Below are 72,089 nucleotides of genomic sequence, written 5' to 3'. Positions count from 1 at the left end.
ACATGATGAGTTGTGAGCATAAATACTAGGCGAATATGTAAGGTGAACCTACACATAACACATTAGATTAAAAGGTGTGTATGATGTACGCTACCCAGAGGGTATACAATATGTTATACCTCATAGAGAGGTTAGGTAAGCCCTAGTTAGGCAAGTTATATAAAGGAAATGTTAACACATGTTCTAGTCCAATGTGATAGGAAAGTGAGCCCTAGTGAATGGTTAAAGAGTAAGAATGATGTTTAGGTGCCTTAGCGTACTAGTGACCTTAGATTTGGCATAGGAGGCCAATTCTAAGTGCCCAAGGAAAGGATTAGGGTATAACTTCCGTGCATACTAATGTTGATATGACATAATAATAGTTGTGAGCATGTTGTCAAGAAAAGAAAAGAAAAGAAAAGCTATGAGAGTTAAAAATATCTCTAGAATAGAGAGTTAACCTATAGTCTTTAGAGCACCGACAGAGATATTATGTTTCATCCCTTTTAGTTTCATGTTTTTACAGCTTAAGCAAGCGGACGCTTCATGAGAGGAGCTTGAAACATGGGGTTGCTAGCAGGAAAGAAAAAGTTAGCATAAATCCACTATGTGACAAAGGCTTCAAAATTTAATTCAACAAGAATTGTTGTCTTATTTGTGAAGCAAAAAATGGTGAGGTTGTTCACATAGGTAAAAGAGTAGGTAACATCTACATGCTTAACATTGAACATGCATCATTTCATGAGCTTAGCTGCTTGGTACGTAAAATTGATGATTCTTGGAAGGCTAGACATATAAATATGCATCATCTCAATCATCTAGTAAAAAATGACTTAGTAATTGGCATCCCAAAACTCAAGTTTGAGAGAGAAAAAGTTGTGTGAAGCATGTCAAAAGGGGAAACAAATTAAAAATTATTTCCAAAGTAAAAACGTTGTTTCTACTACAAAACCCCTTGAACTACTTCATATGGATTTATTTGGACCATCAAGAACTATGAGTTTAGGTGACAACTACTATGACTTAGTAATTGTTGATAATTATTTTAGGTAAACTTGGACTTTGTTCTTGAGAAAAAAAATGATGCGTTTGATGCTTTTCACAAACTTGCCAAAGTTATTCAAAATAAGAAAGGTCTTAATATTATTTTAATTTGAAGTGATCATAGAGGTGAATTTCAAAATATTTTTTGAAAATTTTTGTGAAGAAAATGGAATTCACCATATTTTTTCCACCCAAGAACACCTCAACAAAATAATGTTATGGAGAGGAAAAATAGATATCTTGAGGAAGGAGCCAGAACACTTTTAAATGAAATAAATCTGCCAAAATATTTTTGGGCTGATGCTGTGAGTATTGTTTGTTACACTCTCAATAGGCTTCTAATAAGACCAATTTCAAAGAAAACTCCTTATGAACTTTACAAAGGAAGAAAACCATTTTTTTTTCATTTAAGGGTTTTTTTATGTAAATGTTTTGTTTTAAATAATGGAAAGGAATCTCTTGGCAAATTTGATGCAAAAGTTGATGAGGCAATCTTTCTTTTTTATTCATTATAAAGAAAATAGTGTTTAACAGGAGAACATTGTGTGCGGAAGAATCTGTACATGTTGTTTATGATGTAATTAACTCTTTTGTTCAAGAAAATACTTTGGAAGATGAAGATCCAAGTTTTAAAAATAAGCACACTGCACTTGAAGATGAATCCAAGGTTAAGGATCTTGAACAAAGCAAGGAAATCACTGCCACACCTCCTAGAGACCTCCCAAAGGAATGGAGAACACAAAGAGATCTCTCCTTCGACAACATCATAGGTGAAATATCTAAGGGAGTATCCACTCACTCTAGACTTAAAATTCTATGCATTAATATGATTTTTTTTTCTTAAATTGAACCTAGAAACATAGATGAAGCATTGAATGATGAGTATTGGTTGTTAACTATGCATGATAAACTAAATCAATTCAAAAGGAATGAAGTATGGGATTTAGTTCCTAAACCTACCTCTCACAAGCCAATCAGAATCAAATCAGTTTTTCAAAACAAGCTTGATGAATTAGGGATCATAGTTAGGAACAAGGTCAGATTGGTTGCTAAAGGATACAACCAAGAGGAAGGCATTGACTATAATGAGACCTATGCCCCTGTTGCGAGGTTGGAAGCAATTAGATTGTTGCTTGCTTTTGCTTGTATAATGAATTTCAAGTTATATCAAATGGATGTGAAAAGTGTTTTTTTTCAATGGATACATTGAAGAAGAGATATATATGGAGCAACCTCCAGGGTTTTTAGACTTCGATCATCCTAATCATGTTTACAAGTGCCAAGATCTTGGTATGAAAGATTGAACAATTTCTTAATTGGGAAATCTTTTGTAAGAGGTCAAGTTGACAAAATATTATTTATCAAAAGATCAAACAATGAGTTATTACTTGTGCAAATTTATGTTGATGGCATAGTTTTTGGTGCTTCTAGTGAATCTTTGTGCAAGGAAATTTGTAACACCTTGTTTTCCATAAAATAAATAAAAAGTTTTTTAAAAAAATTAATAGAGCTTTTAGAAATTAAATAAATGAGAGAAAATGGTTTTTGTTAATTAAAATAAAGGTTCCATAGTATTAGAAAATAAATAGAGTAAAATGATATTTTAGAAAATAAAGCGATATTTTAATTGGTTATTTATTTAATGAAATAGTAAAATGGAGTTTCTTTTTATAAAATAATAAAAAAAGAGTAAATAATAGGCTAATAGTATCCTAGTTATTAATAGAGACATATTAGGTTTGTTTTTAAATTTACAATGTGTTTCCACCCTCTCTCTTTCTCCCAAATTCGTTTTCCTTTCTTCTTCTTCTTCTAAAACCCTCTATTTTTTCCCGCATACACCCAAACTTGGGTGAGTAAAACTACAATCCCAGACTCTTTGATCGTTGGATTGTTCTTAAATTTAGTCACCACCTTTGGAAATCAAATTTTCACATTCTCACTATTGGGATTTGTCAAATAATTTCTATAGAGAGAGAAATGCCCCTCGCCCTGAAATAGTGAAATTGAGGCTCTAATTCTTTCTCTTTCTCTCTAATGCTTGGAAACTCTAGCAAAGCAACCAAAGGAAAAACTTGAGGAATCTTAGGGAACCACTAGAGTCGCGTCTAACGCTACTGGAATACACACGTGAGCCCGCTTAGAGGTAAGGGATGAGTTTGTTGCAATTGGAGTTAGAATGAACATATGTAGGGATCCTTAGAGAATCAAATTCAGGTTAATTTTGGGGTGTTTTATGCGTTTTAATTTTTCCTGTACAATGATAACTATGAATTGCCCATATTTGATAGGTCAATTGATGCCTTGATGTGAATTGGATGGTCTAATTGAGTGTTTTTGGCTTTGAATGTTAGGAACCTAGAAATTTGGAAATTCTTGATTCTTGCATGTTTTGTTGAAATTGATTGAGGGGTTTTGTTCCCCATGATGTGATCACATGCTCCATGCTATTCATTTTGAATTTGGGTTTGTTTTGAGGTCTGAATTGTGCTTCTTTTGCTTCACGAAACATAGGTTTTTGTGTCATATAAGTTGTTTTAAGCTCGTGCTATTTGTCTGACAATGTAAGTTAACTTGTAGCCTAAAAATGACTAAGTAAATGATTGAATTAGGTTTTGTAGCATACATGAAAGTTTTATCCTCGGATGTTAGCTAACAAATGTCACTGGTTTTACCCAATTCGGAGTTGTATATCCCCCTAGAGAGTCAAATTACTGAGCAATGGTTGAACTATCAAGATTAAGCAATGATCCAATGTTTACCTTAAATTAGACATAGTTAATGGTCAAACCAGTTTTTGTTATCAACATAAGAGTTGTAGATAATTGTCTTAGATTTCAAAAAAAGATAAGTATGAACTTAATAGGATTAATAAATCCCTTGTACTTGTAATTTTACTCTACAAAGGTCGTTGTAACTTAGGAGGAAATGTAAGGATATACTTGATTACTATACATGTACGTGTGGTTGCTATTAATAGAATGAATAAGTGAATGATTATATGCCTTAAATGTTGGAAGATTGCTATTGTATGATATATATGATGTATGAGAAGTGATAATATAGTTTGATTTAATATATGTGTGTGTCTGTGTGTGTTTTGTGTCATGTAAATATTACTATTATGTGATGTGTATATGATTCATGAGGTGCAATGACATGACATTTTGGGATTATGAAATTGTGATTGAGATTAAGTATAAGTGGCAAGTTGAGCATGTGTTAATTTGTGAGATACACGTGAACATGTGATGGTGGATTGTAACGTTGTGAGATGTTAAATTGTGGACGTGGAATCTGGTTGTGAATAAGTGTTTGGTTAATACTTGATATGATATTACTTGTGTTCTAAATTGTGAGTTATACAATAACTTGACTGGTGTTTACCTTGAGAAAAGTGTTTATGCATGAGGTGTTAAAAGGAAAGTGTTGGGTTTAAAGTTAGGAACCTTTAAAAGGAAAGTGTAGGGTTCTAAGTTAGGAACCTAATGTGTTAAATTATAGAGCAATGTGTTAAGCATGTTTGAAAACAAGTGTGATGTCATGGGTATTGTATTATTCATGAGCAGTGTCTACGTGCAAAAGTTATTTTAGGGGTTGGACCTAAATCAGGAATGTGAGGCCCGAACGAATTCTTTGGAGTCTAGGCCTTGGGGGTAAATACACTCGGTTTGAATGCTCCTTTAAGCCTATGTTGATCCCATATGTTTGAAGCATTCTCGCAAAGCAGAGTGACCCTGACTGGTCACCTTATGATTTCACTTAGTGAGAGTGACCTAACATACCTATTGTGTGGCATGTCTTGTTATGTACTCCTAGGCACCCTAATGTTGTTTTTCACTGACGTGGTAGCACATTGCATATAGGATTGACTCTTAGTATATATGTTGCATAACACTTGTGTAATGATCATTGTGACTTGTTATGTGATGATGTGTAATGAATTGTGTAAGTGTGAGATACAATATTGTATTTGAGATGTGTTGTCTTGAATATGTGATTAATCGTGAAGGCGTGGAATGTGATTTGTGATTAAATTCTTGGACAAGTGATGTTACATGTTGAGTGTTAAAATAATGTGAGTTGTGCCAAATTTCAGCCTTGTTATACCTATAATGGTTTTATAATTATATTATTGTTATATTTATATCATACTTGTATGCTTCCATTTATCTCTATTTGTTGAGAAATGTGATGACTCACTCCTTGTGTGTTGTTTGTGTTTGGATCTTGCGATGAACTCGAACCTTGTGTTCATGGGAGATGACTAGGTGGATTGCTTTAAGAAACCTCATGCCGGAGGACACTGGGCCACAATGCTCTGATAGGATGTGACATTGGGGCATGAGTTTTTGTTTTAATTGCATGATGTTCCAAACATGTTATTTTACTTTATTTTATTCTGCTGCTTAACTTGAGTTCTTTTGTAAACATGAACGACCTTGTTTTGAGTCGAAAATTTTTCTGAAAGTTTTATTTGGTAATAGTGAAGCAAATGAGGACCTTTTACCCACATGAATTTACTTATGATTTTATTGAATGAAATTGATTTAATTAGATGCCACGTTTTATATGTTTTTCCTATTTATATACATGTTGGGGAAAATTTGCAGTTCTATGTAGAAAGAGTTCGAAATTTCTATGATGGGAGAATTGACTTTTTTCCTTGAACTTCAAGTTAAGGAAATGAAGCATGGAACCTTCCTGTGCTAAGCAAAGTACTGTGCATAATTGATTAAGAAGTTCAATATGGAAAAGTGCAAGGAAGCATCAACACCAGTGGCAACATCTACTTATCTTGACTTGGACAAAAAATGAAAATCGATAAATGGCTCAAAGTACAGAGGTATGATTGGTTCTCTCCTATACTTGACTGCAAGCCGACTTGATATCATGCTAAGTGTGTGCTTATGTGCAAGATATTAAGAAAATCCTAAGGAATCACATTTGATTGCTGTCAAAAGGATTATCAAGTACCTTAAGGACACAACCAATGTAGGTTTGAGGTATCGCAAAGGTACCTCCTTGAGTTTAATTGGCTTTTTAGATTTTGACTTTGCAGGATGTAAGCTAGATAGGAAAAACACAAGTGGGAGATGTCACCTCTTGGGTAGTTCACTTGTATCTTTGAATTGCAAGAAGCAATCTTTCATAGCACTATCCAATGCTAAAGCAGATTTCATTGTAGTTGGAAGTTGTTGTGCTCAAAATCTCTGGATGAAACACCAACTTGAAGACTTTGGGGTAACTCTTGATCACATTCCATTGAAGTGTGATAACACTAGCAATATCAATCTGTCTAAGAATCCAATTATGCATTTTAGAACCAAGCATATAGAAATTAGACATCATTTTCTAAGAGATCATGTATCAAAAGGTGATTGTTGCATTGAATTTGTTGATAGTGAACATCAACTAGCTGACATCTTTACAAAAACTCTTGCTAGAGATAGGTTCTTCTCTAGTAGAAATGAGCTAGGAATCCTAGACGGATCTAGCATTGAATAATGGTGTGCTATAGTGTGTGCATCTTCATATGTGTTATTTATATAAGTTAATTTTGTCTTGATTTCCTATGTATGTCAATATGTTTAGAAGTGTTTGAAACTTTTTTCAAAAAGCCATGTTTTTACCTTGTTTTTCCTTTTTCTCATTCTTTTAACCAATTACTTGGTTGTATTAATCTATTACTTACTATGTTTTGGGTTTCTTTGTTATATGCTTTATGTTGTAATGGATTATTGCATCGTTTTAATCTATTACATGCTTGTTTTATGGTTTTCTTTATTTTTTCATTCTGTTTAAATCGATTACATTATGTATTAATCAATTACATTTTAATCGATTATTTGTATCATTTTTTGGTTTTGGGGGTAAATTAAGGGCCAATTTAATTGATTAATATGTAATTTTAATTAATTACTTGCATGTAATTTGTCTTGTAATTCGTTACACCTCTTCGTCTTTACCTCATCAACCACCCAATCATAGAAATTCTCTCACCACCCAACTTAGCCTATCAAAATGCCCTAGTCTCTTTTTAAAAGGAAACCTAAACCTAACCCAAAAATCACTCCAACACCACTTCTCAGAATCTGCTACCACCTCCTCTGAACCCAAACCTCTTCTTCTCCCTAAACCTCTGCCTTTTCTTCGAAAATGGCTGGTAATCCATCAAGAGCTAAAAAAAAAAAAAAGGCAAAGTCCTAAAAAAGGAAGCAAGGTGAATGCTCCCAAGCAGCCATCAATCGCTTGGATACTTGGTTCACTGATGAAGGAAAAAAGAGTGATTACAAGCTGATCTATGTTGTCAAGAGCGTAAGGGTTCCTAATTATTTAGGCTAAGAATGGTTTTCTTAGCAAGGATTCAAATTTTCCAATCTATTGGAAGTTCAAGGGGTGACAAAGCTAGTGCAGACGAAATGGGCTTTCTACCTAGAACTGGTCAAAGTGTTCTACATATGTGCTCATGCTGACCTTGAAGGTAATCCCTTCTCTACTGTAAATGGAGTAGATATGGTGATAGATGTTGTTTTGTGGAAGGAAGTTGCTGGTCTAGACATGGGTGGAGTAAGAAAATTTGATGAGACTGCAGATAGCTGCAACAAGATGCAAAACTATAGAGGAATGCTTCTTGATCCTACAAGGAGAATGAGAAATCGCCTTGGATTTGGACGGCCTAATTGCTGAAGACAGGATGATTGTCTACCTCATCACATACATTCTCACACCAAGTTCAAGTAATCATGCTCAAGTAACTGACGATGATCTTCAAATAGTCTATGGTTTGAAATCCGAAATTCAGATGAATTGGGTTTTGTTGATTGAAGACATCATCCTGAAATGTCGTCGCCTTGTGGACTATGAGTTTCCATATGTTGTGCTTGCCTCTAGATTCATTGATTATTTTAAGGTTGTTGTTTCCAATGAAATTGTTGACTACACCAAAGCCTCTTCTGAGATAACTAAAAGGCATCTCAAGAAGCTTGGTATGAGGTATGCCAACCATGAATGGATAATGGCTAAAGGAGCTTGTTGCAAGAAACATTGAAGAGATGGAAGAAGATGATAAAGTTGAAGCTCAACATGAGCTTGCACCACAATAGAGTCCTTTTAAATCTCTCATGATTCAGAAGATGGATGCCATGCTTCACCTCCATCAATAGCACTTAGCCGAAGTACACAGTTCCTTAGAGAATATCAACAATAGGCTGGAAAACATAGAAACTAGGCTCAACCTCATCAACCTTCCTAACCTTAATGAGGGTAATTCTTAGATGTGTTGTGGTGCATATTTCTGTTGTTTGGCTTTCATGGTTTTTTTGTTGTTAATCTTGTCCTTCTTTATATTTAGTTGTTTATTTTTTTTAATGATGGTTGTAATGATTTAAACTTCTATGAAATGTCAATTGCTTTTTCCCTTGCTCACATTTTATGTTGTTTGTTTCTAATTTATGGTGTTTGTGACTTTTTGTCCTTGTTATGCCAAAAGGGGGAGAAAAATTGCATTTTCATTGCATTGGCAGATGCATACATTCTTATTCATTCATTCAATCAACCACTTTACTATGATGATAATGTGACATGATTCGACACTTCTCTTGGCCATAGTGTTTAGTGAATTTTAGGTGGTGTCTCAAGAGAAGTCTCTACTCTCAAGACTCTCCAAAAGCACTTAATGGCAATAAAGTTTGGCATCATCAAAGCCAAAAAAAAAAGAGATTGTTAGAGATACAATGAGCAACATGAAGACTTAGAAGAGTTTTGACTTTTACATGTCCAACTCCTTATTAAGTGGCATTTGTATTGCTTATTGCTTTTTATTCTTAAGTATATATGTGTGTACATCATGCATCATCATATAAAAGTAGGAAGATAGTTTCTAAGCTAAGAAACATTTTCAGTGTTATATAACTCACTACTTTAATCGATTACCACCATATGTAATTGATTACATAAGTCTTTGAGAAACTTGCATATAATTCATAGTTCTAGTTTAATTGATTACCATATATTCATAATTGATTACCCAGTTCTTTTTAAGACCACGTTTGTTTGATTAAAGCAAGATTGTAATCGATTACATTGTTCATGAATGTTTTTCCAGATTTAGGGAAGAACACTTTAATCGATTAAATAGGAAATCTAATCGTTTACTTTCATGAGATAATCGATTACATTGCCAATCTAATCGATTACAAGCGGTTATAACTATTTTCTCTATATATATCCACCTTGTTTTATCACTTTCAACGAATCGAAAACAAGTTTTTGAATGAAGTTTTATAACTCACAAACTTCAATTTTCGTTTCTAGGAGATTTCAAAAGGAAAGTTAGTTGTAAACACATTTGAGATCAAGAGAGGTCCATTCAATCTAGTCTTTTGTTCTTGCATTTGAATGTAAAGGTTGTATCTCTCCTTGACTCTATTTCATATGGTTTTTACATATTGTTACTGCATGTGCAAGATTTTTACTACATGCTAGAATAAGTGTTTCTAGTTTGGAGCTAAGAGTAGGTTTCTCTTAGGCTTAGATTCACAAAGGACTCTAGGGTTGGGTGCCTAAGTTTCATTTTCTAGGTAGAATTTGAAATTGATTGTGATTACTTGTAAAACTCATATTGCATAGTGAAAAGATAATTCATGTTGAATTAGATAATTGGATTAACTTCTCTAGAAATAGAGAGTGAACCAGTATAAATTTTGGTCTTTATCTTCTCTTTAACTCTCATATCTCTCTATTGCATTATTTATCAATTTGCTGAGTTTCAAAAATATTTCAAATTGATGCACTTTAACAAAAGGGTACTATGTTCGAGTGATTGATTTAATATTGTTTTAAAAGAAAGTTGTGATATGATCCTTGTGAAACTAAAGTTTTAAAACTCTACTTTTGACAATTTGATTTTAAACCAATTCACACCCCGTCTTGGTTTGGTTAGTCCCATTGTCTTTTTCATGAATGAGATCTCGCTCCAACATTTGGAGAAATTACAAATTGTGTAAGGCAAATTTTAGAATTTGCACAGTACCAATTCATTTAGTGACTTGTATGTTCGATCTTTCCTAGAGTTGGTTGGCCAATTAACACATATTTTCATCTTTCCTTCCAAATTAAAATCCACCATTGATGTTCCTTCGTCCAATTTGCGTCACTATGTCATCTCATGTCAATATGATGGACTTTGTTAAGATTATGCAGTGGATCTGGTATATCTTGACAAAGTTCAAATTAGAGCATGATCCTATCAGTTTGATGTCATACTACCACTGAAGAACAGATTAAAGGTACACAAGCACTCCATATTTTGGAATCCTTGCATGCATTTTCTGGCATAAATTACTCAAAAACTCTGTAAGGAATCCAGTGGAACTGAAAAATTAATTTGAGTTAGTTATTTTTAAAAACAATGAAATTGACGTTTGAATAAATAAATATAAAAACAAAGGGTTCAACCTCCTCATTATGCATGTTGTCGAATCTTGACCTGTAGCTGATGACGTCACCGCATGGGATTCTAGAAAATCGTTGGCCTTTGTCGCTCAATATGGGTTAATGTAATATTTTAGTGTCAAATGCATTAATGAAAAATCAGCTTTGTTTGAGTTAGAATTTTTTTGTTTACCTATTTGCAAGTGGATATAATGGCTAGCGCTCGACCCTTGGTTGAATTAACAACAATAGATACCATGCCCAAGACTGTAACAACAATGTACATTCTCCCATTCTTTTGGATGTGGGATAAATAACCCTACACATTTCTCTGTACAAATGTTCTAAACATGCCGAACCCCAGCTATACCGGCCAACCCGATCAAAAGCTGCTAACAAGGGTAGATTCATTAGGTGAACTTTGTTCCTTGACTTGTCTGGCATCAACACCCTACCAATGAGTCTTAAAATGTATGTCTTACAATGGCCCTCTAGTTGTTATGGTGTGGGTTATGCTGGGAGAGTTAGCATGTGTTCTTTTAACCACTTTAGTTTAAGTGTTGATCCCACCAGTGCATTCTCTGGGGGAACAACACCTATATATTCTATGCACATTTGTTCTCAATCATAATATGTTGGGCCAATAACTGGTCTACCATCAACGCGTAAACCTAGTTGTAGAGCAACATCTTCCAAGGTGATTGTGCATTTACTAATAGGAAAATGAAATGTGTGTGACTTAGGTCTCCACCTTTCAACCAAAGTAATCACTAAATTATTTTCGATTTTAACTTGTCCAAGCCTTGCAACATCTGAAAACCCAGCTTAAACCAACACAGGTTTAATTCTGGGATCTAGAGAGGGCATTGCTTGAGCATATGACTGGATTACATCATTTATTATGTGAAGAAATGAAAATAATAACAACATCGCCATTTATGACTCATAACATAATTAACATTCAATTAAACATAATGCATTACATACTTCTCCAAATCTGTGAAGGTGTTGTTTCCAAAGAAGAGGACCGACTGTAGATGCCATTGTTTAGGCTTCGGTGCTAACGTTAAGAAGAACTTAAAGAGGGATATATGAGAACCAGAGAAAGTGAGTTTGTGAGTTAGTGTATATGATGGCAATACATGCAATGTATCTATATGAAAAATCTAATAGTAACACAACTTATTTGGTGATATCTAGGCCATTTATTTTGTCGGTGAAATCTTGGTCATTCAACGTTCGTTGCTCCAATTGATGATATCTAGGTCGTTGATTTTGTCAGTGAGATCTTGGTTGTTCAATGTTCGTTGCTCCAATCGGTGATATCTAGGTCGTTGATTTTGTCGATGACATCTTGGTTGTTGATTTTGAAGTGCATGTGACAAACCATTAAACATTATAAATATGGTCTATAGTAAGGCAATCTGATGCATCACCTCAACAAGAAACTTTTATGTAACCCTATACCCGAAATCTTAACCCTAACCGTAAACTCTAAACCATGGCTTTGTCATCAGTCAATGCAATTGTGTATTATGATGGCACGATCAAAACAACTAAACATGGTTCAACATTTGTAAGCAGTTCACTAAAGATCGTTTAACTTGGCAATAGAATGTCATTTGATTCCTTGAAGCAGGCTATTGGAAACAACATTAGCCTACCAAATGGTGAAGTGGTGAAGGATATACATTTTCGATTTCCTGTATCATTTATTGGTGATTGTGGCAAGTACACAACATGCATGTTGCACGATGATGAGGATGTAATGACTATGGTTTTCATGTTCATAGACATCTCCAAGCTCACATGCCTGGAGTTGTATATTACCTCCGTAGACTCACCCACACAAACATGTGCACATCCACCACTAATTTCTAGCAACTCTTTCAATTATGAGGATTTGGATGAATACCTCGCTCAAGCAATGAACCTTGAATCAAGCTTTTGAAGAAGCCCCACCTCCCAATTTATTTGATTGCTATTTTATTATTTAAGGATTTGTAGGACTCATATGTGTGTTTTTCATTTTTGTGTTTTTGAGAGTTCATCATTTGTGTTTTAATGCCAAAAGTTTTAAGTATTGATTGAAATCTTCACCCGTCGGTAATTTTTTCTTCATTTTGCCCTATTTGTTGAATGCATTTAAGAGCTGAATTGATACTTGAAAATTGTGTTAATGGCTTTGTTGACATAAAAACTAAGGGAATGAAACATTATTTTAACAAAAATAGTTTATACAAATTAAAATATAAGTGCCCAAAGTTGCCCTCATGGATTCAAATGTTAAACTGTTAGTAATTTTTTGTTGTTTTTTGGCCACTTGGTTAATGTGTTTGAGGGTCGAATCAAGACCCAAAAGTAGAATTAATGGTTTTAATGACATGAAAACTATGGGAATGATTCATTGTTTCAACCAAAACACCTAATGCAAATAAGAATCTAAGTGCCCAAAGTTGTCCTCATGGATTCATATCTTCAAGTCTTAATAATTTTTTCTTATCTTTTGCCACTTGGTTCATCTGTTTGAGGGTCGAACCAAGACCCGAAAGGTTTCTTATTGGTTTTATTAACATGAAAAATATGGGAATCAAACATTATTTTAATCAGAACACCTGATACAAATAAGAATCTAAGTGTCCAAGTTGCTTTCATGGATTCGTATCTTCAAGTCTTAATAATTTTTCTTATCTTTTGCCACTTGGTTCATGCGTTTGAGGGCCGAATCAAGACCCAAAATTTGAATTAATGGCTTTATTGATATAAAAACTATGAGAATGAAACATTATTTTAACCAAAGCACCTTATACAAATAAGAATCTAAGTGCCCAAAATTGCCCTCATGGATTGAAATCTTCAAGTTTTAGTAATTTTTCCCTATGGTTTGCCTCTTGGTTCATGTGTTTGAGGGCTGAATCAATACCCGAAAGTTGTCTTAATAGGTTTATTGAGATTAAAACTATGAGAATGAAACATTATTTTAATCAAAACAATTGAAAAAAATAACAATCTAAGTACTAAAAGTTGTCATCATGGATTGAAATCTTCAACTCTTACTAATTTTTTTTCTTGTTTTTGGCCACTTGGTTCATGCACTTTTTTTTCTCTCGCTTACAAGTCCAATTTATTTCATACCCTTATTTACTCACTTCAAGGAATCCAATGCTTTACAACATCATCTATTCACGCCAGAGAATCCAATGCTCTAAATCTAAACTCTTGCCCTAGGTCATAAACCCTTAACCCTAACCCTGGACCCTACATTTAAGAGGAGACAAAGCATCTTTTGTATGATGTTTCTTGTGCTCTTCTTTTTCTCTCACTCAAAGGTCCAACGTATTTCAGACCCTTATCTTCTCATGTTAGGGAATCCAATATATTTAAGACCCTTATCTACTCAAGTCAGGGAATCCAATGTATTTTAGACCCTTATTTACTCACATCAACGAATCCAAATTTTCAAACCATTATCTACTCACGCTAGGAAATCCAATGTATTTCAAACCCTTATCTACTCACATCAAGGAATCCAATGAATTTCAGACCTTTGTCTACTCACGTAAATGAATCTAATGTATTTTGGACCCTTATCTACGCATAACAGGGATCCAAATTATTTCAAACCCTTATCTATGCACGTCAGGGAATCCAATGTATTTCAGACCCTTATCTACTCATGTCAATGAATCCAAATTATTTTAGACCCTTATCTACTCACGTCAGGGAATCCAATGTATTTTAGACCCTTATCTACTCATGTCAACGAATCCAAAAGAGAGATTCCTCTAGGCACATAGGAACATAGGAACTTCAATTTGTATTATTATCTCTAAAAGAGAGAAATTCCTCTTGGATCTTCAATTTGTATCATCTATTCTAAAGGAGAGAAATCTTTATGTTCATCTCAGAAACTTAGTTGTAATCAAGAGACTGGTTGTCTCTTGGATTGTGAGAATCTTGAACACAAGGGTGAGGGATCCCAATTCAAAGTCTGTAAAGGATTTATAGAGATAGTGGAAAATCTCAAGTGGGTTGCTTGAGGACTGGACGTAGGCACGGGAAGTGGCTGAACCAATATAAATTGAGTATTTATTTCTCTCTTCTCTTATCTCAGTTATTTTACTGCAGTTTACTTTGTCTTGCGCATTTAAAAGAACATTGTTAAATTGATTGCTTCTTCTTCTTCTTGTTCTTCTGCATTATGAGCCTATCATATATCAGTTAAAAGGGGGTTAAAATTTGTTAGTGGAAAATTTTGTAAGACTTAATTCACCCCCTTCTTAAGTTATTGAGGCCACTTGTCCAACAAGTGGTATCAGAGTAGCCCATAAGGTTTTCCAAAAGTGGCTAAGGAACTTAGTGTCTCTATCTGACACAATGGTCCTAGGCAAACCATGGAGTCTCACAACTTCCCTGAAAAAGAGTTTTGAGATGTGGGAAGCATCATCCACATTGTGGCATGGTATAAAGTGTGCCATCTTTCTAAACCTATCCACCACCACAAAGATAGAGTCTACACCTCTTTGGGTTCTAGAAAGCCCAAGGACAAAGTCCATACTAATGTCTACCCAAGGTGCAAAGGGGATGGGTAAGGGTGTGTATAGCCCATGAGGCATCACCCTAGACTTGGCTTGTAAACAAGCCACACACCTAGTGCAATGCTTATGGACATCTTTCTTCATATGAGGCCAATAAAACTTTTCTTTAAGTAAGACAAGGGTCTTGTCTATCCCAAAGTGGCCCATGAGCCCACCCTCGTGGCTCTCTTTCACAAGTAATTTCCTAATGGATCCTTGGGGTATGCAAAGCTTTCCCTCTTTAAACAAATACCCCTCAGCAAAATAGAATCCATCTTGGGCCTTTTTCCCACAACTCTCATAAATGAGAGAGAAATGTTCATCTAAAGCATACAAGTCCCTAATATTATCAAATCCTAAAATTTGGGCTCCTAGGGAGCAAAACAATGTGTGTCTCCTAGAGCGGGCATCAACTACCACATTTATTGTTCCCTTTTTGTATTTGATAACATATGGAAATTGCTCTAGGTACTCTACCCATTTTGCATGCCTCTTGTTTAACTTGCTTTGCCCTCTAATGTACTTAAGTGATTGATGATCACTATGAATGACAAATTCCTTGGAAACAAGGTAATGTTCCCAAGTTTGGAGGGCTCTTATTAAGGCATAAAGCTTTTTATCATAGGTGGGGTAGTTGAGGGTGGCACCATGAAGTTTTTCACTAAAATAAGCAATAGGGTGCCCACCTTGTAACAATGCAGCTCCAACTCCCACTCTAGAGGCATCACATTCTAGCTCAAAAGTTTTAAAAAAGTCAGGAAGAGCTAGAACAGGTGCCTTAGTAAGCTTTTCTTTGAGCAAAGCAAAGGCTTGCTCTTGTTTTTCACCCCAGGTAAATGCCACATTCTTCTTCACTAGCTCATTGAGAGGTGATGCTATTGTAGAGAAATTAGGAACGAACCTTCTATAGAAGCTTGCTAACCCATGGAAGCTCCTAATATCTCCCACACTTTTTGGGGTAGGCCATTCTTAGATGGCCTTGATTTTCTCAGGGTCCACTTGGACCCCATTTCTACCAACTACAAACCCTAAGAAAACTATATTATCTACACAAAAAGTACACTTCTCTATATTTGCATAGAGGGTGTTTTTCCTAAGGACTGAAAGAACTTGCCTGAGATGTCCTAAGTGATCATCTAGGCTCCTACTATACACTAAAATATCATCAAAATAAACACCTACAAATCTACCTATGAAATCCCTTAAGACATGATGCATAAGCCTCATAAAGGTGCTTGGTGCATTAGTGAGCCCAAAAGGCATCACTAGTCATTCATACAAACCAAACTTGGTCTTGAAAGCGGTTTTCCACTCATCACCCTTTTTCATCCTGATTTGGTGATACCCACTTTTAAGATCAATTTTTGGAAAGATATTGGCACCATGCAACTCATCAAGCAAATCATCAAGTCTAGGAATGGGGTGCCTATACTTTACAGTGATGTTGTTGATGGCCCTACAATTTGTACACATTCTTCACGTACCATCCTTTTTGGGCACCAACAACACGGGCACAACACATGGGCTTAGGCTTTCTTAGACCCAGCCCTTCTCCAACAATTCTTTAACCTGAGACTCTATCTCCTGAGGGTTAGTCCTATAGGCTGGCCTATTAGGAAGGCTTGCTCCTGGGACTAAATCTATTTGGTGTTCTATTCCCCTTAAAGGAGGTAGCCCAGGGGGTATCTCTTTGGAAAATATATCACCAAATTCATGTAAGAGTTCTTGGACCTTTGGGGGTAAGGTCTCAAATGTAGGAATTGTGGCAGTGCTAAGGGATGTTTCCCTTGATAGGAGAAGGTAGAAAGATTGTTTAAGAAGGAGTGCTTTTTTAACATCACCTTTTGTTGCAAAATGATTTTCCTTCTTAACAATCTTCTTGGACGAATCCTTTTCCTCTTTTTCCTTCCCCTTGGCCTTTGAAGGCAAGGCCTTACTATCCTTCTTTTTCTTTTGTTTTTCTAGTTTTTCTTCCTCATCCCTCTTATCTTTCATAGTTAGTTGATCTTTGGCCACCTGCGAAGGTGTTTGAGGATGCAACACAAATTTAGTGCCAAGATGGGTGAGGGTAATCTCATTAGTTAGGACATTGTAAATGATCTTCCTATCAAATTGTCACGGCCTTCCTAAAAGAATATGTCCTGCCTCCATGGGAACTATATCACAATTAACTTCATCCTTATATGTCCCAATGGAGAAAGGTACCTTCACTTGTTGGTTAACTATCATTTCCCCTTTCTCATTGAGCCATTGAAGTTTATAAGGTTTTGGGTGGGGAATGATAGTGAGGTTCAACTTGGAAACTAATCTTGTGCTACAACAATTTCAACAAGATCCACTATCCACAATGAGAGAACAAGTTTTATCTAAAATTTTGCTTCTTGTATGAAATATGTTCTCTCTTTGGGATTAAGATAGATCACAAGATTGACCTCTAAGGAGCCTTCTAACCATTAAGAGGTCACCTTCTTCATGGGGGTAGACTTCCTCACTAGACTCTTCACCCCTTACTTCATCTTCACTTCCACTAGAGGAAGGGCAAGAAGTAGTCTCCTTTTGACTACTATAAATGTCTTGACCCCTCATGATCATGGTTTTCTTTGTGGGGCATTGAGAGGAAATGTGACCTCTCCCAAGACATTTGAAGCATTTAATGTTGCTAGTCCTTTCTTGAGAACTAGTCTTAGGGGTGTATTTCTCTATGGTCTTACCCTTATCTTACTTGGGTTTTGAAGGTGCAGCCCCTAAAATTCCATGGGCTTGGTCCTTCCTTGGATAAGAGTGAGAGCCATAAGATTTTGAAGAAGGCTTTCTTTTAAGTTGTTGCTCCACTCTTATACAAAGTTGGACTAGCTCATCTAGGTCCCTATATGGAAGGAGTTCAACCTTGTCCCTCGCTTCCATATTAAGCCCACTAAGGAACCTAGCTATGCTTGTTCTTTCCTCCTCCCTAAGTCCAACTCTTAAAATGAGTAGTTCCATTTGTTGTCTATATTCTTCAACAGTCATACTTCCTTGTCTAAGCCTTTGGAGCTTGTCCATAAGCTCCCTTTCATAGTAGGAGGGAATGTGCCTCTTCCTAAGGGCACTCTTAAGATTATTCCAATACTCTACCGGAGGATCCCTATGAATCCTTCATTCCCTAACAAAGGAAGTCCACCAATAGAGGGCATACCCCTGAAAGCTAAGGGTAGCCAATGGAACTTTTCTCTCTTCGCAAATATGATGGCAAGCAAAGAGTTATTCAACCTTCATTTCCCAATCTAAGTAGGCCTCAACATTATCTTTTCCGTGGAAATATGGGAGGCTAATGTTAACCTCTTGAGGCCTTCTATCCTTTTCTCTTCTTTGGGAGTGATGTTTAGTATGTGAACTATGACGTCCTCTATAATAGTTGCTAAGTTCTTCACTTAAACTTTTGTAAGAGTCATGACTACTATAGGAGGCATGTTTTTCTCTTTTCATTTCTTTCATTATTTTTCTTCTTTCTTCTTCTCTTATTTTCTCTCTTTCATCTTGACTTATTTCTTCCACTCTTTTTTTACCTTTTTCTTTTCTCTCTTGTTTTTCTTTCCACAACTTAAGGGATCTAAACTCATCTAATATCTTATACAAGGGGTCCTTAGGAGTAGAACCCTCACCATTAACACTAGATGAAGAATGAAGACCCGTGTTGGTTCCTAAGTTATGGTTCTTTCTTGTTGGGGGTTTGAAAACAAAAGGTAAAAGAAACTATGGTTGAAACTAGCCATAATAAACACTAAAAGAAGTGTGAAAGATAAGGTAAAAACTAATTGGTAAAAGGCAAGCTACCTAGGCGGTTTGACAATGGAGAGTAAAGGAAATAAGCTATGAAAGTAAGCAAGAAATTAAACTACAAGAAATGCAAACTAGGCAGATCCTAAGAGTGTTTGGATGACCTCATTTAAGGTTCCCAACAAAACACTCACTATCCTAAGGGAAAATTACCTAAAATTATTACACACAAATGGAAGTAGGGTGACCTATTGGAGACTCCCAACTTACTTCCAATGAAAGACCTTTTTGTTACAAAATTTGAAAGCAAAGCAAATTGCCAATTACAAAATTACAAAAAAAAAGTCCTTAATTATGGTGACTATTCTCTCTTTGGTGTTTCACTCAATTTGGAGTGTTTTTTAGTCCAATAGCTCTTAAGGTGGTTGGCCCCTTGCTTCTTGACTAAAATTCTTCAAGGTATGGCACCAATCCTCCTTTCCAATTCCCTATATGGCAACTCACAAGCAAGGAAACAAAGAGACAAGCAATAACCAAAGACCAAAAAAAAAATAAATGAAAGATAAACCAATAGAGTTTTAACAAGAAATTTTTTCAAGGATTATTCAACAATTAAAGCAATGAAAAGCACACAAAAGCAAGCTAGGACTCAAAGAGAAACCTAGAATGGCTCTAGAGTATAGTAGAAAAACTAAATAGAAAAAAAAGACTCAAGAAACCTCTAGTTTTGGCACTTGTTTTCACAATAATTTTCAATTGAAGTTTCAGAACTAGGATTGGTATAAAATAGGCACCAATTATAGAACAAATTTTGAGCCAAAACAACAAGCACACTTCCCTTTCACTTTTTTTTTCCCGGACACTGATTTTTCTACCAACTTGTGTGATTTTTCTTATTTTTTTCCTTTAATACAAATCGCTTGGTTCTTTTTTTATAATTTTGGTCTAGATGTCTAGAAAATTCAGTAAAAATTTCAGCTCAAAACATATAGTGACCAATTCCCAGTAATTTCTACAAGTTCGTATGTTCAAGCTGCCAGCACCAACGATTTCAACCTAGAAATCAAGAGTAGTGTTTATGTTGCTTAAGGTTTGGATAGTTACAATTTGTGTTTGCTTATGCTCAATTATCTTGAATAAAACAATTCAAGACAGCTTAAGACTTATTTGATTCACAAATCCAGGCACAACTCAGCATCACAACTCAATTTCATCATAGGCATCATGTAGGAAACTTAGAAAACAAAAAAAAAAGTTCAACAACAAGACTACTTCTAGGAATTGATTTAGAACATGTTATGAACTAAATAACATGCATGAATTAGACTCAAAATTCAAAAGATAGGCTAAGAATGACAAGAATACATGAACAAATGTATCTAGAATTCAATCAACAAAATAAAAATTCAACACAAACTTATAACATAATGTGACAATTACTATGACTAAACATGACTCTAAGACAACATGGATTAAGTGATTTACACTTAGATTTTTGTGTTTTTTTTTCTAATCAATATTTTGGAAGAAAATTTAGATCTAAGGTTCAGCACTAGAATATTATGAATGAAAAATGATAGAACCTAAAATCAACACAAAAACATGATTCAAGAGTAGATCTACAAAATTTGAACCATAGAAATGCAAGAACAAGTGTAGATCTAAGATTTAATCGGTTTATTTTTTTTTAATCTACTCTAAACAGCACCAAAACGCAAGACAATGGAGGATATACATGGAGAATAAGATGAAGAACAAGGAATTAAAGAGAATTCACCGAACAAAAAGATAGAGGAAATAAAAGAACATCACCTAGATGAATATGCTCTTGATACCACATGATGTAAGCTCCATTGGAGCTTGTAGGCCTAGGATCTTCTTCATCAATGGATTCCTTTGCTTCTAGGAAGATGAATGGCAGCGGAATGGAGAAGGAAGAGAGAGAGGAAATGCCACTTCAAGGAGAAGATGAGTCTAGAAGAAGCTCACCACCATAGGAGGCCATGGATAAGAGCTTGGAGGAAGAAGGAGATGAATGAAGGGAGAGGAAGAGAAGAGCACGAAATTTTGTTCTCTAAAAGAGCTCTAAAATCTGAATTTTAATATTCAAATGATCAAAGTTGAAAAAAATGCACACACATGACCTCTATTTATAGCCTAAGTGTCACACAAAATTAGAGGGAAATTTGAATTTCAATTCAAATTTCACTTGAATTTGAAATTGAATTTGTGGGGTCAAACTTTGGAGCCAAAATTTCACTAAATATGATTAGTGAATTTTATTTATGGTTCAGCCCACTAATCCAAGATCAATTCCAAGATTCTCCACTAATTGTGCTTAGGTGTCATGAGGCATGTAAAGCATGAAGGACATGCATAAAGTGTGACTATATGATGTGACAATGGGGTGTAGTAAGCAAATGTTCACCTCCCCCTCTAAAATTTAATTGGATTGGGCTTCTACCAATTCAATTAAATTTTATTTCCCAACACACACATCAAATATTCACTTAGTGCATGTGAAATTACAAAACTACCCGTAATACAAAAACTAGTCTACGTGCACTAAAATACAAGAGCTGAAAAATCCTATATTTCTAGGGTACCCTACCTACATTATGGAGCCCTAAATATAAGGATCAAATATAATGACATCCTAGTCTAATATGAACAAAGATAATTGGACCCAACCTTGGCCCATGGGCTCAGAAATCTACCCTGAGACTCATGAGAACCCTAGGGCCTTCTTCAGCAGCTCTAGCCCAATCCTCTTGGAGCCTCTTGCTCATGGCTCTAGTGACTGGTCCCTTCTTAGGGAGGATTGCATCAATAGGCCTTTTATTTTCAATAGTGAGGGTTATCACTATTGGAAAACCCGAATGAAGATCTTTATAGAAGCCATAGATTTAAATATATGGGAAGCCATTGAAATTGTTCCCTTCATTCCTACAATGATAGTGGGAAATACAGCTATAAAAAAACCTAGAGAACATTGGGACTAAGATGAAAGAAGAAGAGTTCAATATAATTTAAAGGCCAAAAATATAATTACTTATGCATTAGACATGGATGAATATTTTAGAGTCTCAAATTGTAAAAATATAAAAGAAATGTGGGATTCATTACAAGTTACACATGAAGGCACAACTGATGTTAAGAGATCTAGAATAAACACTCTCACACATAAATATGAACTGTTTAGAATGAATAAATATGAGACCATACAAGATATGCAAAAGAGATTTACACATAGTTAATCATCTTGCATCATTGGGAAAAATATTTCCTAATGAAGATCTCATTAACAAAGTGTTGAGATGTTTAAGCAGACAATGGCAACCAAAAGTAACAGCAATTGCAGAATCAAGATATCTCGCTAACATGACTCTTGCAACTCTTTTTGGAAAGCTTCAAGAACACAAAACGAAACTTATAAGACTAAACCAACATGAAGAAAATGACAAGAAAAAGAAAGGAATTGCACTTAAAGCTTCATCTTCTAATCAAGAAGAAAGTGACAAAGAGAACTTGAATGAAATAGAAGATGATGATGATTTTAGAATTTTTGTGAAGAGATTCAATAAATTTATGAGAAACAAAGGAAATCAAAGGAGATCAAACTTCAATCCAAATAAGAAAGGAGAAGATTCCTCTTTAGCCCCAAAATTCTATGAATGCGATCAACCTAGGCACTTGAGATTTGATTGTCCTAACTTTAAAAGAAGAATGGAAAAATTTGACAAGAAAAAATTCAAAGATAAGAAAAAAAAGAAAGCATATATCACTTTGGAAGATAATGACATGGATTCATCAAGTGATTCAAAAAATGAATCATAAATCTGAGCCTCATGGCCAAAGACTATGAAAGCGGAGAAGAGGTAATGTCTTCTAACTATGACTTATCTATTTCTTTTGATGAACTCCAAGATGCATTCAATGACTTGCATAAAGAATCTGTCAAACTTTCCAAATTAGTTTCATATTCTAAGAAAACTATTTCAAGTTTAGAAAAGGAAATTTTGAAATTAAATGTAGAGTTAGAAAATCTTAAATTTGAAGTTAAAATTTTAAAATCAATAGATAAAAACCAATTTTCAACAAAAAGCTTAATACAAGAAAACAATAAAGCATCTCATTCATGTGAATGTTGTGATAAATTCAAAGAATAAATTGTAGATTTAAAAAATGCTCTTGCCAAAATTACTCTTGGTAAAAATAATTTAGATATTATATTAGACAAACAAAGATGTGTTTTTGATAAGGTTGGATTAGGACATAATCCTGAAAATCAACAAAAGATGCATAAAAATTTCCTCCCCTTTTTTACATGCTTTTACTATGGTAAGAAAGGTCATAGTGCATCAACATGTTATATTAGAAAGAATTGTAGTAGCATTGGAAAAATGGTATGGGTTCCAAAAGGATCTTTAGTTAAAACCAACATTCAAGGACCCATGAAAATTTGGGTACCAAAATAAAAAAAAATGATTATATGAATGATGGACTCCTTGAAGCAAAGTTGGTACATTGATAGTGGCTGCTCCAAACACATGGTGGGAAATGCATCAAAGTTTGTTCATATTTCTCCCAAAAATATTGAACATGTGACCTATGGAGACAACAACAAAGGTAAAATTGTTGGAGTTGGAAAAATAGGTACGAATCCCTCTACCTCCATAGAAAATGTTTTACTTATTGATGGTCTTAAGCATAATTTATTAAGTATTCATCAATGATGTGATAAAGGTCTTTTGGTATCATTTGATTCTCATATTTTCTTTTGATGAGACTAAATCTATTATTAAGTATTTACTTTGAATGGTATGGCATGCTTTACTCTATTAATTCATTATAACCTGCTAAATGTTTTTCTTTTCTCTGCTCATGATTTGTTTTTTATGTTGACAAAGGAGGAGAGATAGATAAAAGATACGATAGTGAGTTATCTAATTCTTTTGAGACAGTTTTTTTAATATATGAAATCTATGAAAAAATGTTTCACATAAGCAATCATTGCAAAATCAAGGGGGAGTAAACGACCCAAATAGATATTCTTTTTACTCCTAACCTACAGATGGTTGTCATCATCAAAAAGGGGGAGAATGTGAATCATGTAGGTTTCAAGTTTTGATGATGCCAAAAAGAATTCACTTGATAATGATTGTCATCATAAAAAAGGGGGAGAATATGAATCATGCAGGTTTTGATGATCCCGAACAGAATTCACTTGATAATGATTGTCATCATAAAAAAAGGGGAGAATGTGAATGTACGAATATAGGGTTTTGATGATGCCAAAAGTATAATTAAACAAGATTGCTTCAACAAATATTCAAGGTTAAAGCAAATAGAGATTTCTTCAAGATTGATTAATTCAAGGTCAAGCAAACAAGATCAAGAAAAAGATAAGGCCTCAAACAATCTCACTGGTTGATTGGTTTTTGCCTTAAAACAAATTGTTTCCAAGAGATCAAATTTCAAAACCCTTTTAAAAGCTTATTTGCAAACTTGTCTTCTAGTAATCGATTACACTGTCTGGTAATCGATTACCAGAACCTTTGATCTCTTGGAAAAAATTTGTTTTAAGGCAAAAACAATTCAACCAGTGAGATTGTTTGAGGCCTTATCTTTTTCTTGATCTTGTTTGCTTGACCTTGAATTAATCTTGAAGCAATCTCTGTTTGCTTTAACCTTGAATGTTTATTGAAGCAATCTTGTTTGATTATACTTTTGGCATCATCAAAACCTGCATGATTCACATTCTCCCCCTTTTGATGATGACAATCATTATTAAGTGAATTCTTTTTTGCATCATCAAAACTTGAAACCTACATGATTCACAACACTGGTGAGTCAAGTCACTCTCACTTGGTAAAATCATAGGGAGCATAGTCAGGGTCACGCTATTTTGCGAGAATGCTCTAACCATGTGGGATTGACCCCCGAGGCTTAGACTCCGAAGAATCTGTCAGGGCTTCTCCTTCCTGATTTAGGTCCAACCCAGAAAAAATTTTAACACACAGACTCTATCTATCAACTATACAAGACACACGACTCCTCAATTGTTCTCAAAATAATTGTAACTTGTCACGCCTCAAAGTGATTCAACTCTTTGAGTTCCCATAGTGGATCCCATCACAATACTCATCACGTATTAACTCGTCACCCTTAAAGGGTCTTATAGTTGAGTGATTGTATGGTTCATAGCTCACAACTCAATGCACACAACGTCTTAATACACATGTGATCTTACAATTCAGCAAATACTCAACTTATCATTTACACACAGTTCATCACACTTTCATAATCCCAAGACATCATGTTATCATGCCTCATGCATCATATACATATCACACAGTAATAACATTAATATGTTATGTTCATATGACTAATCATTTCATTAAAATAGACATTTGAAATTATATATGTGCCGCTAGAGTTTGAACTATGCAATACACACAACTACTCAATTGTTTTCAAAATCATTATAACCCGTCGTGCCTCAAAGTGATTCAACTTGTTAGGTTCCCATAGTGGATCCCGTCACAATACTCGTCGCACATTAACTCGTAGCCCTTAAAAGGTATTACAGTTGTGTGATTGTACAATACATAACTCACAACTCAATGTCATCACTTTACATTTCACAATAACATGTATAATCACATTGAGGAACGTATTAATCCAACACTTGTTCACAACACATGTCTCATCGCAACTTCTCACCAACACATTGTCACATCATGGGGAACAAAATCCCTCAATCAATTTCAAGAAAACATGAAAGAATCAAGAATTTCCAAATTTTTAGGCTTCTAACATTCAAATCCAAACACTCAATTAAACCATCCAATTTGCATCAGGGCATTAATTGACCCATCAAACATGAGCAATTCCTAGTTATAATTGTACAAGCAAAATTAAAATGCATAAAACACCCCAAAATTAACCCCAAGTTGATCCTTTAAGGATTCCTACACATGTTTACTATAAACACAATTGCGATAAACTCATCCCTTACCTCTAAGCGGGCTCACATGTGTAGTCCGATAGCGATAGCAGTGTCTCTAAAGGTTCCCTAAGATTCCTCAAGCTTTTCCTTTGGTTGCTCTGCTAGGGTTTCCAAGTGTTAGAGAGAAGGAGAAGGGATTGGAGCCTCAATTTCACTGTCTCCATGTGAAGGGTATTTCTACCTCTACTGGCATTATTTGACAAATCCCAATGGTGGAAATGTGCAAAAATGAGTTCCGAAGGTGGTTTTCAAGTTTTAGAACTATCCAAAGGTTAACGAGTCTGCAACCATAGTTTTACTAGGATAGGTTTGAGTTTATGCGGGTTTTGGAAAGGAAGAAGAGAAAATGAATTTGGGAAGAAGAAAGAGCATAGAAACATATTGTAAATGTAAAAATTGACCTAATATGTCTCTATTTATAGCTAGGGTACTCTAAGCCTATTATTTACTTTATTTTGTTTATTTTAGTATTTCATAAAAAGAGAGCTCTATTTGACTCCCTATTAAATAAATAAATAAAACATCCTTTTTATTTTCTAAAAACATATTTATTTTATTTACCTTAAAACCATTATTTTAATTAATAAAACTATTTATTCTTATTTATTTAATTACAAAAACCTCATTATTTTTCAAAAACTCTATTTATTTAAAAAAAACCATTTTTAATTTATTTTATGAAAAACGGGATGTTACAGAAGTTGATGAGGAAGAAGCCTAGCTTGTTTCACCAATCACAATTGTACCACCTCATATGCAAAATTTTGAAGAATCTTTTTTTCAAGATTTTGAATACGAGCATAGCTTGGATTGCGAAGAAGTTCGACATTTAGTGGGGACTATCTTCGAAGGGATGCATTTCCTGACAAAACAAGACATACAAAATGATTTATAGCAATATCATGTGAGCAAATGAGTTAACTATAAGACACAACTATCAAATCCAACAAAGCTAATTGTCATTTTTTATGATGATAGTTTTGCTTGGAGGTGCAAGGCATCATAAATTCTTGCCTCCAAGTAGTGAGAAATAAGAAAGCTCTATGAACCCCACACATGTTCAAATCCTTCAATCTCGCAAAATCATGCAAAGTTTTCATATTTGTTGATTAGTAAAAGCATCCATAACTTGATAAAAAATTATCCATCAACTTCAGTGCCAACCTTGATAGCACACATCAAAAGCATTAAAGGATACACCACCACGTACCGCAAAACATGGTTAACAAAGCAAAAGGTTGTTGAAGACATCTATGGCAACTGGGAAAGATCGTACCATGATCTATTAAGATTGTTGCAAGCTATGCAACAATTTCTTCCTAGTATGGTGGTGGGAAAGGAAACACTACCAATGCCAGCACAAGGAGGCCAACCAGTAAAGGATTGTGTCATGTTTCATTGTCTTTTCTGGAGTTTCAGATTGTGTATCAATGGGTTTCAATATTGCAAGCCCATAGTTTAGATCAATGCAACATGGTTGTATGGTAAGTACAGGGGGGCCCTTCTTGTGGCAGTTGCACAAGATGACAACAATAAAATCCTTCTGATAGCCTTTGTTGTTGTCAAGAGTGAATCAGTGGAAGCATGGTTGTTCTTCCTCCGAAATCTAAAAAGGCATGTCACTCCACAACATGGTCTATGTTTGATTTTAGACAGACACAAGTCAATCAAAAGTGCCTACTCAAGATGTGATAGTGGGTGGACAACACAAAATTCAGTGCATGTGTTATGTATTTGACACATTGCATAGAATTACATGGGGAGGTACAAGAACAACCCCATCAAAAAATTAATTATCAATATGGGTGAGTGTCAAACTTCTTTCTCTTCATATTAAATGTCCTTTCATTGTGTATTATTCATAATAATGAAATTGTATGTTTATAACTATTCAACATATGCAAAGATGAAGCCTATGTTCAATTACTACTACAACATGTTGAGGGAGGAAGCAGATGTTGACCGAGCAATTAAGTGGCTCATCGAGATTCCGCGAGAAAAATGGAATCTCGCATAAGATGATGGTCAACGATAGGGGAACATGATCACCAATCTTGCTAAGTCAATTAATTTCGTACTCAAGAAATCAAGAAATTTGCCAATAGGTGTGCTAGTAAAATCCACATATGTAAGGTGTAATGCATTGTTCAACAAAAGAGGGAAAGAAGTTACAACAATGCTTGCATCTGGCCAAGTTTATATAGAAATACTAAACAAGGTCATCGAAGACGCACTTAGAAAGGCAAACACTCACAATGTTCTTGGTCCTAGAGACAATAAATCGGAGGGAGGTTCGACCAACAAGAGATTTCACAGTCAGGCTAGATGAAAGCATGCTCATGCCTTGTTCTCATGTTGTTGCTACTTGTAAGCATGCTCATCTTGAGTACAAAAACTATATGCATCCCATGCATACGTTGGAAAGTGTCTCCAATGTATACAAAAGGATTGTTTTGAGAATTATGCAATGAAGCCCATTGACCACTGTGTCACGATCCAATGCTCTCCCTCGTATCCACATCAAAATGGATATCCGAGAATGGGGTCAACCAAAGCGATGTTTCGTGTGTCGTATTGCACGTCATACAAAGAAAATTTCCCCCCACCATATAGGCTCAAACCAACAACGTTGAATGTATGCCATATTGTTTGTATTTGTAAAATTTTGTTGTATTAATTCAAATTTAAATATTTTACTTTAATTTAAGTTGTTTATGTATTTTTAATCTTCTTTTGATTGTTTGCTACATGCTCTTTTTCTTTTTATTATCATTTATATTTTTTCCACTTATTTTTAATAAGCTAAATGTTTTTATTAAATTAAAATTTGAAAATCAAATAAAATTAATTTTATCATTAACTTAAATTTTTTTCTAATTTAAAAAGTGTCTTTTAAAATTTTGTTCAATGTTACTCTCTTCTCAGTCATTCAAAACATTTGATATGTATAAGTATCATAAGTGATATCATTTCATAGAAAAAATATTTGATAAACATTCACAATGTTATTATCAGACATTTAGGGAGAGAGAAAAATTATAAAAAAAAATATAAATTTTATAGGATTTATGATATGATAACAAAGCAAACATGTAAAAAAAATGTTAATAAGTAGGTAAAAAAATGTAAGGACCAAGTTTGGTCTATAATCGGTCATATTTTATTTTCAGCTTTGATTTAATTTATTTAAAAATTTAACTTGGTCTATTAATCAATTTAAACATGTTATATTCAATTAGTATTGGGCTCGTGCATAAACACGAGCCAAGTGCTTTTTTTTAATTTTATTTTAATAATTGAAACACATAGAACGGAAAATAAATAAATAAATGAATAAACCCAATAAATAAGGAAATTAACATTGTAAATATAATATGTTCATCAGACAAAATATACAAAAAAGTTAAGCAATCATAGGCAAAATTTTAATTATCAAAGTTGAGTGACATAGACCCTGTTGTTGTTGGCGTGATTGAAATCAAATCAAAGTGTCATGTCCTTCAAAATGTTGTCGGTTGTGCAAAATTCCTTATATCCTTTAGCTATCATGACAGTTTTGCTATGGGTGTAGCGAATACTCAACTTGCAGTGGATCCCATTTTCATTGTTGTTGAAAAACAGGATAAGGGACTGTAGATTCCACAATTTCAATACATTTGCAATATCCTTCGATAGACTCTGCAAAATGTTGTTTCCGAATGAAAGAGACAATGTTATAAGTAAACCAATTTTAAAGGAAAATGCAATGGTGAAAACATGAAATAAGATAAGATCAAACCAATTGACTTTCTCTGGATTTATAATCAGTGAGTGTAACTTCCCACTGTATGTTGTCATGTACCCATGATTCTGCAGGGGGTTAAATCGGTTACAGTTGAATAGGTTGTTGTGGTTGAATCGGTTGTGGGATGTCTTCTGTCACCTGTTCTTGCTTGAAAATTGTGATATTGAAGACTGAGTTTTCCTTGTATCTACCTAAATAATGAAAGTAAATGGAGTGATTTGGTGTCATGTTGTAGTAGCGATGAAGCTCTTCCCAGCCAACAATTAATTGTTGGTCCTAATGGTTAACTTGAAAGAAGATGAAGTTTTCCTTTTTGTTAAAATCAATCAAGTGTCATAATTGTGTCAGTTCCCTTCCATAACATCTGTAAAATGATGAATCAACCAAACTATAGCACTGATATGAAAAAGATATCAAAAGACATTAGAGTAAAGTGGATGAAACAAAACGCTATACCAGCATAATACAGTTGGAAATGAAAAAACAAACAATTCATCAAAACTGGAAGCTTGTACATACCTTTGATTGATCATTGTCAATGGTGAAAGAAGCTTTTGCAATTGCTTGCAAAATCCTGCTGAATCGTCCATCGTTTGGATTGTGAGATGGAAGAGTTTTGGTGCATGTTTTATATTTTACTTGTGTTTTCGGTAATAGTAGAGACCATTGAACATTAATTGTTGAAGGCAGACGAGTGGGTGAAATGAGAGACATTTTCACCTGCACAATTAAATGGTATTCTGGCTGAAAGCATAGGAAACATAGAGGCAATAATCAATAGGTGTACATTGGAAATCACATAAAGTAATGGAATGCGTGTTTGACGATTGTGGAATTTGATTAGTCAGGAATATGATTGGTTGTGGAGATTTGGTTGGGCGTTGCTCATGGAATGAAATACGAGAGCAGTTTAGTTAAGTTTGTAGTGGTAGAGTGAAAGACCTGAGAACAACATCGAGAAGAGTTGTTATTGTTGTTGTATTTGAGCATATAGAAAAATAATGCAAAATAGGAGTAGTATTTGAGCAGTATATTTATGAAGATGAGTTATAGTTTAATTTTTTAATCAACTATAGATTATGTACCTACTATATAAGATTGTTTTTGAAAACCATTCCATCCCAATAATTGAGGCCAACAACATGTAAATTTCCACAAATATGATTTAATATTATATTGTTATTGTCTTACATAGAAATATAACACATCTCTAATATACTACATATTTATGCGTAGAAAAATATTTTTGGTGAAAAAAGCGAATTGAATGTTTTGTAGGAACATGAAAGAAGAAAGAAAAGGAAGCGATAGCAACACCAATATTGTCCAAGTTGGAAGTTTTTAGAATCACGTAATAAATAGTTTATTTGTATCATGATGATCAGGCCTTGTTTAATGAAGGAAAGGGTGCACCAAAGTTACAGGAACAAAAGAAAAAATAGCTATGTATAAGAAAAATAACAAAAGATGAATTCTGACGCTAAACATTTTTCTTGTGGTTGTTTTTGTTTATTTTTTGTTAGTACATTTATTAACCATTTCGGTTTCCACGAATAAGGAGGAAAAAAATAAAATAGATATAAGAAGAAAACTGATAATCCGAAAGTGGAAGAAGAATTAAAGAGTAGAGAAAAAAGTTAATGTTCATGGAGGATGAAGATGAAAAATGACAAAATATCGGAACAAATTAAAGAGGAACAATAATATTGAATTTTCCAAAAACTACAAATAAAACAAAATAGTCCCTCCCACCTATAGAAATAGAGAGGATAACATAGTTCTATTCAAGATGATGATTGAATGTTGTGTTAATGAATATAATTTGTTGGTGTGAATTGTGGAAAGTGTATATTGAACATTAATGGTAGCAAACATAATATAGGAAAAGGAAAAAAGTTAGTATTTAGTTGTGTATCTATGTGCATGTGTTGCAAATATACTATGCATCCAATGGCAATTGAATGACTTGGTACTCAAATCTCAAGCGTGCATCATTCTCATGCAGGGGTAATTATTACTATTATTTGATAAATATAACTTGTGAGGAAGTCATGTTAGTATATGTTAGGGGTGATTTAGTATAGGTGTGAAAGTAAATTTGTCTTTATAGGCATTCAAAAGGGGTGGTTTCAACAATGTTTGTTAAACCTTTCCATTGCCATAACATAGTTGGAATTTTGGGTTTACAATGTCTCTATGCCTGTGAATCCTTTCCGGATACCACATGTTTGCACTGCAGTATGTACATTGGATTAGTGGCTTGCCTATGTCACAATATCCTATCAAATTGGTTGTTAAAATGTACTTCCCATTAGCTATAAAAAATTGCACAAAGAGAAGATTTAAAAATAGGACTTAAAATATTAGTAGCTAAACAACAAATGGTGAATACAACCTTCTTCATTGTTAGATGGTTCATCTTCATCAAAGCTTGAAGCTGAAACAAAATTAAATCCTAATATATGATAAAACGAAAGTCAGGTGAAGCATTAAGACAACATGTTCACATACGCAACATTATTCCGGTTACCTGCATTAAATTGTTGCTTAATAGTAGAATCAATATGGTCTGCAACTTGAGATGTTAAGCCCTAAACTTTATCAGAAAAATTAAATTGATCAGCAAGATCAAACCTCTTGTTTAGGTCAAGAGGTTGTAGGTGTACTGTCTCTGAGGGAGCTCCCTGCTGGAAGTGAATGTTGGATTTCATATGCGTTATAGGAGTATTGTTTGGCTAAATAATATCAATTGAGGATTGTTGAAGATGTAAGCATTTTCCCTTAGCATGTTTTTTTTTTTTTTGTTTTTTTCATCTTACATCTTCATTTCATCCTTGCTTTAGCTACAACATATTTTTGTTTCTGACTGTACCCTCTATTATTATGTTGTCTAAAGAATGTTCATCTTCTATGTTGCTGGAACTGATATGTGGTCTAATTCGGGAAGAGGATTGTGGACATTGCAAGTTCTTACTTTCAGCATATTTTTTTTCTTTCAACAAAAGTTTTCTCCTGATCCTTGCTTGAAATGCAACATCCTTCTTTGCTCTGTTTTCATTTTCCAGTATTATCGGTTTGAAATCATATTGCATGCTAGTGCAATGTAAAAATTAAGTTATAGGCATGTAGTACAATTGATGTTAAATCAACAGTTTCAATCACATAACTTTTTAGACTAATTGGTCCTTGTGCACTTGTTGGACAACTACGTTAATAGCCTTTGATTGATCAGTCATGATTACTTTTCCTAACAATTTACATGGTGTATATGATATATGAAGTGTGATTATTTGAGAAGATGATTTTTTAAAGCTCATGCATCATCAACGATATTAATTGTTGGTTAATAAAAAATTATAATTACCATTGTAAGAAAATGAGAGTCAGTTAGATTAGTTAGATTAAAATAACATGACCACCAAACTTCTTAATTGGATATAGCTTTTTGTTCGGTTCTTCATTTGTAAGGAGAATTACTTTGTTTAAAATAAATTATTGAATTTTATTTATTTTGTTGTCTGCTAGTGAATTAAACTCCATATATGTAGGTAAAGTCTGCAAATTTAATAAACATTCCAGAAAGAATAATGACTCCAATAACAAAATAACATTTGTTGAATAGTTTGTTAAAAAAAAACATCACTGAGGATTACATAATAATTTAAATGAAACAAAACACATAATTTGCCTATCCTTTTCTTCATTCAATTTTAATGTGTTTTGTAATTTTGTGGTAGACAACTGTGCAGATGGAACTTCTTCAGATGATGGGTCACCAGGTGATAACTCAGAAGATAATCTCTTTGTGGGGGTAACTATTGCATCTTGATATGGATCATGATCAGCTGTACTTGATAAGGATTGTTGTGGCAATTAAAAAAAAATGAGTATCACACTCCCAACCTATTGATATCCATATAATAAGAAAACAACAACATTTTTGCTCACTTGACCAAACTGTCTGACATCTTCAATTTGGGATAACTCTAGTTGACTTGCCTAAGTTTTATAACATGATGGCTCGATAATATCAGCTACACCCTGCAGAGAAATAAGGACAGTGACTCAACAACATTAGAGAATGAACATACTAAATTTAAGAAGCCAATACACAAAGAATGAACATACTAACATGATTGTGTATTTAAAAGTCAATACACAAAGAAAACAAAAATAAAAAAATTTAAGAAGTATTGAAATGTAAAAGACCTCTTCAGCATATATTTGCTCTGTAATAGTTTTAATAATATCAGCATCATTTGACATCTTCATCACAGAAGAGGAATTGAATTTGCGCTAGTACTTGCACCTTAACGCAACAGTTAGACCAAGTATTTTATCAAGAGGGTGAGGAAAGTGTTTAGGTCCACCTTCTCCCGTTTGAAAAAGATGGTCACAATGAAAGTTAATAAAAAATTGTGAAATTAAATAAAAGAAAAACATATAATTTCTATTTCAAAACTTGCTTGAATCATAACGTTTCTCAGATCTGCAGCAGACATTCTAATGACTCTAGTTCAATCATGATCCCAAAAAAAAAAAGTGGTTGATCCTTTTCCGTGGTAAACCATGATCTCCACCCTATACCTGAAATTGTACATAAATTCAATAACGTGGTAATAGGGATAGGCAAAAAAATGCACTTTTTTTATAAAACACACCTCATAATAGATTTTTCATTAAATTTTCCACATGAACATGTGTAAGCTACATCTTCATGATCAACTTGGAGCTATTCCCAATAGTATTGAAATTAGTGCCCTGATGAACATTGAAACAAAATGCAACATTTTTAAAATAGTAACAACTAAGAAAACAAACTCATCAACAGAATAATATACAAGGAAGCAAAATAACATGGTACATAATGAGTTTAAGTTTGTATCAAACAGTAACATACACCAGCAGCATCACGAATGTTTGAAATACTAAGGACCTTGGACTTGTACAAAAAGCGATCAAGCTCCGAAAAGTCAGAATCCTGAGAATATTGCCCTATACTGAGGGACTGACTGACATTTGATGGTTCTCCCAAACATACAGAACTCAACCTACACACAAATTAATAAAACAACTCAAACGTGAAATAAGATTTAATCCCAAATAAGACTATACCTCTCTCTATAGATGACAAAATTAGGAACTTCGTAATTGATGAGCAACTTTGATCCATATAGTGAGTTAGAGATGGTTAATCCACGAACACCTGTAATATACCAAAGATTACAAAGGTGGGGAAAAAGCAAGCAGTTCAAAACAAATAAAAGGAAAACAAATTCCAAAAACCAAATTGGAGCAGCCAACAAACAAAACAAAAAAAAATGACCAACACTCAACATCAAACATGAACAAACGAAAAAACCACCATGAAAGCATACATTGTGGCATTTTAACCCTAGCCTGAGTTCATATAATAACAATGGGACTTAAATTTGGATTTTCCTTCAACCAAAACATGGATTTGGTGGCCTGGTCACTCCACAAAGTGCATCCAACAATTTGGCCACTAAAAGAAAATGATAAAAACCAAACATGAATCCCACATAATTAATTACATGACAAAAATCCACGAAAAATAAATGTCAAAGACAAAGAATTAGCTAGACAACAAAAATTGAAGCAGACATACTACCTCAGATCTTTAAGGTTTAAAACTAATCTTGTAGGATTCCCATTAGGAAGCTGAAATTTGACCTCCTCTACAACCCCAATTACATCTACAGCAAAGCATGTATTAGTACACAACCAAACATGGAAAATTTAAGAACAAAAAACTAACTTGAAAAGGAGCAAAACCAACCCACCAATCAACATAATAGGATCATAATTGCCATGAGTGATGTATTCAAAACTCATAAACTCGTATGATTGAAGAGGAATTTCAGCAAGATCGACTTGCCTCAAAGTTGTACCACCAGTGAAATAAAGCTTGAATGGATGTGCTCAAACTTTGTACAGGCCATGATTCGGAACAACCCTAAAGTTGTACATATAATACGCTTTCCCTTCCTTAAGTCCAACTTCCCAACTTTCCATATCATCTTTCTTAAAAATGGCATGGACTGTATCCCTCTAGAACAACAACAAAACAGAGCATAAACTTTGTGACATTAGGAAACGAAACAAAGGCTAAATCACAACATACCCTTCCATCCATCAACACCATTTCAAGGTGCTTAGACTTTTCACGGGCTTGGACAAACCCGGTCCACAATTCGAACTATAAGCTTGAATGTTTCTTTGTTATCATCAATAGCTCCAATCATATCAAAACTTTGAGACATCCCCTACAACAAAACTTTAATGAACAATATGATCACAAAATGCCACTTGAAACACAACAACAATAACATACCTTCTTCATTCAACATGTAACTTCACACACAACAAGACTAACATACCTTCTTCATTCAACATGTCACATAGACCATGAAAAACCAATAAATTAGTTTAACAATCATGTGACTCTAAACATTAAAAAACAACAAAAGCCAACCTAAAATCCCAGAAAGCAAACAAAAAACCCAGTCTCTGAATTGACAAACCAAATCCACAAAAATTACACCTCAATATAGAGAATCAAAAGATAAAAAAACTAATCTGAATCAGTAGACACCATCAGACCCTAAAAATAAGAACTGAAACCTAAACACTAAACATGTATCTACCAACTTCGGAATCCAGAGACGAAAGTCCTAAAAAATGAAAGCCTAATACCCAACCTCAAAACCCATAAATGAATTTCTAGCTACATCACAAACAATCAGAGAACAACGTAAAAGTAACTTGCACCAACCAATGAAAAAACCGCAAAAACTAATGCCCAACAATTAACATCAAATAGGAACAAATGAAAAACCAACATTAGAAACCTTAACCCACCCCACTAGCGAAATCGAAGCCCAACACCCAACATCAAAGAACAAAATTAAAGCCAACGTCAGCAACCATAACACACAAAATCGGCAAAACCAAACCCAACACATAACATCAAACAGGCACTAATGAAAAAAAAAAACAAATAAACTTGAATGAACCTTTATTGTCGGTTTCAATTTCCTCATCCAAAAAAAAAAACCAATGTCACCAACCATAACGCACAACATCGGTGAAATCAAACCCCAAAATCTAACATCAAACAATAATAAATGAAAAGAACGAAAGGAAAAATCAAAATAAACCCGAAAGCACCGTCATTGTTGGTTTCAACTTCCTTGTTGGAACAAAATAAAAACAAACATCAGCAACCCTAACACACTGCAATTATGAAATCAAACCCTGACACAAAACATCAAACAGGAACAAATGAAAAGAACGAAAGCAAAAAAACAAAATAAACATCAATGCACCTTCATTGTCGTTTCGTGCAAAGAACAACAATACATAGACTTTAAAGCCAAGGTTAACAACCCAACGCTTAGGCTTTGTCATTTTTACCCAGGCAAATGGAAAGGACAATGAAAATATGGACGTAGAAAGTAGATATTCAGAGATTGAGAGCAGAGAGCAAGAGCAAAACAATTTTTTTTTCACAACCCACGAACAAAACACACAAAACAAGTCGGGGAGAAGAGCAAACCATGTGTCAGCGTTGTAGGCAAGGAGCACGGGAATAAAGAAAACCAAAGAAGGATACCAAACAAGAGAACAAGACAGGAGAAGCCACGTGTTGGCATTGAAAGTAGGGGCAATTCAAACATTTTGACAGCCTATTCCATTATTAAATAGATAGTAGGTTTTTTACATAAGTGTAGATAAATTATATTCTTTTAAATTAATATATATAAATTAGCAAACTAAAAAAATTTAAACAAATTAAAACAAAAAAAACACTAATTTTTTTAAAAAAGTTAACAAAAATAAAAAAAACAATTTTAAAAAACAAAAACAAACACATGATTTTTTTAAAAAAAAACAAAGGGTAACAAAGAATTAGAAATATTTTTAAAATACTAAAAAAAACAAAATTGAAATAAGTAAAAAAAATAAAAAAAAAGCAAAAAAACACATTCTCGACTGTTTTTTTTTAGGGCCTTATGACATTGGTATGTAGTAAGGTGGATTCGAGAAAAAAAATAATACATTAAGAAATTGGTTCCTAGGAAACCAATTTCGTCAAAATGAAAAAAAAAAATAAAAGAGAGGTGAGAGATTAGTTTGGGGAAAATCGATTTTTCACCTATGAACAATAAATTATATTATGTATGTAAATAATAGTTGACTTGTATAATTTGAGTAAATATATATTTATTTATATTATTGAGGTAAAAAATTCTATAATGGTTTTTAAATAATTAAGAGATTTAGTGTAATGTATAAGAGGATGCTAATATATATATATATATATATATATATATATATATATATATATATATATATATATATATATATATATATATATATATATATATATATATTTCAAATAATTAAAAGTTTAGTGTAGGAGTAGAAAAATAAGGAGGAATTTGTATAATTTCTCAAAATTTGAATAGTAGTCAGGATAATTTACTCTAAACACAATTTCAAAATTTAACTTTTAATTTGTATTATTTTTGTAATTTATGTTGTAATTTTGTTTATTATCTCTCTTAGTTAGAAAACAAACACATATATTAGAGGGACGGATTTTTAAATATATTTGCTTATAAGATAAATGTTGTTCAATTCAAAAGTTATTGTTAAAAAAATTATACAAAAGTTATCGGTAGAATTGATAATAGTAAATAAGTGTCATTTAATAATCTAATAAGTTTCACAAAGTCATCAAGGATTTTTTTTTATAAAAAAAGCCAAGTCAAATTTGATTAAAAGATGAGAATAACACAAGTTGTATCATCAAGGAAAATTATTCAAAACATCATTTTGTAAGAATGATTCATTTGTTTACATTATAGGATTTTTAATTTAAGCTTAATTGTACATGTGTCTCCTATTTTACTTATTTCAATAAATTGATCCCTTTATTTTTTAATTTATCATATGTTACCTATTTCACTAAATTAATTCCCTTATTTTGCATCAAGGAAGGATTAAAACTATGACCCCTAAAGTAAAAAACACATCCTTTATCACTATTCATTTGAATATATAGTATAAAATATAATATTAATATAAGTTTTATCATTTCATTTTATTTAATTACATTTCTTTATTATATAATTTAATTCTTTAAAAAATTCACATACTTAATTAAATAAATTTAAATATAAATAAAAAATACTATTATAATAAATAATAAAAATATCTTAATATAAGCAAAAAAATATTGTCATTAAATCACATATATAAATATTTTAAAAGATAATGAAATACTATCATTTTATGAAATTATAATTTATATAAAAAATATAGATTAAAGATAAAATTTATATTATATCTTTATTGTATAAAATAAGTTTTGAATAATATAATAAAAATATATAAGATTATAAAAATATAATATATAAAACAAAAATAAAACTTATATAAGTATATATTCCAATTGATATGAAAGTAAAATTTAATCTTATATATTATATTTTAAAAAAATAATCTATAAAATTATAAAAATATAATAAATTAAAAAAAATAAAATTTGAATTTTAAATTATTTTCATATAAAAATGGTTATATGAGTATAATAAGAAAGGAGTGTGTCATTCACTCTCCAATTTTAGTTTTTTTTTTTTCAAACATTTTTTTAAAGTTGCGTATCCCAAAGAAAAAGAGCATTTTGGGGGAATGAACTGAACACCACCATGAGCCCATGAAACGTTGATTCAATTCAATTTGTTCAATTCATGTGTCGTGCAGCAAATCCAAATCCAAATCCTAACGAATCAATATACGTGTTCGTAGCATAGCATAGTACCGTTAGATTAAATACTCTCCCTCTACTGTGTTGCTTCTAAGTTCTAACCAACCACTTCCTCACCAAAACCCTCAAACCTAACTCACTCGATCCCTTTCTGTCCAATCTTAGTTTCTTCCATGGATTAGAGATTTTGAGCTGCATCATTTGAATTAATTAGGTTGATTTGATCACAGAAATAGGGAGTGAAAGCCACTATGCAGGCGAGACAACGGAGTCCGCGAGGGTTTTACGCGTCGGAGTACCGCCAGCAGCGTGACGGGGGGCTGGGAAGAGGCCGGAGAGGCGGAGGTGCCTGTGGCAGCGACATTTTCGTCGAGGCAGGGCGACTCGCGGCAGAGTATTTGGTCTCCCAGGGGCAGCTGCCGCCCAACGCGCTGCCGCCGCCCAAGTGGCAGAACCACAAGACTCCGGCAGAGGGCGGGCGGCAGTCGGCGCTGGCGCGGCTCGGGAGTGCTGACGGGAGGAGGAAATTGGGTGGGTTTGATGAGTTCGGGCAGAAGGGGGGGAGGAGGAGGGGGAGTTTCAGCAGGAGCAATGGGATGGATTGGGGGAGAGAGTATAGGAGGAACGGTTCTTGGTCTGATAGGTTTCGCGGAGGTGCCGTGGATGTTAGGGATGGTGAGGATGATGATTATGAGAGTGGTGGATTTAGTGTTAGACACCAGGATGAGGAGGATCAGCACCAGTACCAGCAGCAGCAGCATCAGAATAGTGTTGATGATGCTTCCATGAAATCAAATTCGAATTTGAATGAATTTGCGCCGAGGAGTGAGGATGGTGGTGATTTGAATGATAAGGATGGGGATAAGGAGAGGGTGAATGCTGAATTGATGGGGGTGAAGCAGAGTGGTATAGGGAAAGATGTGAGTGATGTGGATATGGAGGTTGGTGTTGGAAATGATTTGGAGAGTGTGAGCGTTGGGGTTAAGGAGGTGAAGGATGGGAGTGGTGGCGATGATGATAGTGAGAGATTGAGGAATGTGTCTGATCAGTGGAGTGATCAGGAGAATAGTAGCTCTGGCGGGGTTGTTGCTGATTTGGTTTCTTTGTGCAAGTCTGTTAAGGTGCCCACCAGGACGCGCTCTTCGGTTACGCGCAAGAATTTGAAGGCTGGGAATAATGGAGATAGGAGTGGGACTGCACAAGATGTTGGGGATCTTCAAGGAGCTGAGGAAGTGGTGCCTGAAAATGAGTCTGTTAAAGGCTCCTCATCGGGTGATTTGCTAGGTGAGAAAAGTTATGATATAGTATATGTTGACGTAGATGTTGCCGAGGTAGAACCTGTTCATGCTACTGAGGATGTGAAAGAATTAGATGCTGTGTGTAAAGCCGAGGAAGTTCTATCTTTAGGATGCCAATCTGGTCAGGATAGAGGTTTTATGCAGGATACCAACCAAGAGTCTGGTGCTACACTACCGGGGTATGGAGGTTGCAGTTCCTTGGCTGAGGAACATGGTGAAAAACGTGTTGCCGAAAATGATGATGATGTGAGGGAGGACAACAAGAAGCTGAGAGAATGGGTGCCTTCCCTTGTTCCTAAGACTGGGGGTGGGGGGTACTTTCTGCATAGTAACCCAATTGAAGTGAAAGAGAGCTCAGGAGAAGATGAAATTTCACATATTGACAAAGTGACTATAGCTTCTGATCAGGGGAGACTGATGAGTAGTGGTTCTCAGTTCACAGAAGGAGATAGACCCTTTCTTCAATGTTCAGAGGAGAAGCCTTCTTTGCCGAGTTCGTTTAGAACTTGTGATCTGAATCTCATTGAAGCGTCTGAAGTGCATGAAAATCATGTTGATCATCCAGTTCTGCTGTACCCCCCTGCGGTTTCTGAAACAAAGAAAGCTGTGCCAATTGACATAGATCTGACCATGAGTCATGCTAGTGTATCAGGGAAATTCAATACTCATGCAACAAATGGCAAAGAGATTGAAGTAATTGATTTAGAAAATGATGATTCCATTCAAGAAGAGAAGTCAATCAACAGTATGGATAGAAAGTATGTTTTTCCTACTTCCTTCCCCTTGGATATTTTATGTTAGCTTTGTTAAGTGTTCTTTTATCCAATCTCTCAAATTTAGTGTTTGTTAGGATCTAATTTATCTATTTTTTATCCCTCCTTTCAATTACTTAGTGAAAATGTCAGCTGGAGCATATAGTTTTAAACATCCTTTGTTTACTTGCTACTCTCTTCGTAATATATTGTCTTTGAAATCACAGGACAGAGACTATGTTTCCTGGCCTTGAAGGTTTTTCCAACCATGCTCAAAATGCTGCTGACATGCATGATGTTCAGGATGGATATGGGCTTATGATATCAGAGTTGCTTGGGCCAGATTTCCCTAACTGTACTTCAGTACCTGGTGACATAAACTCTGTGCACAATGAAATGAGCCTTCATGGTGGAACGGTACAATGCTACCTTCGAATTGAGATAGATTTTGATACATGTCCTTTTTAATATAACCTTTGCTGATTTGATTGTTGCTGCATGCCTTTATAATCTACAATGAAATGATTCTTTATCCTGATAAGATATTTTTTAATAATCTTAATTGATGATTTTCACATAATTTCATTCTTTTCGTTTCAGGGGACACTTGCTGAGGATGATTCCATATATATGTCACTTGGAGAACTAAGTATGCCAGATTTTTATTAATGGTTTGTTTTCTTATTTGTTAAATGTACCTGTGATTCGTGTAAGTCGATATTTGATGCTTCAGTTATGAGTGCTTGGGTAGGTTACTGCACTAATACTTTAGTTGAATTTTGAGGTGGTTGAGATACTAGCTATCTATTAATTTGTTCTATATAATACAGGCATAGCTGTTCAGCCTATTCTCTTGAACTATAGAATGTACATAGCCTTTTCCCTATTTATTAATAACACCAAGACACACATATACTGCTAGACACTTCTGTATATGGGCTCTCTCTAAGATCCTTCTATCTTTCTACAATTTATTAGGAGATGGGAGTGGGGTGATTAACCCTTTCTTCTTCTGTTCTCCATCCAGTGGTCCTGTTTGGTTGTGTTCTCCAATCACACATATTTAGTTGTGCCCTATAGCTCACACATTTTTGGTCCTTTTATCCTTTGATGTTTGATTGATTCCACCATTCAGATTGTCTTTCCCTGATCAATCAGCCTACCCAACCTTGCTGCCATCTGTGATCTACCTTTTTCATGTACTTCTACCACATGTTAGCCCTGTCACTTGACATTGTTGTGAGACACAATCTTTTGTCACAATTTGTTCAGATACTTCTTTTTTGGTCCAGTCAATAAAGCTACCGCATTGTTGTATTGTAGCTCTCAGATTCACCATTTGCACTTGTTTTTGCAGTTGATTTGGTTCTGTAGCTTCTGTTCACCTCACCTACACTTTTTGCTGCATGGTTTAGACTTTGTATCCTGCCTATAAATTGCTACTTCATCTTTACTTTTGACTGAAGCTGCATAATACAATCAAAATGACGACTTCTGCTGCCTCCTTTTCTAGCAGGACAGGAGTACTTCTTTTTTTTCCCCCATCATGGAGAAGCAAATGCTTAGGGTAAATCTATCCTAGATTTTTCTGTTGATTATGATTTATAGTAGACAACACCTGTTTTAGGAAGAGGGAGGGGTATCTTATCACCCACTAAAGGGGGGGTGGTATGCTCACAAATTGATTTCTTATTTATGAGGAAATCAGACAGAAAACTTTGCATGGATTTCAAAGTCATACATGGGGAGAGCTTGACTAATGACTACCCAACACAGAGTCAGGTCAGGTCATGAATATAAGAGTTGAGAAGAGAGTAAGGAAAAGCCAAGATGAACAGTTCTTGAGGAAGGGCCTGGGAAGTGCAAATATATTGGACAAATGGCTGAAGGGATTAAGAAGGTAGCAAAATAGATTGTTGATGAATTAAGAGATTGGGGACCTAAGGTTAAATAATCTTGTTGGAGAAATGCTAGTGTGCAAAATTAAGTTAAGGTTAAAAGAGAATGTTATAAAGCGTGGATTTGTGTAAGAATATTGAAAATGGGAAAAATATGTGGTTGCTAAGAAAGATGCCAAGAAGGCGGTGAATGAGGCCAAAGCTGCAACTTTTCATGGGCACTAAAGATGGAGAAAGAACCATTTGCAAGCTTGCTAAAGGTAGGGAAATAAAGTCATGATACTTTGAAGAAGTGAAATGTGTTAAGAAAGGTCTAGGTGAGAAAAGTATTAGTTGGCTTACAAAACTGTTTAACAAGATTACGAGGTCTAGGAAAATTCTGTACAAGGGGATAAAGCCCATGAATCATACTATGAAGTTATTGGTAAGGGCAATTGAGCAAAGATTAATACAAGATATACATTACTAAAATACAATTTAATTTTATGCCAAGGAGTTGAACCATGGAGTGATATACTATAATGTTTCCAGCTCTGGTTGGTATGAGTGATAAGGGATCTTGCTCCTTAAGCAAGAGGTTGGGGGTTTGATTCCCAGCTCTTTTGAATGGAGCGAACCTGGTTGGGAGGGGTCTACTCTTTTGCCTTTGTACCCTGGAGGAGATTAGGCCCTACGCCAGTGGGGAATATTCCTTGTGAAAGCAAAAAAAAAAACTTTATAAGATCTGAATAGGCACTATCTTTTGTAATGTAGGACTTGAGTTTTTTTCCAATACACCCCCTCTCACCCAACACTATTAGGCTTGGTGCATGGATAGTATGGTAGGTGGTCCAATAATGAATCTAGAATAGACTCTAATACCATCTTAGCTTTTAGGTCTAACTGATCCCTACGGTTTGTAAGGTGAGGGGGTGCCTAAGCTTTATAAGCTCTTACTTGGTGCTATCTCTAGTCAATGTGGGACTTGGTTGGGTTTTTCCCAATATTGGGTTTATAGTATTTTGTGTTTATAAATGATTATAGACAAGGTTATCATAATCATAATCAAAATATCTAATATGCTTTCTATATTTGAATCCTTTTGTACTCTCAATCAGTTTTGTACCTCTGTATATCTTCTATTTTTTAATATGGCACAGGGATAATTTTCTGCTTTGTTTACTACTTTATGTCCTCATAGGGCATACTTCATCAATCTTCATGCAATCACAACCCTCAGCCAAATGTCATTGTAAAGCATAAAAGACTGTTATTTAAAAGAACATAGGCCCTTCACAATAATGTCCTTTTGAGATTTTGTGGTGATGCAGTTCTCATTGTATGTTACTTAATTTCTTACCTCCTTTGGTTTTACTAAACCAGATTACGCCTTTGAGAGTTCTATTGTTAGCTTATCATAGCAAACGTTACCTCCTTTGAGAGTTCCACTGATCATTCCCTTGTGTACGAGGTTCTTCATGTTCCCTTGACTGGTTCTTCTGCAGAGTTCTGGTTTATTGTTGTTGCTCGCATCCTAATCCTTTTGCCAGACCTCTTGAAGCACCTGTTGACTCTCTTTCTGCAATTCCCTTACCTTGCATGGTCCCATCTATAGCAACCAGTCTTTCTGTTTCCTTTTGAAAGTTATTTGCTCCACTCCCAGTCTGCATTGCATGCATGATTTTGAGTCACTGTTTCTATCTTCACTTATTCCAAAGTTTACAGAAAAGGCTTTATACCATTGTGGGTTGCAAAGGCAATGGTGGATTGTATGAAATGATTGCCTTGCATTCTAGTGGCACTTGGTTGCTTTTTCTTTTATCTTTTGCCAAAGATACATTTGGTTGTTTCTGTGCATACACAGTTAAAGTTGGTGGTTAATTGCTAGACAAAGATGTATGGGTTGGATTATGGTGATACCTTCTGACCTATGAGTAAAATTGCGTCTGTCCATGTCTTTCTTTTTATTGCTGCCATGGGCCATTGTCCGCATTAACAACTTGATGTTATAAATGTCTTTCTTCATGGTGAGCTTGCTAGAGAGGTTTATATGGAGAAAACACCACAAGGAGTTTGGATTAGTGTGCTGCCTTCATATTGGTCTTTTTATTTTGATACAGCCTATGCAGTCATGGTTTGGGAGATTTAACATAGTTATTCGGCAGTTTGAGACAATTTATAGTGAGGAAGATCCCTCTATTTTCTTTTGTCATTCCTCACAGTTCCAAGAGTATACATTTGGTTGTCGATGTGGGTGATGTCGTCATAATGTCATTGCAAGATTGGGATAAGGAAAAATATCTGCCAACTAAGCACATTTCTTTTTTCATGATTCTGGGTATAGAAGTTTTTCAGTATTACTGGTGTTGCAATCTCGTGTAGAAAATATGGACTAGATGTACTGGAGCATACTGAAATGATATACTGCTGACCTATTTGCACACTTGTGGATTCAAATGTCATGTTTCTATCTAAAAAGGGGGAGCCATTGCTAGAATCTAGGTGGCATGGGAGACTTGTTTGGCATTTGAACCAGCTCACTATCTTGTGACCAGATATCTCCTTTGTGGTAAGCATGGTCAGTTTTTTTCAACAGGCTCCATGTGACAGCATTGGGATGATGTGATTCACATTAAAACCATCTAGAGAAGGATTTCTATAAGACAGTATAAGGACATACCTAAGTGATTGGTTTTACATAAGCGGTTATTACCAGATTTCCTTCAAATAGATATTTAACATTAGGGTACTTTGGAGGCAATCTTGTATCTTGGAAAAGTATGAATCAGGGTATCATTGCCTTGTCAACTGCAGAAGTAGAATATTGACTATTGAGCAATGGCATTGGCAACATGTGAACTCTTTCGTCTAAAACTCTTGATATGTGACAAACTGACAATCAAGTAGCCTTGCATGCTTTCCAATCCAAACTATTTTCTGAGTAAAAGCCAAACAAATAGAGGCAGTTGTCCTTATCATGAAAGAGATCTTGCACGGTGAATTGTTTACTTTTGTACCTAAATAACTATCAAGACATCTTACCAGTATTTTAGAGATCCTTGGATTATCTACTTTTTTAGTGCATATGATTTATATGCTCCCAACTTGAGGGAAATATTGAAATGGTAATCTATCTATAAAATCTTTGTTTCCCTAAAGATTTATATATATTTTTAACTGAGTCGTTTGTGTGGCAAAGCAATGATGACCATGCATTGAAGCTTTGCCTGTTTAGCTGTTGGCACTTTGTTTTGGTCTCAAAAAGGAGAAAAACAAAAAGGAGGAAAAGGATGGGGAGGGGGGAGGGGGATGCATGGTTAATGAAGACTGCATTTTTTTTAAGGATTACTTTCTTTCATGTATATACTGTAACAAAGCTTTAGTTTACTAAGGATTCTGTTTTTTACCTTTCCCTATCTAAGCCTTATCCTATAACTTCGACCAGCTATATTGGGAAGGATGTTTAGACAGAGTTTAGCAAACGGATCATATAAACATCTCTGCTGCATGTTCTTTGTGAGGGAGGTGGGGCATAGTATGGGTGCATTAAAAGTTAAAACATAGCTTGCGTAGACATGTGCTATATGAATCACGGATTGTTACTTAAAGCATGATAAGAATCCATAATTGATTATTGCAGCCTTTATGAGATGTAATTATTAACTTGTAGAATTTATAAAACAATGATAAAATATTTGTGTGCAGATTTCACATTTCTTATGTATCTAAACAAATTGCTCTGTGTAGGCTTTTTTTTATGTGATGTAATTATTATTAACTTGTACTAGAATTTATAAAACAACTATAAAATATTTGTGTGCAGATTTCACATTTCCTATGTATCTAAACTGATTGCTCTTTGTGTAGGCTTTTTGCGGCCATGGGAGCAACCTCCATCGCAGGATTATCAGAAACACTTTTGATCTGTGATCACTCAGAACTCTCAGGAGACATTATGTAGTGGTATGTTTAGTCACTAGCTTTATACAAAAATGAAATGCTGCTTTTTATTTTTATTTTTTTTTCATTTTCATAAATTGTCTCCTGTTAGGAATTATGTATTATGTAAGCTGAATTTTATGTTGTCTCATGGTCTCCTCTCTCTTTTTAATGCCTCTGCGTCACTACTAGGGTCATTAGAGGAGAATTGTGTATCCCATTGTAACACATTTGCTTATGTATTTGGCCATTATTTACCAGAATGGCTTTCAATTGACATTCTTGCATAAATTAGAATTAACTTCTGCATTTTTTTTTTAAGTTTTCATTTAATTTATGAATAAGTTCAGGTGTATAAGTTGATTTTTTTCACTTTTTTTTTTGTAGAGTTGGTTTTAACTTACAAGAGAAGTTTAATTCATTTTATTTCTTTAATATTGTTCTCTTCTAAGAAATTATTGGAATATTTATTCGAACTATCACATAATTATGAATCAAATTCTATATATGGTCACTACAAATTTCTTGTCATTTAAAAATATTTATTCATAATAAGCAACTGCCACCCAAACTTTGTGAACATGTAACTTTCATGTGTTTTGTAGATACACATCTTGATAGTCTGCCGTGAAATTCGTCTGGTGCTTTGACAATCAATGTTATGGTTTTGATTTGTTTTACCCTTGTTTGTTTAGGAGGGAATAAGAAGAAAATAGGATAGATATATTAAATTTTTACTGTTTATAACAAGAAATAGGAAAGGCGGAAGTTTTTTCTTAGACCCACAAGAAAAATTTTCCTCTAAATTGACATGAAAGAAGGGGAAATGAAGACCTCTCTTTTTCATATTTGTTATTTTAGTTTCTTTAAAAGCTAATATAATAGAACAAAATAAAAAATTTATGATTTAAATTACTTTTTATGTAATTTATTTATTATTTTCTTTTACTTATCCAAATAAGGGATAAATTTTTTATTACTTTCCTTTTTATTTTTATCCATATAAATAACATGCCTTTTGTATTTTATTTTTGCTTTTTTTTATTCCTAATTCAAAGAGAGTATTAATGTTTCTCCATTATAAGCTGTATATAGTGTTGCTATAGGTGGGTAAAATCACGAACCATGATCATCACGAACTAATGCACTTGTATGACCATGTATCTTGACTTGTTCCCTGACTCGTGGAACTTATCAACACATAAATTTAAGAGGCCCTTCTCAATAATAATTAGGGCAATAGAGTTAACAAGTTTTCTTTTAGTGAGAATAACGGACAAATTCATAAGAGAAAAATGAAAAACTGTGAGATCTCTAAAATCATTTAAAACACAAATGAAAAAGGTAGGGTTTCTAAACCACCCAAAATCAAGTGAAAGATATGATGAGACTAGTCTTAATAACCAAATCAAAAAGATCAAGTCAACAGAATATTTGTTTTTAATAAACAATAAATTAATTTTAAAAGATTTTTTATATTTAATTAAATAGATATGTTAACCTTTGGATATATCAACAAAATATGCAATAAGCTCTCATGTTTCAAAAGGTTAAATAAAAAGTTTTCAAAACATAAGAAATTCTTGGGTTCTTTTTTCCCTAGGTGTAATGAATCGGACTTGGTGTAACAAACTAGGGGCAAACAATCAAAAAAGAGGGTTTCTTTTTCTTCAAATTTACCAAATGCTGGTAAAATTTAGATTAATACTACTAAAGGGGTAAGTCCTAGGGTAATGATTTTCTTTTCATTAAAGCCATAAATTATTTTACTACTTCAACTTTTTTTTTATTGCACGTAAGTTATTTTTTTTAATAGTAAATAATTTTTAATTTTAATTATTTAATAATTAATTTCTTTTTTCTTTTTTAGTTTTATTCAATATTATATATATTTTTATATTTTTATTTAATATTTTCTATATTTTTTATATTATTTTATTTAATATACTTTATATATTTAATATTTTCTATATTTTTTAACTAATGTTAAGGATTATTATTTGTTTTATAAATTAAAAAAATAATGCAAAAAACTTAAACTTAAATAAAAATATTAAAATGTACTTTGTTTAACAAAATATTAAAATTTTTTGTTACTAATATTAACAAATAATATTAACTTATAATTTATCAAGTAATACTAATTTTTTTTAAAAAAATTAATTAATTTTTACAATCATCATTAAGTAAATTAATAATTTCATACAATAGAATTAATTAATTTTATTTATTAAATTATTTTAATATTAACAACAAAAAATAATTTATTAATAAAATTAACTATTAAAATAAAAATAACATAATACATTAATTTAAATTGAACAACACAAATTAAATAGAAGTATAAAATTAAAAAGTAGAAACAATATTAGTCGTCAACTTGCTTATCTGGATAATTATTACGATTATGCCCTTTAGTTCTATGCAATGAACATTTTTTAGGCCTATTTAGAATTGGTTAATTCATTTCATTATGTATACGATTAGTGACTGACCTTCGTGTTGTGTCTCGTGGCTTCGGAGTATTAAGCATAAAATATGGACCCTAATATCGAGGCCATTCATCTTTGCTTCCAAGTGAATGAAACAATGCTGATAAACTTTGTAAATATTTTTTAACTTAGTATACAATGTCAACAAAGTCATTCTAATTTAAATTCAAGAAACACAAACAGTAAATTCATGCGAGCAAGGAATTTAAAGTGTCTAAAATTCTCCACAATCACAACACCATTTATTCAATTTGACCGTGCATGTCATTGTTCATCGCCCAAGGCCCAAGTCGTGTATTTACAATTTCGTGAAACTCAAATATTAAAAAAAATTAAAAATAATATTATTTAATAAATTATAATTTAATATTATTTGTTAATAATAGTAACAAAACATTTTAATATTTTTGTTAAACAAAGTACATTTTAATATTTTTATTTAAATTTAACTCTTTTGCATTATTTTTTAATTTACAAAAAAATAAAAAACTTAAATTTAAATAAAATATTAAAATGTATTTTTTAACAAAAATATTAAGATTTTTTGTTACTAATATTAATAAATAAATAAAACTAAAAAAAGAAAACATATATTAATTCATTAAATAATTAAAACAAGCTATTTATGATTTTTTTTAAAAATACCTTACGTACAAAAAAAAATTGAAGTCATAAAATAATTTACAACTTATATGAAAAAATGGGGGTTATCCCTTAAAGTCGCATGAAAAAAAACCCTTACAACTTTAAAATTGCGTTTTTCAGTTCAAAAGTTACAAATTATCTTATGGCTTATATCTTTGGGGGTATTAATTTAAATTTTACCTTTATTTGGCAGATTTGAAAAAATAAATACCCCTTTTTAGTGGTTTACTCAGCAAAGAGAACCTAGGGATTTTTTATATTCTTTGAAATCTTTTTATTTAACCTTTTGAAATATTGCATATTTTGTTGATATATGGAAAGGTTAACGTGTCTACTTAATTAAATAAAATAATATTTTTTTAATTAATTTATCTAATACAAAGGTAGGGAAATTATATTTTTGATCTCACTTTATTTGTTGATATGTATCAATTTTTTGGCTTTTTGGTCTTTTTGATTTTTTTATCTTCATACCTTTTTCTAAAAAATAAAAATAAAGTGGGAGTGCAAATCAGGTGTAGTACTGGAAGTGCAGTACTGGAGGTATAGATCACGTGTCCAAGCACGGTGTTCATAATAAATCCTTATTATGATTTTTTCATAGAAATTAATAAAGAAAGGATATCATTATAAAAGATTGGTATAATATCATAAACTAACTATAAAATATAGACGTAATAATGGTACCAGTATAAATGATTGGTATAGTAAGATAAAATAAAGATGATTAATATATATTTAAAAATATTATATTAGGTGTTAAATAATATAATTTCACATGATATTCTAATAATACTAGATAAAATTCCTATCCAAACTCAACGATAATTCAAAAGTTTGATTTATATAAAAGTTTTTGTATCATTAATCAATCATAAATTTTTAACTGTTTAATTTATTAAACAATTATTATAAAAAATAATTTTAAAAGAGTATATAAATATATAAAATAATATAATTTTTTGAAACATTCTAATATAACGGGACATACTATAATCAAATGATAATCTCCTTATCCAAACCTAGAGACAAGATATAATAATAGCTACAATAGTTTTAAAAATATATAGTTTTCTAAAACCTTCTAAAATCATGGAACATTCTAATGACACGGGATGACATCCTTATCCAAACTCAAAGACAATTCAAAAGTTTGATTTATTTTAAAGTTTTTATATCATTAATCAATCATAAATTTTTAACAGTTTAACTTATTAAACATTTATTCTAAAAAATAATTAATTTAAATTAATTTGTGGACATATTATTCATTTACTAAATTATAGTTGGGGAGGGTAAAATTATTAAAGTTTATAAGTCATTTTCAATCATTTTAAAAGAGTATATAAATATATAAAATAATATAGTTTTCTAAAACATTCTAATACAATGGGACCTATTATAATCACATGATGACCTCCTTGTCCAAACCCAAAATATTACATTAGGTGTTAAATAGTATAGTTTTAGGGGACATTCTAATAACAAGAGATGATATCCTTATCCAAATTCAAAGATAATTCAAAAGTTTGATTTATGTAAAAGTTTTTGTATAATTAATCAATCATAAATTTTTAACCGTTTTACTTATTAAACAACAATTTTCTAAAACCTTCTAAAATCACGGAACATCCTAATAACAAGGATGACATCCTTATCCAAACTCAAAGCCAATTCAAAAGTTTGATTTATTTTAAAGTTTTTGTATCATTGATCAATCATGAATTTTTAATAATTTAACTTATTAAACAATTATTCTAAAAAATAATTAATTTAAATTAATTTGTGGACATATTATTCATTTATTAAATTATATTTGGGGATGATAAAATTATTAAAGTTTATAAGTCATTTTTAATCATTTTAAAAGAGTATATAAATATATAAAATAATATAGGTTTTTTGAAACATTCTAATACAATGGGACTTAGTATAATCACATGATGACCTCCTTATCCAAACCCCAAGAAAAAAATATAATAATAGCTACAATAGTTTTAAAAGTATATAGTTTGCTAAAACCTTCTAAAATCATGGAACATTCTAATAATACGGCATGAGATCCTTATCCAAACTCAAAGACAATTCAAAAAATTTGATTTATGTAAAAATTTTATATCATTGATCAATCACAAATTTTTAACAGTTTAGCTTATTAAACAATTATTATAAAAAATAATTAATTTAAATTATTTTTGTGTACATATTATTCATTTATTAAATTATAATTGGGGAGGATAAAATTATTAAAGTTTATAAGTTATTTTCAATCATTTTAAAAGAGTATGTAAATATATAAAATAATATAGTTTTTTAAAATATTCTAATACCACAGTATTTACTATAATCACATGATAATCTCCTTATCCAAACTGAGAGACCAAACATAATAATAGCTACAATAATTTTAAAAGTATATAGTTTCCTAAAACTTTCTAAAATCCCGAAACATTCTAATAACACAGGTGACATCCTTATCCAAACTCAAAGACAATTCAAAAGTTAATTGAAAAGTTTGATTTATGTAAAAGTTTTTGTATCATTGATCAATCATAAATTCTTAACAGTTTAAATTATTAAACAATTATTATAAAAAATAATTAATTTAAATTAATTTGAGCAAATATTATTCATTTATTAAATTATAGTTGGGAGGATAAAATTATTAAAGTTTATAAGTCATTTTCAATCATTTTAAAAGAGTATATAAATATATAAGATAATATAATTTTTTGAAACATTCTAATACCACGGGATCTACTATAATCACATGATGACTTCCTTATCCAAACCGAGAGACCAAATATAATAATAGTTACCGTAGTTTTAAAATTATAAGATGTTTTATATTAAAGTCAATTCTAAAGTTTAACTTATGTCAAAGTTTTTGTATCATTAATCATTCATAAATTTTTTTCAAATTAAAAAATTAATAAATTTATCATACATGATAATTTTGTATTTAAATTAAAATATATTTTGTCCACATATTATTCATTTATCAAATTCTATAAGACTTTTTCAATCATTTAAAAATAATATATAAATATTTTAAAGAGTATAGTTTGCTGAAACCTTTTAATACCATGAGACATTCTAATACCAGGGGATAACATGCTTATCCAAACCCAAAATAAACATATTAATAGCTACATGAGTTTTGCAAGTATAGATAATATTTTATTAAATTTAATTTGAAAAAGTTACTTCTGCAAAAGATTTTGAATCATTAATCAATCATAATTTTTTTTCATTGTAACTTATAAAATAATTATAATAAATCTATCATATATGATAATTTTGTTATTAAATAACAATATAATGTGTGCAAATGTTATTCATTTATTTAATGATAACTGTAAAGGGTGAAATAAACGAAGTTTATAAGTCATTTTCATTTATCTTTTAAATTATTATTTTGTTTATCCAATTATATGGCTCCTTTATCCTAGATTGTCGACAAGTCAATTAAACATGCCCAAAATGAGAATTTTAAAAACAAAAAAAAATGATAAAACATTAACAAATATATATGGGATAGGACGTACCATGTAAGTGTAATAGTCACGTGTTATGTGAATCATATTAATGAAGATGATCAAACATAAACACAAATGATTTTTTTTATATTTTTTAAACAATTTGTATACTTTTTTTTTACATTATCTAATTTTTAATCTATATATAATTTCAATATTAACAAAAAAAACATAACAAAGCGAAGTGGAGTAACCCGTGCGTATGCACATGTTAGTAACTAGTTGTTTATTAAAAACAAATATTTTATTGACTTGGTCTTATTGATTTGATTATTTAGACTGAGTCTCATCTTATCAAGGAGAATGACCTTATGAACACCATTTTCATTTGTGCATTTGACCAAGTGCACCACAATAAGATTGCACCATATTTCATCTCCTATGGTCTCACTTTTTGCCAATGTATGCTTCCATGCAGGTGAAGTGGCACCATGCATTAATAAGAGATGTGCATTACTAAATGTATATATTTAAGTTTAATATAAAAATGTTTAAAAACTAATTATTCCTGTGTACATATAAATGTAATACATATGTATAAAATGTGGTGCAAATAATATATAAACTATAAATGACCTACAAATATTAACTTATAAATAATTGTAGGTAATTTATAGTTTACTTTTAATTGGAAATAATGTCATTCATATAATATTTGTTGTTGTATTTTTTATTAACTTGTAAAAAATGTATACTTAATTATTATAGATGCAAGGAAAGTTAACAATTATCTTTCTACTTGGATTTGTAGTAAAATTGACACATTCTCAAAAGAGACTGTATTTATTGCGATTGCATAGAGGAAATGATGGTCATTTAGAAGTAAGACACCCTTCAATTAAATGTGTTTCAAGCTAGACTTCCCTTTCTCCTCAACTTCCCATTCCCTTTCTATGAGTGAAGCTTCGGTTGTGGTTGTAGTATGGGGCTTCTTTCAAACGAGAGCAAAATGGATATGGAAGACCCAACGGGTGATGGCATACCAACAAGGTATGAAACTTTGCATTTATAGTTGGTGTTTCATATTCTTTATCATGTATTTGACAATGCTTTTGTTATTTTCCACTAGAGAACACATAATTGTTGGTTGAAAGAATGATGAAGGTTTCACATCTAACAAGGTGAAAGAGATTGTCATTGAAAATGTTGTTGTGTGTATATTACTTGCTTAAGTGGTAAGAAAAATATAGTATTTTAAGTCCATGAGACCCTAATATGCATATGTTGTTAACAACAAGTGTCATCTCAACATAACCCACAAACAAGCAACATTAGCGATCTCAACAACTATAATAACTCAACTTTTAAATCACTGACCACTGGCATACAGGTTTATTAAAAATAATTAAGTGTTGAATATGTAATGTAATTGCTACCACGATGAACAACATGGATAGCAAGATTTTTTTGGTTCTTCAAACGTTTATTGAATCCATACAAAGAAAGTCAATAGAAGAATCAAGGTCAACAGAAGAATCGAATCGAAGGCAACCGAATGTGCAGATACGTCCTGGTTTGTGGATTATACTCCACATGGGAAATCCTATCTTGGGAAGGGGAATGACATATTTGATAACATAGACACTATGCATATTTCGAAGGATGCTGATATCCACATCACCAAAACAAAAAAGACTCTCGTTTTGAAGGATACATATGTTTGTCAAAAGGCAACAACAAAGGGAGGGGCAATTGATGTTCCTAGCAAGTAAACTATTGAGGAAATGTTTTGGGTTGATGATGACGCTGACACAAAAAAGGCATTCAGGAGAAACTACAAAACACATTGTTTACCCAATGTGTGTGTCATGTTTTTTTTAAAAAAAAATAATGACTTAAAACAAGACATTCAACTTGATTATGGCATTTTGAGATTGACTACTAGTTTATGTCTATGTCTAACTATAACTGCACGGTATTTGTCTCACATAAACAACTTTGAGAAATAGGAGATTGCCATTTAGTAGGCATTTTGCATCAAATGTAAACAAAAAGCAAAAGACTAAAGTATCGGCACCACCCCGATAGTGACAAAGTCCAAAAAACTCATAGTGGCCAAATAAGCTATAATAAAGAGGCAAATATTAATGCTCAAACCTAAAATATTCGGTATAAGGCATGTGTACCACCAGTATCAAAGGTTTAATTTGTTGACAATCAACATGTTTTATTCCTTTCATACACAATAGTTACAATTTAACTTCTTCACTTATGTTTGAATTGCAACAATGTACAATTTTGTATAGACCCACTGTTGTGACGAAACTTAGTTTTCTTCAGACTCTAGTAAGTGCTTTCATATTTGACCCTAAAGTGGGAACTTGAGGTACATATTTGACTAAATACACAACAAGTATACAACTGCATTGCAAATAATTTTTGTCTTCAACAAATCAAAGTGGTTTTATTAATTATTTTTTTTATCATTATTAGGTGGACATTGTCTTTGCTACTGAAAATAATTTAGGGAGCCATTAGGATTTTCACTCAATGTGCCCCCAAATGGTTGTTCTTAGTGAGGCATTAGTAAAAGAATTATATGTCTAATGGAACTTTTTGAACCCCTATTGTCATTTGATGTTAGTGTTTATGGCAATTACTTGTTCATATTTTTCTTTTTATTGCATCAAAGATAAAAAAAAGTCTCAAATGATTTAGACAACAAAAACAGTTTGGTGTCTACCATTGGTGTTGGTGGTAAGTATGGAGACAACAAAATTGAATTATGATACAACTTGCATGGATCTGAATGCTTTTTTAATAGAATGATGTAATTTCAAGATCTTCTGTTGCTGAATTGGTGAGGTATTACAGAGAAGTATGGTTGCATCCTTTCCAAGGAATCAATTGGCATCGTATTGTTTTCACATTTTTGTTTCTTATTATTGTCCCTATGCGTATATGACTAAGTTATCATTTTTTTTTCATTATCACACACACACGTGTGTGTGTGTGTGCCCATAAATGAGACTTTTGAGCATTGGTTTCTTATGGTTGTATGCATAGACGAGAAGAAGATTTTCCTTTTAGACTCCTACCTAGCAAACGCTGCATTGCCTCAACATGAAGATATTATCAAAACAACTATATGCCGTATTGAAATAATTAATTGGTTGACATAATCAAAATTATAGATATTCATTAAATTAATATTATAAGACCCTACTCTTCAGACCTAAAGAATGGCTGAACTCAGTTTGATAGTTTTTGAAACAATTCCTCTATAGTGGGATCCAAATGAGCTTGGCAAATGGGACGTTGTCGAACTTCGTGGTATTCCTAATTGTAGTCATAGGTTAGTTGCAACTCACTAACACATAATTATATATTAATGTAGAATGGTATAGTTTTTTAAATTGTCACTATTTGAATGTTGTTGGTTTAGTGAAAATGTTGTAGTATGGGTTTTGCAATGGATGCAATTAGAAAATGTGTTTAAGAATACCCTATATGGAGTGGTACGCAAGGGAAAATTTGAGATGTTAATTCAAATTGCATTTTGTTATCTTTTATGGGAAATATTCATATCACTCGTTTAATTTAAATGTAGTTGGATGAAAAAATTGTGACAATGAATGTCACCCTAAATCTATTAATGGAAGACGATAATGAATACAAGGATGTGGTCATATTCGACGCAGTGGAGCATTGATGACAAATATTGCCTTTGACCAACTAATAAAGCACTAGTTGATCAGAATCTGCGCAATATGTTTTGGGCCTTTATGAAAGAATTATTTTGTAATTAGGAAAGAGTGTTTAGTATTTTGTAATTCATTGACACTGGAAGACATGTGTTTACTATGTTGGAGTTTATTTTGACTGTAATGTTGATGAAGTGGTATATGCACATTCTCTGATTTTTATGGAAACCCAATATTATGTTAATGAAGTGGTATATGCATATATGTATGTTGGAAGCCCAATATTACGATCACTGTGAACAATTTTTAAGGTCCCATTTACAATTCTTATGGAAGCCTAATACTATGTTCATGAAGTGGTCCAATTTACAAAATGCACATTTATTGGGATCGGGCCACTATTTAAATGTCACTTTACAAAATCCGTCCTGTGAACATTCTTTGATATCGGACCACTATTTAAGTTCCACTAAATCAACTTGGGCCCACTAGTATTTCATGGCAGTAACCCATTAATCCTAATAATTTCATTTTAATAATGATTCAATGAACGTTTTAACAATGACTCCCCAAAGCAACTCACTGGTACATGATAACGATGTCAAAATGTTCCAAAAACAAATATAACTAGGAAATTATGTAGCACAGGATTAACCTAATTCAAACTCAGAAATATGATTTAATTTGATTCCTACGTTCATTCACTTATAAATAGAAAGGATTGAATTTTATTGAATAGTTTGTGAGCGATTATAAAGGAATGCGAAAACACATAAAAATAGAGATGAAGAAACAAAACAGAAGAACATAATACAAGTCAAGTTTAAGAGCATCAATCCAATTCACCAAATCAATGCAAATCAAATTATCACAGTTATTACGAATGATGTTCAATGTGAAAGTTCATTCAAATGCATTAGAGAAAGTTCAATTGAATCAATTTCTAAATTGTTTGTGATCGCAAATTAGATTGGAAAATCATCCAAGCAATTTGTGATTAAATTCCGAAATTAGGAAATGAATCCATAACCTAATCCATTTTCAATCCTAAGCATAATCATAATCATGAAAATCGAAAATAAGATTGAAGAGAAAGATGAACAATTACAAAAATTAGAAATACTAAACCAGAACTCAAATTCAACATTGCTTAGAGTGAATCCTTGGATTGATGAATTATTTAGCCTTCCATGATCAACACCAATGGAAAAGCCACGAAATTGTGTGCAAGAAATTGAAAGACCGAAGTGAAAAGAGAAAAAAGAATGAAGAACAATTGAGAGAAAAAGAGAGATAAGAGAAAATTTGCACAACAAGTAACTAATTCTATTTTTTTATAAAATGAAGTAACTAATTCCCGAACTAACTAACTTCCACTAATATATAGAATGACTACTCAAAAGGAAGTGATGGGCCTAGATTAGGCCCATCTAATATACTTAATTAAACTAATTATACAAAACAAAGCCTAAACATGCAGCCCAATTATTCAAATGTAGAGGCTCTAACTTCTAAGCTCAATTTGACCCTCGAAATGGCAAAATTGGACAAAGTTTATATTTAACAAAATTGAAGATATTTTCCTCAGCTTTCCAGGGACTACTCACATATTCCATTTGGAGGCCCTCCACAAGGCAGATAGGTCAAGAAAGCATAAAATCTAAAATTTAGTTACAATTCTCAATTAAGCTTAATCATTTGCCTAAAACCAAAACTGAGTTAAGGTGAGAAAGTAAGGGTCAAAGATATGTCAATTGAGCTAAGAAGAATAGAAAAATATTAAATTACAAATGCTCAATCATAAACCCTTACTTACACATTAAAATAATGACTCAATCAACATGAGATATTAAAATAAGATTGAATAAGCACCAAACAGTCATACATTCAATGTCAATAAGGCTGAAATGTTGCCACCAACCATAACAATATTCATTATCTTAATTCTCATATCATACCATAGCACCAAAATAATAATTACAAATTAGTCATCAAAGTACAAACATAAAGCACAAAAAGACAGACAACATTAAACCAAAACAATTTCACTTGATTATCTTGCATAGAAACTTCATACAAGACCTTTTTGAAATACACAAAAACCGCAATGATTGCCTACACCACTACTATTAACTCAACTGCACCAAAATAATACTATGTTAATGCATAGAAACAACAATGTCATAAAACAAACAACAATTATGTAGGAAATTTGGTCAACATATATTTAGTTAAAACAAAATGTTGTGCAAATTGTGTTGCAAAAAATAATGTCATACACTGGTAGATGGATCAATCACATTGCTTTGTTGAGCATATGGAATCACAACATCTCTATTATCTTAATGTGCCAAATTTTCACGATTGGTGCATGTTCTTATGTTGTGGCCAGTTCCATTAAATTTACTACATGTTTGCATCTTTTTGTTCCTCCTAGAATGAGTTTGTCAAGTTGAGCCACCACCTTTAGTCTTGACCTCATGAGGGATCCATTATGTTATCATTCATATTTTCAACATCCATGTCAGCACTTTTCCCTCTTCAGTTGATGGTAAAGAAGAATACTTATGCTTCAACCTACTCAGTTTTGCACCCAGCAATTCAATGAAATGATCATAGTCTTCCTGGTCACGATGCGCATAATCACAATCCTCTCTTGAAATATGAACCAAAGTCACACACTTAACAACCAAATTGGTATCCCAGTAGCTCAAACCATTGTCAAAACATCGACCAATACCTTTTTTAGCATGCTTTGATCACTTATCCAATAGCAAACACTTAGGGAGTTCAAAATAATGTAAGTGAAGCAACACTGCCAGTATGTGTTCACATGGCAGATCAAGTGACTCCATCTCCATACAACATGTGAATGCTTCTTATGATGGACAATGTGACACCAACTAAGCTTTTGAGGAACGATATAACACTATAAATTGATAACATCGATGTTTCATGGCAATCAACCACCCTTATGAATGATGCTTTTTCCAGGTACAAAATAAAAAGCAAAAACAACTCCTTCGTCATGTGATTTGCTGCAAACCTCTCCAAGGAATGATAATTCATTTCAAACTCTAGCTCTCCATTTTAGAATAGTAGTCAACCTTTAATTCCCTAAAACGAAAAAATGTTAAGGACAACTGAAATTGTTGCACAAAGTCTATTAAATTAACCCACAAATGACAATATTTCACAAGATGGCTATGGAATGCTTCACATCAAGATGTTGTCCTTATACCTACAAAAAGAATTCTCACAAATATGAGTCGAAGACCACATGTTTCTTTTGTCATACAACTCCCTTAGCCAACTATTGTTCTCCAAACCAAATTTCTTCACATCCAAGTCCTTTCAAATTCATCAACATCAATGTCACCCAACATACACTTTTTCAATTACGGCATGAAATCAATTTTCTTCACATGACTAAGTGCATTGCGAATCAAATGGCATGCAGACAACCTATGATGATTTGAAAATACTTTTCTTATTGCATTTCTCATTGCAACATCACCATTGGTAATTATAGAGGTTGGAGCCTTTCCCTTCATTGCCACTAGAACTCTTCCAGCAACCACACATATGTGTCTTCTCTCTCATTAGTTACAAGAGCCACTGCAAAAATAATAGTTTGATTATAATGGTTCACTCCAGAAAAACAACAACGGGGTAGAAGTATTTGTTTTTTTTTTGTACGTAGCATCAAACACTAAAACATCACCAAAGACTTCATAATTTATTTAACTATCTCCATTGGCCCAAATATATGTTGGAGCCTATTTGCATCATCAACTATGTAAGCCACATGTAATAATAGATCTTTCCCATCTAACTGCCACAAAAAACTAAACACTCCACTCACATCACATGATTGCTCACGTCTCTATCTACTTGATTGATTGTAAATATCCTTTATCACAAATCCCACATTTTTGAAACCTCCAATAGAGTTAGAAAAGGTTGCATAAATGTGTGGCGACTTGATTCCAATCTTACGAAAATTCTCAATTTACAATATATTTGTTGCAGTCATTTTTCGATGCATAGGTAACAAAGCAAAAAAAATTACATCTAGCATGGCATGTTTGTGATCACATTTCAGCATCAACACATACCAACGTCTGTTGTGTATATTAATATGAATACAACACATGGCATCACACCCACACTTTGTTTGGTTCTTTGATTTGCACTTCCTTTTTTTTTTAATTCAACCCATTCTTTTCTTTAAAACTAGATCGATAGCAAATAAAGGTTTGTTGCAACAGTTCACCTTCCTTACATCTAACCACATGACTTTTGCGCACAGAGATAGTCTACAAATTCTAGCATACCAGTAGTAAAATAAATACCCAAGTTCAAATTCTAAAAAATCTAACCTTACCACATCAACAATTGTCATATTGTGCATCTCAAATTTCAATATATCAACAACTTCATCAATAACTATACCATCTACTTTTAAATTTGTGCTCAAACCTATTAGATCTTCCAGTTCAACATCAATTCCATCTACCTCTTCCTCTTCAGCTTCTTTTTGTTCGCCCTCATACTTGTGATCTTCAAATGATCTTTCTTCATCAAAATCTTCAAACTCATCTTGGTCATCAAATTTGTATGGGGTTTTGTTTGACTCATCATTTTCATCTACCTCTTCACTGTGAAATCCATCTTCGCTATCAACATCATTTCCACAGACAATTTCACCTTCTACGACATCTCCAGCAAAATCACATTTCATCCCTACCAAACAAACATTACAACTAACACTGAATCAGACAAAACATACATGCACCGCAACAAAAAAAATAATCCCACAACCAGAAAAAATAAAAACACATAATGCACGATTGACAATCACAACAAAACACTTAACCTAAAAGGTCCAAAATTGCACTTGACCTGAACGAAGACACAAAGAGGGGATTAGGGAAATTTTAAATTAGCTATCAACCCAAATGTTGGAGAATTTTTGCAGATGGTCACCACCGAAACAGAAATCCATTGCGCTACCAACCAAACAATGCCCCGACGACAATTAAATGTGCAGCATCAACCAAACAAAGATCACCAAGAACAATTTGTGCGCTGTAACACCCCATTTTTTGTCATATAAATTAAAAATGATTTTATTTAAAAATAAATAGAGTTTTAGAAAATAATGAAGTTGTTATAATTAAATAAATAAGGAGAAATAATTTTATTAATTAAAATAATAGTTTTAAGGTAAATAAAATAAATATATATCCTTAAAAAATGTTTTATTTATTCATTTGATAGGGAGTAAAATAGAGTTTATTTTTATAAAATGATAAAATGAAGAAAAATAGAGTAAATAATAGACCTTGAGTACCCTATTTATAAATAAAGACATGTTAGGTTTGTTTTCACATTGACAATACGTCTCTACACTTCCTCGTCCTCTCAATTTTGTTTTCCCTTATTCCTCTCCCAAAACCCTCTTTTTTTCCCACATACACCCAAACCTATCTCACTAAAACGATGATCCTGGACTCGTTATCTATTGGATCGTCGTGAAATTTAAACACCATGTTCGGAACTTATTTTCTCACATTTTTTAAATAGTGTCTGTGGTGAGGGGAATGTCCCTCGCACATATCTCTTTGTTTTTCCCGCATACACCTAAATCTATACTAGTAAAACTACGATCTCAAACTCGTTAATCATTGGATCATTATGAAATTTGGACACCGGGTTCGAAATGCATTTCCACACATCTGCATCATTGGGATTTGCAAAATAATGTTTGTAGAGGGAGAAATTCTCATCACACACAGACAGTGAACTGGAGGCTCCAATCCCTTCTTCTTCTCTCTAACGCTTGAAAACCCTAACAGAGCAAATAGAGGAAAAGCTTGAGAAATCTTAGGAAACCGCTAGAGATGTCGCTATCACTGTCGGACTACACACATGAGCTCGCTTAGAGGTAAGGGATGTGTTTATCGCAATTGGGATTAGAATGAACACATGTAGGGATCCTTAGGGGATCAAATGGGGGTTTATTTTGGGATGTTTATTGTATTTTAATTCATCACGTATGATTATAATTACGAGATAGTAATATTGAGATCATGAAATTGTTATTAAAATTATGTGAGTGATAAATTGAATATGTATGACACCCTCTACCCCGAGATATATGTAAATAAATAAAATATATAAAAATATATTGGTAAACAAATTCACGTGGATAAAAAGTTCACATTCACTTCACTATTACCAAATAAAGCTTATTAAAAATATATTCGGATCAAAACAAGACCGTCAAAATTTACAAAAAAATGTTTTGTTAAATCAGTGAGGTAAAATAAAATAGACTAACATCATGCAATTAATATAAAAACTTATGCCCACAATGTCACATCCTATCAAAGCATTGTGTCCCGACGTCCTTCAGCACAAGGTTCCTTAAAGCAATTCACCTAGTCATCTGCTCCCCCAAACACAAAGTTCAAGATCATCACAAGATCCAAACACAAATAACACACAGGGAGTGAGTTATCACATTCTTAACTAATGGAGAGAAACAAGATAACATGTAGATATAAATATCATATAAACAAAATAAAACTTACTTAAACATAGCTCACGTGATTTCACCATTTTGTCGCCCAACATCACATTACAACACAACACATTTCATTCATTTTCACAACATTCATGTACTCATGGATCAAAACACAATGTCATCAAGTCAATCAATATCGATCAATACACAAGCGTTATGCAACATATACACTAAGACTTGATCCTATATGCAATGTGGTATCATGTAAGTGAAAAACCACGTCGAGCGCCTAGGACTACATGACAAGACAAACCACACACTAGTAAGTCAGGTCACTCTCACTAGGTAAAATCATAGGGAGACCAGTTAGGGTCACGCTGTTTTGTGAGAATGATCCAACCATATGAGATTAACATAGGCTTAAAAGAGCACTCAAACCGAGTGTATTTACCCCCAAGGCCTACACTTCGAAGAGTCCGTCAGGACCTCTCCCTCCTGATTCAGGTCCAACACAGAAAATATTTTAGCACACAGACTCTATCTATGAACTATACAAAACACACAACTCCTCAATTGTTATCAAAATAGTTTTAACTCGTCACCCTTAAAGGGTCTTAGCATTAACTCGTCACCCTTAAATGGTCTTATAGTTGTGTGATTGTACAATTCATAGTTCATAACTCAATGCACACAACATCTCAATCACATGCATACTTAATTTATCATATACACTCGATCTCAATCACAATGGTATAATATCAATTTAACACGTTATCACACTTCATGAATCATATACATTTACCTATGAATCATGCAATACACACAACTACTCAATTGTTTTCAAAATCATTTTAACTCACTGGGTTCCCACAATAGGTCCCATCACAATACTCGTCGCTCTTAAAGGGTCTTATAATTGTGTGATTGTACAGTTTATAGCTCACAACTCAATACACACATCTCAATACACATGTATTTCACCATTCATCATAGATTCAATTTATCAGATACTCACAATTTGAATCACCATTTCATAATCTTAATATAACAATTTATATAAAAGGTTTATCACAACATGGGGAGTATAACCCCTCAAATAATTTCACACAATTATATCAAAATCAATTAATCTAAATCATAGGAATAAAAATAAAAACACCAATAACACTTAATTTTATCAACCAATTCGTATCAGGACATCAATATTGTATTTATAGTCATAAAGGAAAAAAGTATAATTCAATAAACATCCCAAAATAAACCCAATTTAATCCTATAAGGATCCCTACACATGTGCATTCTAAGTCCCAATTGTGATAAACTCATCCCTTACCTCTAACCATACTCATGTGTGTTCCATCAGCGATAGCGGCATCTCTAGAAATTTCCTGAGATTCCTCAATTTTTTACTCTGTTTGCTCTGATAGGGTTCCCAAACGTTAAAGAGAAGGAGAAGGGATTGAAGCATTCATTTTATACTGTCTTCGTGCAATTCTGTTTCCTCTCTCTGTAGATATTATTTAACAAATCTCAACGGTTAAAGTGTGAGGAAATATGTCACGAACCAAAAATAAAAATTTCACGAAAATCCAACGGTTAACGAGTTCTGGATCATATTTTTACCGAGACAGTTTTGGGTTTCTGCGAGAAAAGAAAAGGCTACAATGAGAAGTGTATTTCTCTTGTCTCCAACATGATTTCGAAATTCCCAACGGTGAGAATGTTTGGGAATGAGTTCTGAACTGGGTTCTCAAAGTTCAAGATGATCCAACGGTGAATGAGTTTGAGATTGTCATTTTTCTGGGATAGGTTTGGTGGTATGCGGGAAAAAGAGATGGTTTTGGGAGGAAGAGAGGGGAAAATGAAGTTGAGAGGAAGATAAGGCATCGTCACTGTGAAACTGTCATAACGCTATTTATAGTTAGGGTATTCACAACCAATTATTTACTCTATTTATTTATTTTTATTATTTTATAGAAAGAAACTCTATTTTATTTCTTATCAAATGAACAAATCAAATATCTTTTTATTTTCTCTCAAACCATTATTTTAATACACCTATTTCTCTTTATTTATTTAATTACAAAAAACTTATCATCGTTTTTTTTTAAACTCTATTTATTTTAAATGAAAAGCCTTTTTAATTTAATTCACGAAAAATGGGATGTTACGATATGCGATAAATTGTGAGATAACATGTTACTTTGAGATCATAACATTGTTACTAAGATTAAGTATAAATGCAAAGTTGAACATACGATGATTTGTGAGATACACGTAAACATATGATGGTGGATTGTGACGTGATGATATGTTAAAATTGTGGACATGAAATTTGGTTGCGAATAAGTGTGTGGTTAACACTTGATGTGACAATACTTATGTTGTGAGTTGTGAATTATACAATAACCCGACTGATGTTTACCTTAAGAAAAGTGTTTATGCGCAGTGTTAAAGGAAAAATGTAGGATTCCTAATTAGGAACCTAAACTGTTAAATTGTAGTGCAATGTGTTAAACGTGTTTGAAACACGAGTATGAGGTCGTGGGTATTGTATAATTCATGAGTAGTGTCTGTGTGCAAAAATTGCTTTAGGGGTTGGCCTGAATTAGGAAGGTGAGGCCTTAACGGATTCTTCGGAGTCTAGGCCTTGGGGGTAAAGACACTCGGTTTGAGTGCTCCTTTAAACCTATGTTGATCCGATACGGTTGGAGCATTCTCGCAAAACAGAGTGACTCTGACTGGTCACCCTATGATTTTACTTAGTGAGAGTAACCTGACATACCCATTGTGTGGTGTGTCTTGTTATGTACTCCTAAATGTCCCAGTGTGGTTTTTTCACTAACATGGTACCACATTGCATATAGATTTGAGTTTTAGTATAAATGTTGCATAGCACTTGTGAATTGTTTATTATGAAATTGATTAGTGTTGTTACGTCTTTACTCGAGTGTGTGATTCATGTGTAACGTGATTGATGATTGAAAAATGAATTTTAAATGATAAAGTGGTGAAGTAATGTGGATTATATTAAGTTAAACTATGTTATAAATACTTCAATAATTTATATTGATTATGTCTTTGTTTATCTATGTTTTATTTATTTAAAAATGTGATAATTCACTCCCTATGTGTTGTTTGTGTTTATATCTTATAATGATCTCGAACCTTGTGTTCGTGGGAGCAGATGACTAGGTGAATGAGTTTAAAGAACCTCATGCTAGAGAATGCTGAGACACAATGCTGTGATAAAATGTGAGATTGAGACATAAGTTTTTATTTCAATTGCATGATGTTATATTACTTTATTTTATTTTACTGTTTAACAAGATTTTTTTTGTAAACTTTGACGGTCTTCTTCTGAGTCGGATATGTTTTTAATAAGTTTTATTTATTAATATTAAAGCGAATGTTACTTTTTTACTTACATGAGCTCCTTTATATTAATGAAATAAAATTATTGTAGTTAATTTCATATTTTTATATGTTTTTTTTTTTTATATATATGTGAGGGTGAAAAGTGTTATATGTGCCACATGACCTCACTAACTCAACATCCACCCATCGCATTGCACATTTTGCACCGACCAAATCAACTCTCGAATCGAGTTACAAAGGTTACTAAAATTTTAGGGTAAAGGAGGCTTGTCTCCAGGAGGTTCAAGTTAAGGACCAAGTGTGCCATTGCAAAACGACAAAGATGGTAGCATAGAGACAGTTTAGGCCAAGGGTTCTTTACATGAGTGGGGCCCACTGTTGTACCATCAATCCACGTGGAATTTCAAATTCATTTTAAATAAAGGAAAAAGTACCATATGATGCGGTTCCAAGAGACAGTCTACACACTACGATGAGTGACAATAGGATCCTGACGGTTGAAAAAGCTTTCACATCGTGCAGGACCTACTGAGCTTTCGCACATCAGAAGTCGTCTTATCAAGTTGGTTTTTTCTTCCGCTTTGTTAATGTTTTTCAAATTACCAATTTGATGCTTCAAATTTCTAGTTTTGTTGAATCTAATATCTTGTTCTTTTTAAGGGGGAAAAAATCTCAGAAGCTAAGAATTATGTAATTTATTGGATTGTTCTTAACTTTGAAAGTCAATACATAAGAAACATGTAGTTCTAATTAAATAAAATCTAAAACAATTTTCTTTATCTACTTGCACGGCATGTGGGTTTGCATCCAGTTGAACACAATTTTGTTCACCACTTGTCTTCAGGGTGTTCATTTAAATTCATCAACCGTTGTAGATATGTCCACGTGATGTAGATATTGTAGAAAACCTCAGCTGAATTCTACTAATGAATTTTTTATTGATTGATAATTTGCAGTAGAGTAATGCAAATTCAATCGAAGAGCAGCAACATACTAAGGTAACTACTAGATTTTCCATTGGCACTATCATATTCTCCAACATTACAGTAGATGCCTCTAACAAGAACAACATTATTGCCACAGTAATGCTTTTTTGTTGAGGAGGCAGATAAGGAACACTAGTAGTACATTCATACACAGTGATGCTTATTGCCATAGTAACATTTATACACCTTTTCACTACAGGTGTTGTTTTGTATGAAGTTTAACAGTAAAGTAGAAGACACAAAACGAACAAACTCATATCTTACTCCTCATTCTCACCAACCTTGCTAATGTCTCTTGAGCAGCCAACGTCTGTGCATGGTTATGGCCAAGCATCACAGTTCTGATACTGATGCATGTTCTGCACAGTTCCTTGGCACTGTCTAGACGCCCCCCTCTTGCTAGCAACTTTGCTCTTGTCTCCAGCAGTGTTGCCTTCAACAAGGTGACATCCTGCCATACATATTCATCCACTTTTTGGTCTCTTTGCAGTCTCCTTTTCCAACAAATTGAATTATGTGAGGACCAATCTTGGATTTGAGAGACAAAGGACTTCTCAACTTCCTCCAGTGCATTGGTGCACACCCTTAAGAGCTCCAAGGATGAATTGCATCTTGAGAAAGTGGTGAAGGCTTGAATTGCTAGGGGGAGAGCTGTTCTCTTGATGTACAAAACCATATCAATTGCCTTCAGCTGCACTAGTGGGGGCTCAGATTTGAACCCGAACACAAGGAAAGCAGAGGCCCATAAGTGATCTGAGTTTACTTGGCTGCCCATTTTTCTCACTCCTTGAATTGCAGCCTTGGCATACTGCAAACCACCTTTTCTTTTGGCAAATGCTTGTGTTATGGGATGGAAATGAAGCCAGCATCCATCATGTTGATTAGCCCTTCTAGCCAGTCCCATTTTCACAAGAAGCATTGCTGAATCTTCTTCATTTTTCCACGTCCGCAATGATAAACAACTAGGTGTTAGGCTCAGAGATTTGGTCCACTTCTTAAGGCGGTTTTCGACCATAGGGATACTCTTTGCTGCATTGGCTAATAAACTGTCTGAAATGGGAGCAGGGGAAAACCAGCCACTCACAAGCAGCATTCTTATGGCCAAGAGGTTCCCTTTAGCTTTAGTTTTCTCTAAAGTCTCCAAACAAAAGAGAAGGGTCTTCATGAGAAAAGGGTTGCTCTTGCACCATTGCTCTTCTGCAATGCTCGTATAGCAAGAGTTTGAATCTTCATTGAGTGGCTCCTGGTTTATGGCCTCGAAGAGAGAAGAAGGGCCTATTGCAAGTTCAGACAACAATGAACCAATTATCCACACACCAAAGCTCGACCTTCCAAGCTTTTCATTGAATTTTTCAAGGATGTCGATCTCATCTGCTGGATAATCTTTCCTTTTTCGGCCTATCATCAGAATCATTGCATCAGATAATGGCAAAGGTGGAAGCTGAATAGTATCATAGCTCATTACTTTGGACAACCTAGTAGTAACAATCACATGTGTCCCTGCTGTGTTTCTTGGTATCAAGTCATATAGATCCTTCCCTTCCCACCATTCCACTTCTGTCTCAAGATTATCAATAATCAGCAGGTAAGGAATCTCACCAAACAGTTCCCTCTTGACTCTCATGAATGCTTCAAATTCTTGCTCCTCAAAGCTACGAATCTGACCCCTTTCCATCTCAGAATCAGCACCAACATCCAATCCCAAATTGAGAGACAAGTTCAATAAGTTCTGCCTAAGATACCTGGCTTCACCACCAACCCACAAGACCATTTTGTACCTCTGGTGATATCTATGAGAAAATTCTAGTGCCAGCTCAGACTTCCCGATCCCAGAAACTCCATTAATGCAAATCACACTGCTACACAAGCTCTTGTAGTTTCCACTCTTTGACTTCTTATTCTTCAACCTCTTCACAGAATTGTTTCCTATGGTTGGTTCAACCCAAGCCCCTAAAGTTGGCTCTTTGCTCCTCCCCATCTCTAGACTAAAATACCTTCCACACCTACCTATCACTGGTTCACTTTCCTCATCTGCAAGGCCTTCAGATTGTCCACTTCCACTAGCTTCTCCTTTGGTGAATGCCCTACAATGATCTTGGACTTGTTCCATGCAGTTCCCTCGACCGAAGAAAAGGCCTTCAATCTCCATAATCTCCTTCTCTCTTCCTACGAAGTATGTGTTCCTTGGAAAAGGTAAACTCTCATATCCTTGCATATTATCCTTCTGCTCAGCATTCTTCCTACCAAGTCTTGCTCTTAAGATACTAGCAGCTTTCACTATGCAGCTTCTCCAGTTACCATCAGTAGCCTCTAGATTCAACTCATTGCATTTCATTAGTCCATCAATTGTCTCTTTACATTCTTTGTCAACAGAGTTGCAGTTAAGAAGAGACATAATCTCAGATGGTCCAGTATCAAACAAGAGAGGGATCAAGTTCTTTTTTTGAGCAAAGAATCTCACCTCCTCCGTGCTATAATGGTTGAGGAAGCTGGAACTTGTAACAACCACCACTCCAAATGCCACCGAGCAAATGACTCTATCGGCAATCTCATGGCTCTGACTGTCTGAGTACTTTGCTCTATCAGCAAGCATGCAATCAATCCCCTGAAGCTCAAGCTCAGATTTAAGCCACTTGCAGAAGCGCACCAAGTTGGGGTTCTGGCCATGGAATCCAATGTAAACATCACAGCTTCTTAGTTTAGCATTGGTAGCAGGTGAGACAGGACCTTTTGTAAAAGAAATTCTAGGGACTTGAAATGAGAATGAGATGCGTTCAGGAGCTGCTTCAGGAAAACATGTCACATATTTGAGCCTTGTGTCAGCAGTGTCATCAGAGAACTCATATTGATCAGAAGGGGGAGTGTAGGAACTGCTTGGCACATCTTCTGGGGTGGAAGTGGTTGCTGTTGTTGTAGTAATTGGTAGCGATGGTTGGTTTTCCAAAGGAGAAGAACCATTAGGGGGGTCTGGGATTATGGCCCTTGGAGATATATATGGAGACTGCAATGCTGAAACAAAGGCTGATGAAGGTGGGGACACAAGAGGAGAACCATAAGGTGATGATTCTATGGCATTGTTTATGTTTGGTGAAGGTAAGTTTGAGCAGTCTAAACTCTCCTCACCTTGTTTGCTGCTGCTAGCAATCTTAATTTTAAGTGTACTAGAGATTGCAGTGTGTGTTGCATTCGTGCCTTGGTTGTTGTCCGCTCTTTCACTGTCCATGAATAAGAACTCTTCCCAGAGATGGCTAACAAGTGCAGTGGTAGTGGCCTTTAGGATAGATCTCACTATAGATGTACATACACAGTACATTACTCTACACTCTACAGCATTTCTTTCTTAATAATTAGCAATGGCTCCTCTATTGTTTATGTGGGGCATTGGTGGGTCTTAAAAAAACTATTATTTGCTGCTAGGAAACAGAAGACCTGAATAATGTATCTGTGTGGCTCTGACCATGACCCTACAGCATTTGCTTGGTCCTGGAAACATAAATGCAATCCAATAGTAAAAGGCTAAGACACAAGAGTTCTGCATGTGGTGCACAGACACATCACTTGGCTTTTAGTATCTGAAGCTGTGTGCTGTACTTCAGCAATAGCACTTGTATAACCTGTACTGGT

General features: G+C 33.4%; 3 protein-coding genes across 14 annotated transcripts; 1 reads left to right on the top strand and 2 right to left on the bottom strand.

Moving 5' to 3' along the window:
* Nucleotides 1-33,175: 33,175 nt before the first annotated feature.
* On the bottom strand, nucleotides 33,176-37,278 carry LOC100795663 (uncharacterized). Of its 11 annotated transcripts, none has more exons than XR_005891261.1 (9): nucleotides 37,167-37,278; nucleotides 35,733-35,874; nucleotides 35,392-35,659; nucleotides 35,220-35,304; nucleotides 34,488-34,793; nucleotides 34,249-34,348; nucleotides 33,797-34,174; nucleotides 33,536-33,628; nucleotides 33,176-33,432 (listed from the first exon to the last, which is right to left on the bottom strand). XR_005891261.1 is itself a non-coding variant. In XM_026128219.2 (5 exons), the coding sequence occupies exons 1-4, from the start codon at nucleotides 34,973-34,975 to the stop codon at nucleotides 34,295-34,297; spliced, it is 306 nt and encodes a 101-aa protein (XP_025984004.1). In that variant the 5' UTR covers nucleotides 34,976-35,213; the 3' UTR covers nucleotides 33,176-33,628; nucleotides 34,249-34,294. The 11 variants fall into 11 exon arrangements, 1 of the variants encoding a protein (XP_025984004.1); XR_005891260.1 differs by having other exon boundaries at nucleotides 35,733-35,885; nucleotides 37,167-37,187; XR_005891256.1 differs by having other exon boundaries at nucleotides 36,937-37,181.
* A 1,981-nt stretch (nucleotides 37,279-39,259) lies between these two features.
* LOC100781339 (uncharacterized protein At4g26450) lies at nucleotides 39,260-47,522 on the top strand. 2 transcript variants are annotated; one of them, XM_003523805.5, is made up of 4 exons: nucleotides 39,260-41,439; nucleotides 41,661-41,850; nucleotides 42,034-42,082; nucleotides 47,178-47,522. In XM_003523805.5, exons 1-4 carry the CDS (start codon nucleotides 39,635-39,637, stop codon nucleotides 47,231-47,233), a joined length of 2,100 nt encoding a protein of 699 aa, XP_003523853.1. In that variant the 5' UTR covers nucleotides 39,260-39,634; the 3' UTR covers nucleotides 47,234-47,522. The 2 variants fall into 2 exon arrangements, with proteins under 2 accessions (XP_003523853.1, XP_006578351.1); XM_006578288.4 differs by having other exon boundaries at nucleotides 42,034-42,104; nucleotides 47,178-47,400.
* Nucleotides 47,523-68,475: 20,953 nt separating this feature from the next.
* LOC100780810 (uncharacterized) lies at nucleotides 68,476-71,778 on the bottom strand. Its single transcript, XM_003523804.5, has one exon. The coding sequence runs from the start codon at nucleotides 71,776-71,778 to the stop codon at nucleotides 68,719-68,721; it is 3,060 nt and encodes a 1,019-aa protein (XP_003523852.1). The 3' UTR covers nucleotides 68,476-68,718.
* Nucleotides 71,779-72,089: the final 311 nt, after the last annotated feature.

Source organism: Glycine max, chromosome 4, assembly GCF_000004515.6.
Source record: "Glycine max cultivar Williams 82 chromosome 4, Glycine_max_v4.0, whole genome shotgun sequence".
Taxonomy (NCBI): domain Eukaryota; kingdom Viridiplantae; phylum Streptophyta; class Magnoliopsida; order Fabales; family Fabaceae; genus Glycine; species Glycine max.
This window is presented reverse-complemented; position numbering and strand designations above follow the sequence as displayed.

Excerpts from the sequence above, each read along its gene's own strand:
- LOC100781339 (XM_003523805.5), top strand. The coding sequence starts at position 39,635 with ATGCAGGCGAGACAACGGAGTCCGCGAGGGTTTTACGCGTCGGAGTAC. Across the intron at positions 41,851-42,033 it reads TGAGCCTTCATGGTGGAACG|GGGACACTTGCTGAGGATGA; the intron begins GTACAATGCTAC and ends TTTTCGTTTCAG. Across the intron at positions 42,083-47,177 it reads TATGTCACTTGGAGAACTAA|GCTTTTTGCGGCCATGGGAG; the intron begins GTATGCCAGATT and ends CTCTTTGTGTAG.
- LOC100780810 (XM_003523804.5), bottom strand. The coding sequence starts at position 71,778 with ATGTACTGTGTATGTACATCTATAGTGAGATCTATCCTAAAGGCCACT.
- LOC100795663 (XM_026128219.2), bottom strand. Across the intron at positions 34,639-34,702 it reads TTTGTCATCTATAGAGAGAG|GTTGAGTTCTGTATGTTTGG; the intron begins GTATAGTCTTAT and ends ATTTGTGTGTAG. Across the intron at positions 34,349-34,487 it reads ACATTCGTGATGCTGCTGGT|GGCACTAATTTCAATACTAT; the intron begins GTATGTTACTGT and ends AATGTTCATCAG.